Source organism: Acomys russatus, chromosome 14 (assembly GCF_903995435.1).
Source record: "Acomys russatus chromosome 14, mAcoRus1.1, whole genome shotgun sequence".
NCBI lineage: Eukaryota > Metazoa > Chordata > Mammalia > Rodentia > Muridae > Acomys > Acomys russatus.
Genome location: NC_067150.1, coordinates 32379183 through 32448766, shown reverse-complemented (window position 1 = coordinate 32448766; position 69584 = coordinate 32379183). Strand labels below are relative to the sequence as shown.

The window sequence follows — 69584 nt, the reverse complement described above, 5'->3', positions numbered from 1 at the left end:
CTTACTCCACAGGTGACGCCTAGTTTATCTGGGTAATTGTAAAGGGCATTTTACAGCAAATCAATTAAATGAAAATCTTTTAAACCCTTTTTAAATGGGGGGAGGAAGGGGAGGGAGGAGAGGGCCAACCTTTGTAAGCTAACAGGTGATTTTAATTGGAACCAGCGGCGTTACACCATGTTTTTGACCGATTCGGTAAAGGCAGGAAAAGAAATCAATACATTTCCATCAGCATCCGCCCTCCTGGAGTCTCATAAATAGAATGGAGACACGAACCCCAGTTAATGGCTTCATCAAGCACCTCACTGATTCTCTAACAGAATTAAGTAGGTTGCAGCTCTCTCGCCCACCAACGTCCCGGCACGGAGATTCACAATGCCCCTGTGGGCTGGGTGCTACGAGGTGACATATTTGATCTTCTACTATTCTTTGCAAATACAGCCCTACCTTTAGTCTAGCTCCAGTTGTGAGAGTACCTTCTGAAGCAATCTGAGCTCAGAGATGTAAACCCGTGCACCAGCTGTTCCCTAAATGCAAGGCACAGATGGTCCAAGTTGCATTCCTGACAAGAGAGCCCTACATGGTAGGGAGGGCCCAACCGTCAGGCAGTGGAACATCAGCCATATACATTAGTGGTGAACCTTGGGCAGATGACTTAACTTTTGTACTCTGCTATATCCTCATGCTCGGATGGCAGGCTAGTGATACCAACCCCCCACTTCATTGGTTAGTGTGAAATTAGGTCCTTTTATATGTCAATAGAGTTAAAGATCCAAGCGAAGGTTGGCACAGCATGAGAGGATATACCGTGTGTGTCTCTACTAAAGAGCAATGAAAACCTGAGCATGGTGGTGCGGGCTGTAATCGCAGCTACTCAGAGGTGGAGAGAGGAAGAGCTCAGGTTTGAGGCCAGCCTGGACGACTTACCAAAACCCTATTTCAAAATGAAATGTAAAAGGGCTATGGGTGTAATTCATTGGTAAAGTTCTTGATTAACATGCATAAAAAAGCCTTTGTTCAAAATCTCCAGTACTGGTCGGACAGTGGTGGGCCACACCTTTAGTCCCAGCACTCTAAAGGCAGAAGCAGGCAGATCTCTGAGTTCGAGGCCTGGTCTACAGAGTGATTTTTAGGACAGCCAGGGATACACAGAGAAACCCTGTCTCAAAAAAACAAAATAAAACAAAGAAGCTACTCAGTACTAAAAAAAGATTAAAAATAAGATAAATCAGCTGGGCAGTGGTGGCACATGCCTGTAATCCCAGTACTTGGGGAGGCAGAGGCAGGCCGACTCCTGTGAGTCCAGGACAGTCAAGGCTACACAGAGAAACCCTGTCTCAAAAACCAAAAACAAAAAGAAAAGAAGAAAAATCAAAATCGAACTATACTGAGATGCTGCTTTTCATCTAATGGATTGGCCAAAATGTATATAACTTCGCTATAATATATTAACGAAAAAAGACAAAACATCAGTTTGATGCATCTTATGCTATAGATCAATTATTTTGTTGTCGGGTGCACTTAGACCCAAGGTAACTCAAACAGGACAAAAATGTATTGTAATCTGAGCCTCTACTGATTAACCAGGTCCACAGAACAGACTGGGGAATTGAACTACAACCCTGAGAGAGAACATCACACAGTATTTAAGCTTATAAACCACAAACATCTGTCCCAAGTTATTGTGTTTTTCCACCAATCAGGATAGGAATTGGTTCCTAGGCCTGGGGACATGAACTTGCTGGACCCCGCCAGCAAGATGGAGAAGTTGTCCTTGAAATGTCTGGACTCCGACCACTGCCTCCTTACAACAGAAACTGTTCAGCAGCTTTTGGGAAGTCCTCAGCTCCCCCACAGCCTCGGACCTTGAACTTAGTTTCCCCTTATGATTAAATGGGGTCTAAAAACAAAATGCCAGTACTTAGAACACGTTTCTTTTGCTTGGTCCCAGCAACGTCGAGTGACTTCAGACTCCAAGAGTCGGATACGTGCTTCTTCCTGTTATTGTTTCTCTCCACACAGTTTTGCCCTGCGGCACAGGCTGACCTCCATCTGGAGATGCTCTGGCCTCAGCCTCCTGCGCCTGCTGGACTTAGAGGTGGCCCTACCACATCCAGCTAGAACAACATATGTTAATGACAAGGCTGCAAAAAAAAAAAAAAAAAAAAAAAAAAAAAAAAAAAAAAAAAAAAAATTTAAGTCTCATTTGGTAGACAAATTGTTAGTCCAATTGTTATTAATTGTGTGATATCTTAAATGATGTCATGGTTTTTAGAGTAATTTTACAAATTTCTGGTGTCAGAAACTAGTGTTTTCTATGTAAGGAAAAAAAGTTAAATAGCCATTAGTCAATAGTCAGAAAGCTGAGGAGAGAGCATCAGGGGTTCATTCCATCTGGGCTTCCCAGTGAACTCCAGTCTCAAATTTAAAAGAAGGAGAAGGAGAAGGAGGAGAAGGAGGAGAAGCAGCTGGAGAGATGGCTCAGTGGTTAAGAGCACCATCTGCTCTTCAAAAGGTTCTGAGTTCAATTCCCAGCAACCACATGGTGGCTCACAACCATCTAGAATGAGATCTGGTGCCCTCTTCTGGTATATGTAATAAATAAATCTTTTTTTTAAAAAAAAAGGAAGAAGAAGGGAAGGAAAGAAAGAAAGAAAAGAAAAGCAAAACGAAGTTCAGATTTTGGCAATGTTACCACTAACTTCCTTTTCTCTTTGGAAAGCCACCCTGCACCTGGGAGAGGGGCTAGGCATGGGCGGCACAGGAGCGCAGGGGTCCCAAGCCCCTCGAGCTTCCCTTGAGTGTTTGGAGGTGGGTTTTTTGTTTTTGTTTTTGTTTTTTGTTTTTGTTTTTTCGAGACAGGGTTTCTCTGTGTAGCCTTGGCCATCCTGGACTCACTTTGTAGACAAGGCTGGCCTCGAACTCACAGCGATCCGCCTGCCTCTGCCTCCCGAGAGCTGGGATTAAAGGCGTGCGCCACCACGCCCGGCTGAGTGTTTGGAGGTTTTTTTGTTTGTTTGTTTGTTTTTGTTTTGTTTTGTTTTTTCCAGACAGGATTTCTCTGTGTAGCCTTGCCTGTCCTGGACTCACTCTGTAGACCAGGCTGACCTTGAACTCACAGCGATCCACCTGCCTCTGCCTCCTGAGTGCTAGGATTAAAGGCCTGCTCCACCACGCCCGGCCTTTTTCTTTTTTAAATAAATTATATATACAGTGTTCTGCCTTCATGTACACCTACAAACCAGAAGAGGGCACCAGATCTCATTATAAATGGTTGTGAGCCACCATATGGTTACTGGGAATTGAACTCAGGACCTTTGGAAGAGCAGGCAATGCCAGGTGGGTGTCCAGCCTACCTGTGATCCAAAAGGGCAGTGGCACAGACCAGGTCACCCAGGGTAAGGTGAGCTCAGGCAGGGTGTAGTGGCGCACCGCCTTTAGTCCCAGCACTCAGAGAGGCAAAGGCAGGTGAACTGCTATGAGTTCAAAGCCAGATTGGTCTAAAATCGAATCCAGGACAGCCAAGGCTACACAGAGAAACCCTGTTTTGAAAAACAAAGCAAACAAAAAATGAAACAAACAAACAAAAAAACAAAAAGGAAAAAGAAAAGGCAAGCTCAGCATTCACCAAGGGACCCTGCCTCCACACAAACAGGAGCGGGAGCAATTGAGTAAGATAGTCATCATCACCTTGTGATGGCTATTTTCAATTGTCAGTTTGACTACATCTGGAGTTAACTAAAACAGCCAAAATGACTGGGCACACCTGTGAGGGATTTTTGCTTAGTTAAATCATCTGAAGTGGCAAGATCGACGTCTAATCTGGATCTTTGGGGTGGGAAGACACACCTCTAGCCTGGGCCGTGCCTTCTGCTGGCAGCCTACAGAAAGAACATGGAAGAAGAAGGCCTTTGCTCTCTGCTTGCTCCGGCCCTCACTGGCATTCCTGCACTGCCATTAGAGCCTATTTCTGAGGCATTGCAGCGCATACCAAAGACCAGCTGAGACATCCAGCCTCATGGACTGAAAACTACTAGATTCTTGGACTTTTGGTTCATAGACAGCCATTGTTGAACTAGCAGGACGGGTTTCTATATCTATCTCTATATGTATATCTGTATACATATATGTATATATATCTCTATACATATAGAGACAGATATATAGTTCACTTTATAAGTTGTTACTCTGGAGAAGCCTGAATAATACAAACCTCCACTTACACTTGTGTCCATACACCTGCAAGCACACATGTTTACAAATACCATCAGGACCTGAGTGATGCTCTGTGGATAAAAATGCCTGCCACGCAAGCCAGATGACCTGAGTTCAATTGTCAGATCCCACATACACATAAGAGGTAGGAGAGGAGGCTGGAGAGATGGCTCAGAGGTTAAAGGCACTGACTGCTCCTCCAGAGGTCCTGAGTTCAATTCCCAGCAACCACATGGTAGCTCACAACCATCTATAATGTGATCTGATTCCCTCTTCTGGTCTGCAGGTGTATGTGCAGGCAGAGCACTGTACGCATAATAAATAAATCAATCTTTGGGAAAAAAACAAACAAAAAAAGAGATAGGAGAGAACTGACTCCGCAAAGTTGTTCTCAGATCTCCAGACACTTGCTGTGGTACAGATGCTCCCTACACACACACAGGGAGACACGCACTGACACACATGGCATGGGGGCTGCACACACGAGGGCGAGGGGGGGGTCAATTACTAAGCAAAAGCAGATAGTAAAGTAAGGAATAAGTAAAATTATTTAATTAGCAAGATTTCCATCTGGGCAGTAGCCAGGCAATGATGCCGAATGGTTTGAGCGCTATCCATCTTTCACTCTCATCCCGGAGGGATTTTTATCCTCGAAACAGGTGCTCGTTCATGCCTTATCCACACAACACACAGGTCTACAGGATGCAGTTTGTTCTAGGAGTTTCTCAGGGTGGCAGCAGTACCGCACAGTGTGTAATAATGCTATGAATTCGAGCCAGACAAGCCAGGCATGTGAGCATACAGCTGCAATCCCAGCATTCAGGAGGCTGAGGCAGGAGGATTACAAGGTCAACTCGAGCTATATGGTAAGATGGGGGAGGTGGAGGAGAGACTGTTCCTCATTTGTGGAATGAAACTAACACGTGAAATGACTCAGTATTGTAGTAACGATACAATGAAAAAAAAAACAAAAACCTTATGTACTGGCTGTTTTGTGTCAACTTGACACAAACTAGAGCATTCAGAGACAAAGGAGCCTCAGTCATGAGATGCAGCTATAAGGCATTTTCTCAATTCATGATCAATGGGAGAGGACTCAGCCTATTGAGAGTGGTTGCCAGTCCTGGGTTCTATAAGATAGCAGGCTGAGGGCTGAAGAGATGGCTCAGTGGTTAAGAGCACTGACTGCTCTTCCAGAAGTCATGAGTTCAATTCCCAGCAACCACATGGTGGCTCACAACCATCTATAATGTGATCTGATACCCTCCTCTGGCCTGCAGGTGTACATATAGGCAGAGCTTTGTATACATAATAATAAATGAATAAATCTTTTTTAAAAAAGATAGCAGGCTGAGCAAGCCAGGGGAAGCAAACTAGTAAGCAGAACCCCTCCATGGCCTCTGCATCAGCTCCTGCCTCCAAGATTCTGCCCTGTTTGAGTTTTGAGTTCCTGTCCTGGCTTCTCTTAGTGCTGGACTACAGTGTGGAAATGTAAGCTGAATAAATCTTTTTCCCAGCTTGCTTTTGGGCCATGGTGTTTAGTTGCAGCAATAGAAACCCTAACTAAGATACACCGCATATAACATTTAGCATACCTGGAACACAGCAAGGACTGAAATGTTTGCTGTGAACAGCAGGCTGAGACCCGCTTTAAGGATGGCCACACATGGGTCCCTCATTCCTGCATCCTCAGAATCTATCATGTTGCTAGGCATCTGTCAAGGTTGAGTGAACATTCTCTGAATGAGTCATCGTGTAGGGGTGGATGGGGGATGAAGGTCAGGGAACAAGGGAGCACCAGCAAAAAAGCCATTGCCTTAGGTCCCCACCCTGCTCCACCACTTCAAACAGAGCGTATCAATCTTTGCAGGGTAGGGTGGCCCTTTAAGTCTCTTGCTTGCTTCCTAAGTGTTTACATTGTACCTGACTGAGCATATGTCTTGGAGAGAAAGATTCAATCAAACTTCCTAGCCTCATTCTATTCCAACCCTAGCAGAGTGAATGTCTGGCCCTCCCTTCCTCTAGGCCTGTCACAATCTCAACAGATAGGCTTTTAAATTAAGTAGTGATTTGGAATATAAGTGAGTGCATCTAAGATGATAAGAGACAGAGAGATCCTAATGGCTGAAATATTTGTCATATCACAAGTAAACGGAGTGTTTCGGGGAGTCACTAATATAACTAATTTTTCCCAGATCTTCCTCGGCTCTGTCTGAGCAGATGAGGTCAGTACAGGTTGAGCCAGCCCAGAGTGAGCAGCTGGCGGGGAGACTGAAGAGAATACTGATGGCTGGCCAGACTGCTTTCCACAGGAACCCAGAGCTGGATTGGGTAAATTAAACCGTGGAAGCCCAACAACCAGAGGCGGCCCACTGCAAATGGAAGGCGGGAAATGAATGTGTAGGCCACACGGCTTTCCCCCCACCCCCACCCCCCAGAGAATGGAGGCTTCCTCTCCCCCCCCACCCCCACCCCCACCCCCAGAATGGAGATGTGCTTGTGGCGAGTGGTGGGGGGAGCCCGGAGGATAGCTGGAAATAATAGTATGCAATACTCTTCTCATCCTGCACCCATCCTCCTGGTAGTCAGATCTCTTCTTGAACACTCACTGTCAGAGATGGTGGCAGCCCATCTCATCCAAGGCAGCCTATCTGGACCAGCATGCTTAGGAGACTCAGGAGGCAACTTCCACTGCAGCCATATGCCATGCTGCTTGTGTGAGAAGTGTAGTGAAAGCAGAAAATATGTACTAAGACCAGGGGCTTTGGGGGGGGGGGGGTGGATAGTCTGAATCAGACACCTGGAAAGGACAGTCCTGCTCAGTCAACCTAAGTTTAATTTTTTATAAAACCTTTTGTTGTTGTTGATGTTTTCGAGACAGCATTTCTCTGTGTAGCCCTGGTTGTCCTGGACTTGCTTTGTAGACCAGGCTGGCCTCGAACTCACAGCGATCTGTCTGTCTCTGCCTCCCGAGTGCTGGGATTAAAAGTGTGTGCCACCATGCCTGGCTTGTACCCAGCTCTTTAAATTTAAATTTTTTATGGTTTCTTTGTTTGAGTCAGGATCTGACTCTATAGCTGAAACTCACTGTGTAGCGTGGGTGCTACAGAGTCCTCCTGCATCAGCCTGAATGCTAGAATCCATACCCAACTTGCTTTTTGTTTTGTTTTGGTTTGGTTTGGTTTTACTTGGAAGGGTTTCTCTGTGTAGCCTTGGCTGTCCTGGAACTTTCTCTGTAGACTAGGCTGGCCTTGAATTCACAGAGATCCACTTGCCTCTGCCACCTGAGTGCTGGGATTAAAGGCATGTGCTACCACTGCCCAACTAAAACCACAATTTTTAATTTTTTAAAGATTGATTTACTTATTATTTGTACAGTATTGTGCCCACTTGTGTGCGTGCATGCCAGAAGAGGGCACCAGATCTCATTATAGATGCTTGTGAGCCACCATGTGGTTGCTGGGAATCAAACTCAGGACCTTTGGATGAGCAGACAGTGCTCTTAACCTCTGAGCCATCTCTCCAGCCCAAGCCACAATTTTTATAATCTTTTTTTGTTTTGTTTTGTTTTTTGAGACACGATTTCTCTGTGTAGCCTTGGCTGTCCTGGACTTGCTTTGTAGACCAGGCTGGCCTCAAACTCACAGAGATCTATCTACCTCTGCCTTCCCCAGTGTTGGGATGACAGGCATGCCCGGCAATCTTGATTCAGCATTCATTAATGTCTTGAGAACCTAAACTGAAAATAAATAGCCCAGGTGGACTCCTTAGAGGCTCTGCTCCTCCTTTCCACATGTATTATTACTGCGTTCCAATAAGATTAAAAATGTAAAATCAAGATGGACCTAGTGATGCAGGCCTGTAATTCCAGCTACTAGGGAGTGAGACTAAGGCAGGAGCAAGACAGCTCAAGGCCAGCCCAGGCACCTTACGGGGTGTCTGTCTCAAAATGAAATGTAAGAGAGTGAGACGGAGATGGTTCGGTGGGTAGAGTCCTTGCTGCACACCGGATGGCCTGAGTTTGCTGGCCAGAACATTTGTGTGCATGCACACACACACACACACACACACACACACACACACACACACACACACACACACACACACAAACCCGCATGCACACACGTGCACACATGTGAAATGCACATACATTAGTGAATGAATAAATAAATAAATATAAGTAGACTGGAGGCATAGTTCAATGGTACCTGATTACTCTAGCACCACAGAAGCATCTAAAGTTAGTTTGTTATAAAAGTATGCTTTAGAGCCAGGCGTGGTGGCGCACGCCTTTAATCCCAGCACTCGGGAGGCAGAGGCAGGCAGATCGCTGTGAGTTCGAGGCCAGCCTGGTCTACAAAGTGAGTCCAGGATGGCCAAGGCTACACAGAGAAACCCTGTCTTGAAGAACAAAAAAAAAAAAAAAAAAAAAAAAAAGTATGCTTTAGATATAATATGAGATATCTGGAGTAGGAAAACTCACAGAAATGGAAGGAGGATAGTAATTGCCAAAGGCTAGGGACGGAAAATTAATGGGTGTTTAGGGGCAGCACTTCAGTTTTGCCAACTGAAAACAGTCTAGAGCTGTGCTACACAGGGGTGTGAAAGCGCTGAACCCGAGAATGACAGGCACTTGAAAATGATGGAGATGGAATCTGGGTATGCCAGCTCACACCTGCAGTCTCCACACAGGGGAGGCTGATTTAAAAGGATCAAGAGTTCAAGACCAAGGCTGAGGCAATAACTCAGTTGATGCTTGCCTTGCAAGTATAAGGATCTAATTTCAATCCATAAAACCCATGTGGGGAAAAAAGCCTGGCTGTGATGGTATGCAGTTGTAGCCCCACCCAGCACCCTGGGGAGGGAATAAAGGACAGATCCCTGGGGCTGGCTAGTTCCAGGCCAATGAGAGATCAAGTCTCCAAAAAACGGTGGACGGTGCTGAAGGCCTGGCCTCTACATATGCGCGCACACGTGCACACTTACATGCACAAATGGGAACACACACACACACACACACACCAGCCTGAGGTTTTGTTGTTGTTGTTGTTTGGCTTCAAAAAAAATTGTGTGTGAGGGGGGTGGCTTTCGAGACAGGGTTTCTCTGTGTATGGGGATGGGAACAAAGTAGATCTCAGAGTCTTTAAGGATGCTAGGGTAGAGACAATAAGTAACTTAAAAGCCCCAGGGCAGCCTTTTGCTATCCCTCCTCCTTACCCCAACGTGTCACCGATGTCAGCTCTAACTAGAGTCTGACTAAATATAGTCACACTCTTTTGGGTTTTTTGTTTTGTTTTTGTTGTTGCTGTTGTTGTTTTGGTTTTGGGGTTTTGTTTGTTTGAAGATTTACTTATTTATTATGTACACAACATTTGCCTGCATGTGTGCATGCATGCCAGAAGAGCGCACCAGGTCTCATTATAGATGGCTGTGAGCTACCATGTAATTGCTAGGAATTGAACTCAAGACCTTCTAAAGAAAAGACAGTGCTCTTAACCTCTGAGCCATCACTCCAGCCCATAATTTTCATTTTTCTTTTCTTTTCTTTCTTTCTCTTTAAGATTTATTTATTTTATATATTATTTATTTTTTATGTATACAGTTCTCTGCCTGCATATACTCCTGCAGGCCAGAAGAGGGCATCAGATCCCATTGTAGATAGATGGTTGTGAACCACCATGTGGTTGCTGGGAATTGAACTCAGGGCCTCTGGAAGAGCAGTCTGTGCTCTTAACCTTTGAGCTATCTCTCCAGCCCTTCTTTCTTTCTCTCTTTCTCTCCCTCTTTCTTTCTTTCTTTCTTTCTTTCTTTCTTTCTTTCTTTCTTTCTTTCTTTCTTTCTTTCTTTCTTTCGATATGTGTAGCCTTGACTGTCCCGGACTCACTTTCTAGACCAGGCTGGCCTTGAACTTGTGCCTCCCTGAGTGCTGGGATTAAAGGTGTGTGCCACCACACCCGGCCAGAGATGTTTTTTGTAATGCCTGATTCTTGCTCAGGCTGAATGGGAGTATTGCAGTTGTTCAAATGGAAGTCTTTGTATTGAAACAGCTTTTTCCCAAAGTCAGTCAGTGCCCTATAAAATTCAGTTACGTGAACCTGGACCAACACCTCACCCATTACAAGCCTCAGTTTCTTTGATATGATAGCAAGATATGCTTTCTTCTGCTGACAGCTTTTGATCCAACTGGAGGGCCCTGGTTGAGAGGAGGATTTTGGCAGGATTATCCTCACCCAGACAGCTCTTTGCCATTACCAGATGTCAAGCAAATGTGTTTGCCATGTTTTTTCAACTTGTAGAACCAGAAGCTAAATAGTCTTATATTGAAGCTGGGTGTGGTAGCGCCTTTAATCCAAACACTCAGAGGCAGAGGCAGGTGGATCTGTGTGAGTTCAAGGCCAGCCTGGTCTACAAAGCAAGACCAGGACCGCCAAGGCTACACAGAGAAACCCTGTCTCAAAAAAAAATTCTATTAAAAAAAAAAAAGAAAGAGCAGAGTAGGATGGGTAGAAGACTGGAAGAAATGAAAGATGAGGGGAAAAGGAAGAAAAAGGTTAGATTCGGGGGGGGGGGTGGGGCTAGATGGGTGGGGGGGCTATAATTCGGGTTTGCTTAGCAAGCATGAGGCCATGGATTTAGTCTCCAACAGGGATGAGAAGGCCTTACCCCCGCCCTCACCCCCAATAAAGAGAGCTGTTTCACTGAAAACTGTCTCTGGACGGGGCTGTTTCTCCCGTACTCATGTTTACTGAGATCCTACCTGTAGCCACATGCCTCAGCTAAGCTCTATTCCCTCCAGTCCAGCCAGGTGCTCATAGGTTCCTGGATACCTGAAGGGAAAAGCAGATCCAGGGTGACAAAAAAAAAAAAAAAAGAAAGTAAAATGAGAAGGCTAAGCAAGCTAATAAACAGTGACCCTTTAGCCGGGCGTGGTGGCGCACGCCTTTGATCCCAGCACTCGGGAGGCAGAGGCAGGCAGATCGCTGTGAGTTCAAGGCCAGCCTGGTCTACAAAGTGAGTCCAGGATGGCCAAGGCTACACAGAGAAACCCTGTCTCGGGGGAAAAAAAAAAAAACAGTGACCCTTTATGTGCTTCCAGGTTCCTACCTTGTCTTCCTTCAGTGACGGACTGTGATGTAGAGGTATAATTGAAACAAACCCTCTCCTCCCCAAGTTGCTTTGCTCATGGTGTTTTATTACAGCATCAGAAACCCTAAGACAGTAAGCAAGAACTCGGCATACCCACAGCCCAGAAAAGGTTTATGTGGGTTCAGAGTTGGAGGTTCTTGCGAGTGGTCGCCTGGTCCCCAGCAGTATATCATGGTAGCAGCACATAAAACCACTGACCTTGTGGCCAGGTACGTAAGAGAGAAAGAGGGACAAGAAAGGTCCCACTTGCCCCTTCAAGAGCATGCCCACAAACGTCACAAAGCTTCTAAGTGCTGCATCTTAAAGTTTCTAGCCCCTGACAGTAGTGCCAAGCTGGGAGCTAAGCCTTTAGCGTTAGGGGCCTTTGGGGACATTTTTAGATCCAAATAATACCGAATGGGTTTGTGTCCTTGTGTGACACAAAAGGTTTTCCTGGGGTAGCACAGCATACACAACTACTCACCCCAGATAAGGAACTCACAACAGATCAAGAAGCTATGGATACCACCAAAATCCAATATAGTGAACCAATGAGTCTTATTGGGATTGCTTACAGGAGCAGAAATAACTCAAAGGCAGCTGCCTCACCAACGTCCATCCATCCCAACAAAGCTGGGAGCCTGGGGCACACTGCACAACCTGCAGGCAGATCAACAGATTGGAGAGTGCCCTTTCCATGAGAGTCAGTTGGTCTAAACCTCTTCCGGGCAGCTCTTCCGGTTTCTGCTTCTTCCAAGCAGCCAATCTGTTCTCAAAGTCTTCCTTGCAGTTCACCTCATATATCCTAAAAGGACTCTCAGCCTTTATTGCTTTCTTCGACAGGGAGAGGACTAGTGAATCTTGTCAGTCTCAGGGACTTCCTGAAGCTACTCAGAGTTGTTTGCGTTCTTGCCTAAGGAGCTTCCCTGCAGGATGGAATGTTCCAGTCTCAGAGGGATCTGTTATACAACAGTCCTGCCCTACGGTCTCTCGCTTTGACTCTGCTGTCCTCTCCCTCTTGGCTGTCATTAGTGTCCTGAAGAGTGGGTTGGTGAAGAGCCTGGCGAGCAGTCGGGAACTTTTGGGAGGGGAAAATATCTTGATGTGATGCAGAGACAGAGCTTTGCCTGAAACTTCATAGTTAGGACAGAATAGTACCAAGGTTTTCTGTAGCTGCTACTGCGTGGAAGGAGCTTTGGTGTATCCTCAATTTAAAGTACACTTGCTGCACATGGCAGCCTACCCAAGACAAAACTGCACAGAGACAATGATGGAGGAAAGGGACTAATTTGAGTAAATTTTGTTTGTTTGTTTGTTTTGGTTTTGGTTTTGGTCCAGGACAGGCAAGACTACACAGAGAAAACCCTGTCTTGGGTAGGCTGCCATGTGCAGCAAGTGTACTTTAAATTGAGGATACACCAAAGCTCCCTCCATGCAGTAGCAGCTACAGAAAACCCGAAGGTCACAGCATACATCAAGAAAAGTCCCATAAGCAACTATTAGGATTAGTAACTGAATTTAGCAACGTCATACAATATATAGTCAATACTTAAATGTGATGCTATCTCTATATCTCTATATAAAAGGAAAAAATAACTAGATAATAACATTTGGAAACAATCCCATTTATAATAGCATCAAACACAATATAATGAGCCAGGTGTAGTGACTTACATTGCACCTGCAGTCCTAGCACTCAGGCGGCAGAGAGATGGGAGGATACTAGCTAGTTCAACCGCAACCTATGAGTTATTTATCAAAACCCAAACAAATCAATATAATTAGGAATAGATTTAAGAAATAAAACACAAGAGTTCTTCATTTTTAACTACCAGCTGATGGGTTATTGAAGGCCTAATGGAGAGATGCACCATCTTCAGATCTAGTATTAATAAACTGTCAGCTTTACTCAGTTTGAGCTATGGAGTCAATAACATCCCCATCATACATCAGCCTACTATTTTAACAAAAATTGAACTGCTTGCTGGACATGGTGGCACAGACCTGTATTCTCAGCACTTGAGGGGCAGAGGCAGGGGACTCAGGAGTCCAAGGCCGTCTTCAGTTACATAGTGAATGCAAGGCCATTCTGGGGCCATGAGGCCGTATGGCCAATACAAACAACAACAAAATAAACTATATACCAATAAGCATAACGAGAGGCTGAAGAGATGGCTTGGCAGTTAGAACACTTGGTGCTCTTCCGGAGAACCTGAGTTCAATTAGCCCCCACCCACACGGGGCTGTGAGCCGCCTGTAACTCCTGTTCCAGGAGATCTGACACCCTCTTCAGGCCTCCACAGGCAAAACACAGTAAGTGAAAATAAATAAACCTTAAAAAAAATATATATATATATAATGAGCCGGGCAGTGGTGGCGCACGCCCTTAATCCCAGCACTCGGGAGGCAGAGGCAGGTGGATCCCTGTGAGTTCGAGGCCAGCCTGGTCTACAATGCGAGTCCAGGACAGCTAAGGCTACACAGAGAAACCCTGTCTTGGAAAAACCAAAACCAACCAACCAACCAAACAAACAAACAAAAAACATAATGATGTTAAAAGTTGATTTTTTAAAATATTTATATGAAAAATCATATTAAAATCATGTTTTTTAAAAAAACTTGAAAATAAATTGGGGAGCTGGGCATGATGGTACACACCTTTAGTCCCAGCACTCAGGAAACAGAGGCAGGCTAATCTCTGTGAGTTTGAAGCCAGCCTGGTCTACAAAGTTCTAGGACAGTCAGGGCTACACAGAGAAACTGTCTCAAAAAACAAAACAAAAAAGAAAAGTAAAAAAGAAGTGGGGAAGGGAGGCTCATGCTATTAATTTAAGGCTTTCTATATATAGCTTGGTGATTGAACTTAACGACAATGTGAAGAACCAAACTTAGTTACCAAACTAACTGTCCTAACTCTGTTACTGTGTGACAAACTACCCAGGAACATTTATTTTGTTTCTGGGCTTCTGGACAAAGGCACTTGTCTGGGTGGTCTGCCCAAATGAAGACGAACAGACTCCTGCAGGGCAGCTGAAGACTTCTACAGTGAACCAGGTGGGAGCCACATGGCTTTGATAATCTAGACTTGGATGGTCCTCAGAGTCCCTTTGTCAACATTCTATCTGTTACAAGCCAGTCCCCAAAGCCAGACCATATTCCAGGGGAGATAATTAAATTGTACTTAAAAAAAAAAAAAAAAAAAGCTGAGTGTGGTGGCACACACCTGTAATCCCAGCACTCGAGAGGTAGAGGCAGGTGGATTGCTGTGAGTTTGAGGCCAGCCTGGTCTACAAAACGAGTCCAAAACAGCCAAGGCTACACAGAGAAAACCTGTCTCGAAAAAAACCAAAAAGATTAAAAGAAAAAAAAAGTGCTGGGCGTGGTGGTGCACGCCTTTGATCAAGCTCTCTGCTTTTGTCACCCGATCTCCAGGGTCACCTCCCTGCACAAGCCAGGAGGAGCTGGGCAGTGCAGGACCGAGATGTGCTAAGCTAGTCCCTTAGGGTGAACAGCCAGCTCTGAAATCTGCTCAGTTGTGGCCTCCCCTCAAATCTCCCCAAATCAGCCAGCTCCTCTTCCCAATTCCTCTCTGGGAGCAGATCGACCTGCTTCTAGCTAAAACCTTAGACGCGATAATAGGAGAGAAAAAAATTAAATAAAGGTTGAGTGTTGGACAATTGGTGCCAACGAGATGAGCATAGATTAATGATGCGGACCTCGCCCTGGCCTCCTCAGCCTGGGCTGGGGAAGGTTCATGCTTGATACCCATTAAAGGGCTTAATGAAATAATTATAATTCACACCCCAAAGCATCACAGAATCAATACTGGGGAACTTTGAGCCACTCTGGGGGTGGCACCCCACTAACTTCACAGTTCAGCTCAGCAGGCAGAGCTAGTAAGAGGAAATGCAGTTGACATGAAAGTTGCATTAAAAGAGGGCAGTAATAGATTAAAAGCTGCCGGGATCCTGGTGGCTGGACGTCGATAGCCTTTATCCCCTGCCTTGTCCCAATTCTGCCCCCTCCATGCACTATTAGCCCAAATCGATGGGCTGTCAATTGACATCACCAGCTAGAGCATTAATGCGAGCTCACAAAGGAAGCCCAGCCTTATATTATCACTTCTCTCGCTTCCAAATTACCACATAATGCAGGACTCGGGCAGCTTGTGACATGTTAACACTATACACGATTTGTTGGGATTGGACTAAACATTTCATGGCTATAGATTTCATCAGAGACTTGATGACAGAAATAAACTGCCATCCACGGGGAAATCACTGGAAATAATAGAATTAGGCATTGTTTGGGAATCCGCAGGGACTGTGGAGGGATGACGAAGGAGGAGGAGAAAAGAGCGTAAAGAGCTCCACAGCTGGTGGGCCGCTGCTGGGGCAGCTCTAAAGATGCCAATCAAAAGGCCTTTCACTCAATCTCAGTAACGAACAGGTATTTGGATTTTTGTCCTAGGGTTCCTTTTCTGGTTTTGTTTTGTTTTTGTTGTTGTTGTTGTTTTTACACAAGAACTGGGGAGGTTATTTCCCTGTGACAACTAGGAATGTGATGCCTATGGGTTGAACTGTCTTTGAATCCCAATCCCAGAACCTTAGCGAGTAACTTTCCAAATTTGAAAGCAGAGTCTTTACAGAGGTGACTGGGAAGTGGATGTTTAAGGTGGTCTTCTAAAAGGCTAAACTTACACAGCTACAAGCACAGTCAGGTGACTGGGGAGTCAGATTCCCTCCCCAGCAAGGCCAAATGTTGACTTTAGACCTCCAGTCTCTACACTGGAGACAATAAATCTGTTATTTTAAAACTATCTCTGTGTGTTTTTTGCACTTAAAATGGCACCCTTAGGAAATAGTGTTTACTTATAGCTAGTGATAGCCCATTCACTGAGCACTTTCCCAAGTCAACTGCAGAGCTGTTTTGCCCGCACTGGCTCACTTCACTCTCCTGATGATAAGGTCGAGTATTGTAACCTCTGCTTCCCAGATAGCTTCAGAAAAGTGATTTGCTCAGAGTTGCACACCTTGAGAGCACAGCAGGTCTCTGGACAAAAAAAAAAAAAAAAAAAAAAAAAAAACAAGAAATTCAAAAGCAACAAAAAGCTTCTGTTGAACTTTGCAAGGTTCTTCCAATTGGTTTCTTGCTTGCAGCTGGCCTTCACGTCTCAGCTCGTATTTATCTGAGTGGAAACTATCTGGTTTGAATTGAGGCCCAATGCAAATATAGATCAAAACATACTGAATAGGCACAATGGTCTCACATATGAATCCCTCCTGCTCAAAAGTATCTAAGGCTAGGGGAGGTGCCTCGCGCCTGTAATCCAGCTGTTAGGAGGTAGAGGCAGGTGGCTAATCTATTACATGTACAGTATTCTGCTTGTGTGCACCCTGCACACCAGAAGAGGGCACCAGATCTCATTATATAGATGGTTATGAGCCACCATGTGGTTGCTGGGAATTGAACTCAGGACCTCTAGAAGAGCAGTGCTCTTACCCCCTGGGAAATCTCTCCAGCCCAGGAAAACTTTCATTTCTATTCCTTCTGCATCTTCCCAAATACAAGTTCTCTCTCATTTGTTCTTCCCTTCTCTGCTCTTTCCCCCTCCAGTAACTTGGTGGAAAATATGCTAAGGCAGTCACTAAAAACCATGTGTTTTCTTTGGTTGGTTGGTTGGTTTTTTGAGACAGGGTTTCTCTGTGTAACCTTGGCTGTCCTGGACTTGCTCTGTAGACCAGGCTGGCCTCGAACTCACAGTGATCCGCCTGCCTCTGCCTCCTGAGTGCTGGGATTAAAGGCGTGCGCCACCACACCTGGCCTAAGACCATGTGTTTTATGTGTGCATCTACATATGCAAAATGTTCAGAATGGATCTAAAGGACTGTAGGGTTTGTGGATATAAACCAAATATTGACAATATATATACATAAATGAGATAGTACTTGAACTGTTAAAACCGTTCTTGAGACATGAGTTATAGCCAAGGCTGCCCTTGAACTCCTACAACTACAGATGACCCTCAACTTCTCATCCTCTTTCCCCCTCCCATGTGCTACCTATAGTCCTGTGTCCCACGTGATGTGGGGACTAAAGCCTGCTGGTCAAACCTTACCACCTGTGCTGAACTGTGGTGCCCAGCAGTCTTTCCAAAGGTCAACCCACAAGTAAATTTAAGTTCAGAGAACTACGTAACACAGTAACATATTTTTGAGCACTGGGCCTTTGTTCCTCCTATCCCCTTATTTCTATACTCTCCTCTCTACCCCCACTTACACTGAACTCTCTACTCTAGGAAGGCACTTTGCTCATCTTAGAATGCCATGCTTGGACATAAATGTGGATGTTTGGGGGCTTGCTCTATTACTACCCTATCCTTTGCCATGCTAATTAACAAGACTTGTGAAAAACACGAAAAAGTACCACCTCCACCGCCGCCAGTGTTCCAGCTGGGCATGTGGCTCATGCTGTTAATTCCAACTCAGGAGGTGGAGACAGCTTAGTTTGAGGGCAGCCTGGTCTACAGAATTCCAGGACACAGGGCTGTGCTGGGATCCTGCCTTGGGGAAAGTAATTCTAATAGCTTCCCCCAAGAACCCTGGCAATTGCTTTAGTTAGCTAGTGCCATCTGCTGGACAAACATCTCCTAAAATCAGTATGCATGTAACTTTAGTGAAACCAGTCTTCCCACTTAAACTCCCTTCTGTAAAAGCCAAGATGCTATTTTCCCTATAAACTTAGAAGCCTCAGACTCAGCATTACACCAAAATATTGTAGTACTACTGAGAACTCTATTGCTATGGCTCATTATTTACCTTAGTTTTAATCGGTTAAGGAAAATCTTTAGAAATACAGCCAAGACAGACACATCCATTTAATCCCAGGAGGCAGAGGCAGGTGGATTGCTGTGTAGGTGCCTGGTTTATAAAGCAAGTTTAGGACAGCCAAGGCTAACACACAGAGAAACCCTATCTCAAAATCAGGCATCCCTTAAATCTTTAAGAGCCAGGCATGGTAGTGAACGCCACCAAGTGACCCGACAAAACTAAAACCAGCTAGGACCAAGAGAATGTCAGGGGACAGAGGTCTGTGCTAGCATACTGTCTTCAGCCTCCCCCCCCACCCAAGATCCACAGGGAAAGATTCCCCAGGTGTGCCCACACAGCACTTGCAGGACTCCCATATATCCTGACTTTGTCTAGCTCCAAAATACTAATACTGAATGTGAGGCAGAAGAAATAATCCCACTATCTTATATATGCAGCAATTGTACTTTTTTCCTTTTCACCTGAGAATCTTAAATGTGCTGTGGCCTCATCTTTTACTAGATTAGAGGGCAGTACCAGGGAGCCAGAAAGCTAGCCTCCAGTGAACCAACAAAATAAACCCATCCAAGCCTAGCATTAAAAAGTTTAACACTAAATGAAGGCTTGACAGGAGCCTGCAAAGCTCCTAATTCACTACAGCAAAAGCTTTTTGGGAGCTGTATGCACTTGAGAGCCACTAGGGGGCAGCTCAAAACTAGATTATGTAAGACTAAAAACAGGGCGTCCCCAAAACCAATTCATCATTTTATGGGACTCAATTACCACTAGCATACACCCACCCAATTTAAAGTCTCTGCCTACTAACTTCATAGCTAAGAACTATCACCTCCCTCCCCCAGCTGAGAACTTTATGCCCCAATAGCTTGTCTTAAATTGATGTCCACTTACTTATGAAGCCAAACCTCAGTACGAAGCTGCAGGTTGAAGAGCCAGAAAAATTGCATTCTATTAGTTCAAGGCCAACAAACCAGGCAAAAGCAAAACCTGTAAGGTAGTGCAGGTACGTTTGGTGGCACAAGTTTCTTGTCCTAGCAGTTATAAAGCATGAATTCCAGGCCAGCTAGGGGTTAAGTGACTCAGTCAGGACAACTGCTGTGGTGCCAATTTAAATAGTTTTATTAGACATTGCATTTTCCACCCTAGGATAGATACAGTGTTATAAAGTGCAATGTTCTTTCCCTGTGCACATGTTCCATGTTCAAGTATTGAGAATGCCCAGAAATTTATTGTCGCAGTTTAATTTAACTGCCATGTAACTTGCTAAATAAATTTGGGTCCTTCAAATGTTTCCCTGTGGAACAATGCTACACCTCTACTTGGACTGACTTAATCCACCTCCTCGATGGTGGGGCCTGAAGAAGCACCACCAGATGGAGGTGCTCCACCACCAGGGAAGCCACCAGGCATCCCTCCTGGCATGCCACCAGCACTCTGGTACAGCTTGGTAATGATGGGGTTGCAGACTTTCTCCAGTTCTTTCTGCTGGTGTTCAAACTCTTCCTTCTCTGCAGTCTAAAGAGAAAAGTACCACATTATCAGATCTTTAAAATAGCTACTTTTCTAGGGGGCTGTCAAACAAGCCTTATTATTAAAAAGGACCCGCCATCCCCCTTAGCTGTTTATAGTCACTCAGACATCCAAGGAAGGTAACTGCCAACACACTTACATTCTGGTGGAAACCGCGAATGTTTGGAACCATTCATCATAGTGACCCCTTAACCCTAGAGTACTTCCTTCCCCTTATTGGGAACAGAGAACACCTACCTGGTTCTTATCCAGCCAACTGATGATTTCATTACACTTGTCTAGAATCTTCTGTTTGTCCTCATCATTGATCTTGCCTTGAAGTTTCTCATCTTCAACTGTTGCTTTCATGTTGAAGGCATAGGACTCCAGTGAATTCTTGGAGGAAACCTTATCTCTCTGCTTCTCATCTTCAGCTTTGTACTTCTCAGCTTCCTGGACCATACGCTCAATATCCTCCTTGCTCAAACGTCCTGGTAAGTTAGAAAATCATGATGAGCAAGTCTCAAAGGTAAACACTTGTTAAGCTGTCCTATTTAAATGAGTTATTATACACTTACCCTTGTCATTGGTGATGGTGATCTTGTTCTCCTTTCCTGTGCTCTTATCTACAGCAGAAACATTAAGGATGCCATTGGCATCAATGTCAAAGGTGACTTCAATTTGAGGGACTCCTCGGGGTGCTGGAGGTATGCCTGTGAGCTCAAACTTTCCAAGCAAGTTATTATCCTTAGTCATGGCCCTTTCACCTTCATACACCTTGAAGAAAAAGACACAGGAAATTAAGACATTGGACTTAGAAAGTAAACAGTCCTGTGGTCTAAGCTCAATCAGGGGAAGAACATTCGCTCAGACATCCAAGGAAGGAACTAGCCAACACAGTATTTCTGGTGGAAACTACGAATGGTTTTGGAATCCATCATCACAGCGAGACTTCCCTGGGTATTCTACACAAACCAAGCAAAATTCATAAACACACCTGAATGAGGACACCAGGCTGGTTGTCAGAGTAAGTGGTGAAAGTCTGTGTCTGCTTGGTAGGAATGGTGGTATTCCGCTTGATGAGGACAGTCATGACTCCACCAGCAGTTTCAATACCAAGGGAAAGAGGAGTGACATCCAAGAGCAGCAAATCCTGAACGTTCTCAGACTTGTCTCCAGATAGAATGGCCGCCTGGACAGCTACAAAAGGGAATAGATGTTAGAAACCACAACCCTAACACTTGAATCACACTTCAACATAATACATTCGCTCAGACATCCAAGGAAGGAACTAACCAACACAGTATTTCTGGTGGAAACTACGAATGGTTTTGGAATCCATCATCACAGCGAATTGTTACGGGCCTCTTATAGGGACTGTAAAAACTATGTAGGGTTAAGTACAGCATACACTTACCTGCACCATAAGCAACAGCTTCATCAGGGTTAATGCTCTTATTCAGCTCCTTTCCATTGAAGAAGTCTTGCAGAAGCTTCTGAATCTTGGGGATTCTAGTGGAACCGCCAACCAGGACAATATCATGGATCTGTGACTTGTCCAGTTTGGCATCTCGAAGGGCCTTTTCTACAGGGTCCAATGTGCCACGGAACAGGTCAGCATTCAATTCTTCAAATCGAGCCCGAGTAATGGAGGTATAGAAGTCGATTCCCTCGTAAAGAGAATCAATCTCAATACTGGCCTGTGTGCTGGAGGAGAGGGTGCGCTTAGCCCGTTCACAGGCAGTACGGAGACGCCTGACTGCTCTCTTGTTCTCACTGATGTCCTTCTTGTGCTTTCGTTTAAACTCAGCAATGAAATGGTTGACCATTCTGTTATCAAAGTCTTCTCCACCCAAGTGGGTGTCTCCAGCTGTTGATTTGACTTCAAAAATTCCATCCTCAATAGTGAGGATTGACACATCAAAAGTACCACCTCCCAAGTCAAAAATCAAGACATTCCTTTCAGCTCCAACCTGTCAACGGAAAAACATTTCAGAAATATTTCTGGCAGGCAAATTATCCTGAACCTACAAAGTCCAGGACAGCCAAGGCTGAGAAACCTTGTCAAACCCCCCAAAAAACTTAACCTGAACCAAAATCGTGCTCGAAACACCTACCTTCTTATCTAAGCCATAAGCAATAGCAGCAGCAGTTGGTTCATTGATAATTCGAAGAACATTGAGGCCAGCAATAGTTCCAGCATCTTTCGTTGCCTGTCGCTGAGAGTCGTTGAAGTAAGCTGGCACTGTGACCACGGCATTGGTAACAGTCTAGAAAATACAATTGTAAATTGTACTCTGGAAATTAGAATAAAAATGATTCCCTCATAGCTAAAAGCTGTCAGTGAAACTCACCTTCCCCAGGTAGGCTTCTGCAATCTCCTTCATCTTTGTTAGAACCATAGAGGACACTTCCTCTGGGTAGAAACTTTTGGTCTCTCCTTTGTATTCTACTTGGACCTTGGGCCTGCCAGCATCATTCACCACCATGAAGGGCCAGTGCTTCATATCAGACTGAACAACAGCATCATCAAACCTACGTCCGATCAGACGTTTGGCATCTGTAATATAAACGTGTATTTATACTCCAGTCAAGGAAGACTGACTGTACCAGCTCCCCCTCACCACAAGAAAAAAAAGCAGTGGCAACACTACATTTATTATTTCTCAGGCTGCAATTACCTGGAAAGCCTACTTCCCCGTTCCAAACTTCCTGCCTGCCACCCGGCCCTCAAAATTTCACGCCAGTGCTGGCAACTTACCAAAGACTGTGTTGGTGGGGTTCATTGCAACCTGATTCTTGGCTGCATCCCCAATCAATCGTTCTGTGTCAGTAAAAGCAACATAGCTCGGCGTGGTACGGTTACCCTGGTCATTGGCAATTATTTCCACCTTTCCATGCTGGAAGACACCCACACAGGAGTAGGTGGTGCCAAGATCAATGCCAACTGCAGGTCCCTTAGACATGGTTGCTAGAAAGAAAAAAAAAGGCCCATTAGCTAATTTCCGTCCAGACGCCGCAATCGACAATCGAGTCGGCGGCCCAGACCTATCACCTGAAGCCACGCAGAAAAGCTCAGGGCGGCATTGCTGCAGTGCCGGCGGCCGTGCCAACCCTGGCAGAGCCCGCCCCTGGCTAAAGGAACCATCTGTCCTGAAGGTCTGCGACAATGGTTGAGCACGTGGCCCCAAGTCGGAGCGCGCAAGCCCCTCACCCCCGCCCAGACCGCACACTGCGGGAGCGTGAATCCCCCTTTTAAGATCTACTCCAGACAGCTCATCCTCGGACTGCTTGTCCGAAAGCCTTCCCTCTAACCCGTAAGCAGGATAAAAGCGGCCCAGGCAGGAGGCCGCGGCTCCCATCCCCCGCCACGCCGAGTCTCAAGGCCATGGCGGCGCCGCCCTAGCTCAGCCCATCCTCCTCTCCGGCTGCACCCTCCCCGTCTCTAGAGACCCGGGCCTGAGCCCGCCGCCCGAGTGTCCCACAGACCACTGCAACACGCCGGCTACCCACGGGCACCTAACCCCCAGGCCTCACCTCGCGTGTAGGCCCGGCTGTACTGACGACGAGACCACACCAAACCCCCGAAAGCTGGCACCGCGTTCAATGAGACCGGTTTCCGCCCGCTTCACTCTCTCTTATACCCCGTCTTAGAACCTTCCAGAAGGATCCCGCCCCATCCCGGTGCCTATCATAGCTTTCCAGCCAATGGACCACTAGGCTCTTCTGACAGCACCAATGAAGAACGATAACGTAATCCAAGGTCCCGCCCCTGACCACGCCCCACGCGATGACGCACGGCCGTAGCGTTCTGGAACTTTCATGCTCGCCCCCGCTCTCGGAACGGCCCGGGGGGAAAAGGGAGGGCGGGGCGGAGAGAGCCCGCGCGCGGGAGTCCTCTGTCACTCAGAGCTGGCGGGGGATGGGAGGGGGCCGGCCGCGAGTACGCAGGCGCGGCCCGTCAGCACGGGTGGGAGGGGGCGGAAGAGAGCACAGGAAGGAGGGTGGGTGCATTCGCAGCGGACCAATGACAGCCGTGCTCGCCGCGATCTGGGCCTCCAGGGACCCTGGGCACCCTGAGGGAGGGGGAGTCGGGAAGAGAAGACGGAAGTGGGGCGAGGACAAAATGGCTGCGAAGGTTGTTGCGCCCCTCCCCCACCCGTCCCCCCCGCCCTGTCTTTCTTCTTCAGGCTGGTGGTCTCCCGGCATCGGGCTTTGCGCACCCGTGGTTTCGGAGCCTGAGACTAAGGGGCGCTGCTAGGCTTCCTGTTTCGTGGGGTCTACCTTGGGGGTGGCTACTGCGCCGCGCGATCTCCCTTGCTGCCCCCGCGCAAAACGCGGCACGTCCACCCGCAGCCCACAGTGGGGAGGCTCGAGGTGCCTGACCTGTCACATGTCCCCAGGGTCCTCATTCGTGACCCTCTGTTAAAGAAATGGCCCCATCCTCTTAGCTGATCCCAGAGCCGAGCGCCCCTCCCCACCTCCGGACTCGAGCAGCATGGCCTCTGCCCCCTCCCTGGCACACCAGACTTCTCAGTTTAGGAAATAAATGTGCAAAAGGGTAACTCTTCTTTTCCTTGTGGGTGAGCTAGGCACTGGCAGTCCTCGTTTCCGGCGGCCGTGTGTCCTTCATTGAGTGATCTCGACCTTTTATTTTCAGTAACATGAGGTAATGTCTCTCCTGACTTGACTTTTACCAAAAATTAAACGCCCGACCGCGCAGAGTCCTTGGAAACGTGACTGAGCCAATGCAGGAGCGGGCGCTTGGACTGTGAAACCGCAGTGCATGGGGCAGGGCGTTCCGGACCTGTCACTGAGCTCTCTCTCAAGAACTGTCCACGTGGCCTTGTTAGTTACAGATAGGTTGTTTTTAAGGAAAATACTGGCCACCCTGGTCTACAAAGCGAGTCCAGGACAGCCAAGGCTACACAGAGAAACCCTGTCTCGAAAAACAAACAACAACAACAACAAAAGAGACTGTAACAAGTTTTAGTTGCAGCGTTTGAGTAGGAATGTCACCAGACCATGTGAGGAGGGCTAGCAGAAGACCTGGGACTCTTTGTCCTTGTGAAAGCCAGAATTCACTGAGACAAAGTCATCAAGGATTCCCCCCCCCCCCATATTTGTATCTTGGGAGGAATGTTGGCTTGGGCTTTATGGTAGGATGTACTTGACCATTTGTTACCGTCCAAGAAGTTCGTTTTAATACAATCATTTTCATGAAAAATGAGAACCAGAGAGACATAACCGGTTTATCTTAGCATCTCCGTCCTCTGGGTGTGGCAATCCAAGCTTTTAGTCAGCACTCAGGAAGGTTCAAAAGTTCTGCTAGACCCAGGTTGGAATATATGAGAATGTCGACCAATCTGTAAATACTTTTTTGTTTTGTTTTTCAAGACAGGGTTTCTCTGACTCTCTTTGTAGACCAGGCTGGCCTCGAACTCCCTCAGCCTACCTCTGCCTCCGAGTGCGGGAGTTAAAGGTGTGCGCCACCACGCCCAGCCACATTGTTTTTAATGTAGGGCCCGAATCTATCTCACAAGTGTACTTTCTAGGAGGTCGGGTGGTGAAAGCCTAAGACCGTTGCTACTCCAGAAACTGATACAGGAAGAAAGCTCAAGGCCTGCCTGCCCTGCCCTAGTCAAAGGCTAGCCTGAGCCATTTAGTGAAACCTTGTCTCAAAAGAAGTAAAATCTAAGCTGGGCGTGGTGGCGCACACCTTTAACTCCAGCAGGCGGATCGCTGTGAGTTCCTGGCCAGCCTGATCTACAAAGCAACTCCAGGAAGAGACCCTGTCTCGAAAAACCAAAAAAAAAAAAAAGTAAAGTCTAGGCAAGCTGGGAAGACAGGAAATCCTGAGGATGAGAGAAGGAAAAGGAGCCAGAAGCCCCTCCCCTAGGAATCCAGTTGAAGCCTTTTGCCAGTGAAGCAACAAGAATTCCAGCAAAATTAATAACCACATAATGCTTTTCTCCCAGGCATGAACCTGCAATTTCCTAGGAATCTCCCTAGAAACCCCATTCACAGGGAAAAGACTTTACTAACCCTCTGGTGCAACCGTGGTGGCTCCAGACTTCACTTTATCAGATGAGAACTCCAGCCAAGGCATCTCAGGAGCCAACCTATAATCTCACTTATCAAGAGACAGAAAAGGGGGGTGGGGAGTTTCAAGACCTGCAAGCCAGCCGGTTACAGATTAGTGCTGCCTCGTGCTGCTTCAGCCTTGATCAGAGACGGAGAGGCCTCGCTCTTCAAAGAACGGTGATTGATTAATGCAGAGACGCCAGGCTGGTCAAACTCCTAAGAACAGTCTACTGTTCCAAGACTCGGCACACATTAGGGGAGAGGGGGGAGAAAGAAGTAATAGTCAGAGGACAACCAGAGGATCATGAAATGCTGAGCATGACATGGCAGCTGCACGGGGTCTGACCAAGACTGACCATGTAAATAGTCAGTCACAGATGAGGGGAGGGACGCAAGGGACCCTGCCTCAGCCAGAGTGGAAATGTTTGATGGTTGCTAGTGGAAAGGAAGTCCGGAGTCAGCAGGTAAGCACTGCTGAGTAAGCCAAGCTCCAGCTCCACACTTGGACTCACAAAGGCAGCGTTGATGAAGTCCCTCGGGTCACAAAGTAAAAACAAGAGACATGGAGTAGGATGGAGATCTTTTTTGCACATCCCTTTTTTGTTTTGTTTGTTTTTTGAGACGGGTTCTCTCTGTAGCCATGGCTGTCCTGGAACTCACTCTGCATGCAGACCAGGCTGGCCTCCAGCTCACAGAAATCCGCCTGCCTCTCCTGGAATTAAAGGTGTGTGTGTGTGTGTGTGTGTGTGTGTGTGTGCGTGCGCGCGAGAGAGAGAGAGAGAGAGAGAGAGAGAGAGAGAGAGAGAGAGAGAGAGAGAGAGAGAGAGAGAGAGAGACACCACCACCAAGGGATCTTTTAAAAAATACTTATTTGTATTGTAGTGTCTGTGTGTGAATATACCTGTGTGTCGGTGTTCAAGGAATATAGAAGAAAGTGTCAGATCCCCTGAGACGAGAGTTATAGGTGGAGGTGAGGTATAGATTTCTGGGGTTTCTGGCCAGATCACTGACTGCTAGATTCCAGTCTCAAGGGGAATAAGATGGAACTCTGGCCTAGCACGATACCAGACACCTTCCTCTGAGCTCTGCAAGCTCACAGGCACACACACCACATCATGCATGCACACATGCACAGAAATAGTTTTTAGACAACAGAACAGTTAACCTCTCCTGCTCAATCAAAATGTGCTCTAGGATTTGAACTGTATTCTTACTATCTATCAAAAGCACAGAAAGACAGCACTTGGGAGGCAGAGGCAGGCGGATCACTGTGAGTTCGAGGCCAGCCTGGTCTACAAAGCGAGTCCAGGACAGCCAAGGCTAACACAGAGAGACCTTGTCTCGGAAAAAAAAAAAAAAGGTCAGGTACAGGGTCACATGTCTGTACTCAGAATGCAGAGGCAACAGGATCATGGGTTTGAGTCTGAGCTAATAATGAGTCCCAGTTTCAAGAACAACAACAAAAAATTTACCTCAGATCTTAGGTAGCTAGGCATGGAGGCACATGCCTATAATCCCAGTACTTAGGGAGGCAGAGGCAGGTGGATCTCTGTGAGTTCAAGGCCAGCCTGATCTACAACGCCAGTCCAGGACAGCCAAGACTAAACAGAGAAACCCTATCTCAAAAAATGAAACAAATTCTGAAATAGGAATTGCCCTGATTTTCACTTGTAGAAGAGGAAAGGTTAAATTAAACCGGTAAACCACAAGGTCAGTTTGTGGAATTGGGCTCTTTCTTTTCTTTAATCTAAAATGCATTTTTTGGGGGCTGGAGAGATGGCTCAGCGGGTAAGAGCACCATCTGGATGGCTTAGCCGGTAAGAGCACCATCTGCTCTTCCAGAGGTCCTGAGTTCAACTCCCAGCAGCCACATGGTGGCTCATAGCCATCTATCATGAGATCTAGTTCCCTCTTCTGGTGTGCAGGTGTACATACAGACACAACACTGTATGTGTAATAAATACATAAATAAATCTTGTTAAAAGATAAATAAAATGCGTTTTTTGTTTTTTGGTATGGCTTCCCTCTCATCTTGAGTGGGTACCTTTCAACTCTGCTTCCTCCAGCGGGAACTTCCTTCTGAAAGCTTTGCCTTTCCTCCTGAAGCCTGCTGAGGCCAGCAGAGCAGCCAACACACAAGATTGCTGTCTGTGTCTGTGCCTGGTTGAAGACCGTGGGCATTCTGTGGCATCCCTGGCAGTTGGCTTCCTTGGAGCAGGAATGGGCTCTGCAGGCATGGCTTCTTGTGTTTTCTCTTCTGGAGAGATGAGAAGCTAGTCCTTTGTGAGACACATGCTTTCCTGGAATTCGTTTTTTTGGTTTTGGAGACTGGGTTTCTCTGTGTAACAGAGTGTTAGGTTCTGGGTGGAAATGGAGAAAACTCAGTTCAGAGACAGAAGCTTAAAATCCAAGCTTTGTTTTCTGTGAGGGCAGGGAGGCAGCCAGTTCGGGATCTGAATCTAGTTCCGGAAGGCAAATTGTACTGTAAGGGCAAAATTAATGCCATATTTTATATGTAATGTATATTCTACAATTAATGCCGTGGTCTGTGAGAAGTTGTCCTCCAGGTGACTTCACTACTTCCTGTGTTCCGGGAAAGACCACACACTGCCATAAACTAGACCTGCCAGCACTCTCCAGAAACTCCACTGGAACAATTAGATACAATTAAGGCCCAATGATCCTCTAAGATAAAACAACTTCCCTGGAGATTCAGCCTCCTGGACCCAACCTGCCTGAAGGTCTGCATTCCTGAGACTCACAACTTTCCCTTGAGATCCAGCCTCCACCCAACCTGCCTGAAGGTCAACTTCCCTGTGACCCTAAACCCTAATTACAGTTTTTCCTTATAAACACACTACCCTTGAAGCTCCCGTATCACTCTCCTATCCTGCTGCATCAGGAAGGATTGTGGTCCGAAGCTTTGAGCCAGTAACACAGGACCCTGTGTGTATTGCATCGGTATTGAGTCCTGGTCGTCTTTTTTTTGGGGCGGGGGGTAGGTGGTGGGTGGGGTGGTGGTCTCAAGATCTGGGTAATCTTTTTAAAGGATTGGAACAGGAGCAGATTGGGCTGTTGCGTGGACTAATCATATTTTGACACAAGGGGTTAAACAAGGAAGTAAACGTGGGTGTCTGGGCCTTTCAGGTCACCTGGTTTCAGGACTTGAGTCAGCTCTTGGCACGTGGGTCCCCTGCTGGACTCTGATCCAGAATTTAGGATAAGGGAGCAAAGGGGCGGGCAAGCTGCAGTTAATTAAATCAAGACAGGCAACACATTTACAACCTGTGTGCCTTAGTTTAGGTAAGAGACAGTGGCCACTTTCCTCTTTACATTCTTTGCTGGGTAACAGACAAACGTAAAACACCTGAGCAAGCAGGGTAGGCGTTGGGTTCTGGGGCCTGGGAATATGAACGCAGTTTTGGCCCTGCCAGCAAGATGGAACTTGTTCCTGAGATGGCTCTACCCAGAAAACTGTCTCCTAACAAGTGTCCTAGCTGTCCTGGACTCACTTTTATGTAGGCCAGGCTGAGAGGACAGGAGAGATCCTCCTGCCTGTGACTCCCAAATCCTGGGATTAAGGAGTGCACCACCATGCCCTGCTTGGAATCAGGAAATCACCCCCCAAGACAGTGTTTCTTTGTGTAGCCTTGGCTGTCCCAGACACACTCTGTAGACCAGGCTGGCCTCGAACTTACAGTGATCCACCTGCCTCTGCCTCCTGAGTGCTGGGATTACAGGCACGTGCCACCACACCCAGCCTCTTAGGGTTCTTAAGTATGGAAGTGTTAGAACATTTAGGTCTTTGCTGAAGATCCATAAAATCTGAATCTGCCATGCCCTTATTGTTTGATGCTAGTCTAATAAGGCAGGCAGTACAGGAAGGCCAGGGTACCCTAAATTTACACAAATGGGACTCATAGGCTAGTGTTTTCTAGCAGTACCCATTTATATGTATTTATCTTTAAAATTCTGACACAAGGCGTCACAAAACTGCCAAGGCTGGTCCTGAGCTCTCTGTAGCTGAGGCAGGCCTTTACCTTTCAGTTCTGTCTCATCCCCGTGTGTAGCTTGGATCACAAGCCTGCATCACCAGGCCCAGGCCAAGCAGGTTTTACAGATACTATCTGTAAAATCCGTTTGCTATGTCATGTCATTACAAGTAATTGTTTTGTAGGGGTAGTGTGGTGGCACTGCCAATTAAAGAAAATTCCAAAGAAAGTACTCAAATCACCACAATTTATTTAGGTAATATGCAAATACCAAATAAATCACCCTAGAGTAGACAGACTTTTGTTTTTGTTTTTTTTCCTTTCTAAAAGGTTTAAATTTAAGATGTGTGTATTGTTTTATTTTGATTTTTTTACACGTACGACTGTTTTGTTTTTTGGGTTTTTTTGGTTTTTTCGAGACAGGGTTTCTCTGTGTAGCCTTGGCTGTCCTGGACTCGCTTTGTAGACCAGGCTGGCCTCGAACTTACAGCGATCAGCCTGCCTCTGCCTCCCAAGTGCTGGGATTAAAGGCGTGCACCACCACGCCCAGCTACGTACGACTGTTTTACATGCATGTGTTTGTGTGTCATGCATGTGCCTGATGCTATGGAGGTCAGAAGAGCTCAGATCCCCTGGAACTGGAATTACTGATAGTTGTGAGGCACCGCATGAGTGCTGGGAACCAAACCTGTGTCCTCTGAAAGAGCAGCTAACACTGAGCTGAGCCACCTCTCCAGCCAGCTACATATTTGCTTTTGAGACTGGCCTCACACTTGTGAGTCTTCCGCCTTGGCATTGAGAGTGCTGGAGTTACAGGCCTGAGCCACTGTTACCCAGCTTTTGTTAGGGATTTAGCTAAATGGTCTATGTTAGAATTGTGTGGTATGGAAAGCTGGGTATCACAGAGTGTAGAAAAGGGTGAGCCGTCTTGTAATTCTAGAGCTTGACAGGTGGAAACAGAGGCTCCCAGAGCAAGCTGGTATCAACCATGGGCCTCCATGAACACACCCAAGCACAGGTATCCACACGTGTACACTCCCACCCCTCACCTCCACCCCAGAAAAGAGCAGCAGCAAATCCATCCTTTTCAAGATAGTCACTGGATACAATGTCACCATCAGTGTGTGTCTAGTATTTGCGAGGCCCTGGGCTCAATTTCTAGCACCGAATTTTAAAAAAGGAAAAGAGCCAAAGAGATGGCTTAGCAGGTAAAGGCACATTCCACTGGGTTCTGTCACTGGAAACCACATGCTAGGAGGTGAGACCCAGATCCTGTGCCTTGTTCTCTGACCTGTATAGGAGTACCCTGGTGCACATGGGCCCACAGACATCACAAAATAAACAAAAGTCATAGAAAAGAACTGCATTGGGGGCTGAAGAGATGGCTCAGGGGTTAAGAGCACTGAGAGGTCCTGAGTTCAATTCCCAGCAACCACGTGGTAGCTCACAACCATTTATAATGTGATCTAATGCCCTCTTCTGGCCTGAGGGTATACATGCAGATAGAGTACTGTATACTTTTTTTTTTTTTTAATTACATTGTGTGGGAGTTTGTAAGTATACATTTTTTTAAAATTTATTTTTGTTTTATGGGCATTGGTGTTTTGCCTGCGTGTATGTCTGTGTGAGTGTCAAATCTGAGAGTTGCAGACAGTTGTGAGCTTGGGGCTGGGATTTGATCCCTGGTCCTCTGCCAGAGCAGTCAGAGCCACCTCTTCAGCTCCAACATTATTTATTTATTTATTTATTTATTTATTCATTTATTCATTTGAGACAGGGTTTCTCTGTGTATTTTTTTATACTGTATCGGCCTGAAGGAACCAGATATCATTATAGATGGTTATTAGCCACCATGAAGTTGCTGGGAATTGAATTCAGGAACTTTGGAAAAACAGCCAGTGCTGTTACCCTCTGAGCCATCTCTTCAGCCCCATTTTATTTTTTTTAAAAACAGGGTCTCTCTATTTAGCTGGCCTGGAACTATATATAGTCCAGGACAGCCAAGGCACTCAGCTGCCTCTGCCTGCTTCCATAGTACTGTAACTAAAGATATGTGTTTTGGTATCTAGTTTAAAGTATGTGCTTTTAGGGCTGGGAGTGGTGGCACATGCCTTTAACACACCAGCACCTGGGAGAAAAGAGATAGGTGGAGCTCTGTGAGGCCAGCCTGGTCTACAAAGTAAGTTCCAAGCTAGCCAAGGCTACATTGAGATTCTGTTTCAAAATAAAATGAAATGATATGAAACCAAAACAAAAATACGCAGTGGTCCAGTGTGCAATCTGAAAATTTGGGGAGGCAGAGGCAAAAAGCTTGCCATGAGCCTGAGGCCAGTCTAGGATTGAGTGGGATTCTGCCTCAAGGGAAAGGGTTGGGGGAGGGGGGAAGAAGACAGACAGACAGACAGTTATCATTCAGGGTCAAAGAATGGTGGACTTACATGGAAATTCCATAAACAACAGCCCTCCTGGAACCATTGACATGACTAAATACTGCAGTATGTGGTCTGATTGCCCAAGACCTGAATGTGTTTACTACATTCCTTCAGGAAAATTGAAACCAGAATGATTCAATCTGATATTAGTATTTTGCCTTCCTAATTGCACCAGAGTATAAATTATTTCACTTATACATGTAAGGCATCCTAACATCATTTTCTTTCATTATTCTAGACAAAAGAAACAAAGGGAAACAAATGTTTAGCCACACTGAACATTCAAGCCAGCCTGCTTTGGCTCTTTTACCACAGGCTTTGTGTGCAAAGCGAGGACACAGTGAACACTTGACGTGTGTTTTCTTATGTGACTCGAATGGCAACTATTTTACACAGATCTTTGCTGTTTTGTTTTTGTTTCAAGACAGGGTCTCCCTGTGTTGCTTTGGCTGGCCTGGAACTCTCTGTGTAGATCAGGCTAATCTCTGCTCACAGAGGTCTGCTACCTCTGCCTCCTGAGTACTTGGATTAAAGCTGTAGGGTAACACCATGCTCAGCTTATTTTAGGCAAATCTTATCCTGTCTTCAGATACAGACAGAAAGGCTCCTGAGATAATAATCTGTTCTACCTCAATCAAGTTTCAAAGTCAGATCTGCTTTATTCCACAGTTTATGCTTTAATTTTTAGCCAAGACTGTTTGCAGTTTATGGATTTTGAAAATATCGAATCTGTTATCTGGAGAGTGCATGACATGTTTGTAGACATCAGGAGAAGGACACACACACACACACACACACACACACACACACACACACACACACACACATATTTTAAAAAGAGTGTCTCACTATGTAGCCTTGGCTGGCCTGGAATTCACTATGTAGACCAGGCTAGTTTCTCTCTGTTTTGTTTGTTTGTTTTTGTTTTGTTTTGTTTTCGTCTCAAGACAGGGTTTCTCTGTGTAGCCTTGGCTGGCCTGCTCTTGCTTTGTGGAGATCCACCTCACAGAGATCCACCTGCCTCTGCCTCCTAAGTGCTGGGATTATAGGCATGCACCACCATGCTTAGCGCTCTCTTTACAAAAGTTCCAAAGGTTGAACTCATGGCAGTAGTGGCACACGCCTTTAATCCAAGCATTCCAGAGGCGGAGGCAGTCAGGCAGATCTTTTGAATTCGAAGGCAGCCGAGTCTACAAAGAGAGTCCAGGCCAGCCAAGGTTACATAGAGAAATTCTGTCTTGAAAAAGCAACCAACCAACCAAACAAGAAAACCCTTATGGAGCCAGGCGTGATGGCACATGCCTTTAATCTCAGCATTCCAGAGGCAGAGGCAGGTGGATCGCTGTGAGACCAACCTGGTCTACAAAGCGAGTCTAGGACAGCCAAGGTTACACTGAGAAACCCAGTCTCAAAAGACCAAGAGAGAGAAAGAGAGAGAGAGAGAGAGAGAGAGAGAGAGAGAGAGAGAGAGAGAGAGGAGAAGAGAAGAGAAGAAAGAACAAACCCTTCTGGGCTAGAGAGATTCAGTGGTTAAGTGCACTTGCTATTCTTCCGGAGGACCTGGGTTCGATTCCCAACACCTACATGGCAGCTTATAACTGTCTTTGACTCCAGTTCTAGGGGATAAAACACTAATGCATAAAATACAAAATTAACTCACAGTGATCTGCCTGCCTCTGCCTCCCTGAGTGCTAGGATTACAGGCATGTGCCACTACGTCTGGCTGGGGTTGGTCTGTTCTACCCATCCCATTAAAGTATTTTTTCAAACAGAATCTGAAGTAGCCCAGGTTGGCCTCAGTATGTAGCCAAGGATGAATTTAACTCTAAGTGTTGGAATTAAACTGCCACTGAGTTCAATTCCCCACAAACACTTGGTGGCTCATAATGAGTTGCCCTCTTCTGGCATACAGGTGAACATGCTGACAGAACACTCACATAAATAAAATGAGTAAATAAATCTTAACAAAACAAAACAAACAAACAAGCAAACAAAGAAACCAAAGCTGGGTGTGGTGGCACATGTCTGTAAACCCAGAACTCAGGGGGGCAGAGGCAGGAGGATCTCTGTGAGTTTGAGGCTAGCCTGGTCTATAAAGTTAGTCCAAGACAGCCAGGGCTACACAGAGAAACACTTGCCTGAAAAACCAAAAACAAACAAATGAAAAAAAAAAAAAAAAAACACCAAAAAAAAGGAAGTGCCACCATACATGGTTCAAAATTTCATGTAAAACATTTTGTTTCCTCCTGTAGTGTGGAAAAGAGATGCTTATCCATTAATTATGTTGTTTTCATTACTATTACTGGGCTTTGGGGACTCTAATCATGAAACCCTGGATGGTCTAGAACTTACTATGTATACCAGGCTGGACTTGAACTCGGAGAGACCTACATTCCATGGTCTTTCAAGTGTTGTTGTTGTTTTAAGATTTGTTTATTTTTATGTATATGAGTGCTCTATCTGCATGTACACCTGCATGCCAGAAAAGAGCATCAGACCAATATATCGATTATTGTGAGCCACCATGTGATTGCTGGGAATTGAACTCAAGACCTCTGTAATACACTGGGGAGGCAGAGGCAGCCACCTGCCTCTGTGAGTTCCAGGACAGCCTGGTCTACAAAGTGAATCCAAGAAGGCAGGTGTGGTGGCACACACCTTTATTCCCAGCACTCAGCAGGCAGAGGCAGGCAGATGGCTGTGAGTTCAAGGCCATCCTGGTCTACAAAGCAAGTCCAGGATGGCCAAGATAGCATAGAGAAACCCTGTCTCAAAAAACAACACAAAAACAAAAACATGAGAAAAAAAAAACCCAAAGTGAGTCCAAGACAGCCAAGGCTACACAGAGAAACCCTGTCTGGAGAAAAAAGGGAGAGGGGCAGGGGATGCTGGAGAGATGGCTCAGCTAGTTGAGAGTACTGACTGCTCTTCCAGAGGTCCTGAGTTCAGTTCCCAGCAACCACATGGTGGCTCACATCCATCTATAATGGCATCTGATTCCCTCTTCTGGTGTACATGAAAAATAGAGTGTTTGTATACATAAAGTAAATAAATACATCTTAAAAAAAAAAAAAAAAAAAGACCCCCGTAAGAGCAGACAGTGCTCTTAAGCACTGATCCATCCTTCCAGCCCAAGTGTTATTTTCATCAAATAAAATCATTGTCAATGTTGCTTAGTGGTTAAACTGATAATAATAATAAGATAATAATAATACAAAAATAATAATAGTTTTTAACTTCTCTATCTGGGAATGGTGACAAAACTGAGATATAAATCAAGAGAGAGTTACATGTGTAGCGTAGCATTAGAACCCTTGCATAGGTCTGTTTAGGCTATGGGTGTTCAATCCTAGCAGGCAGGTAGGCAGGCAGACAGGGCATGAGGGGATGAAAGTAAGCCTTAAGGTGCTGGAGATATGGCTCAGTGGTTAAGAGCACTGTCTGCTCTTCCAAAGGTCCTGAGTTCAATTCCCAGCAACCACATGGTGGCTCACGACCATCTATAATGAGAACTGGTGCCTTCTTTTGGTGTGCATGTATACGTGCAGACAGAACATTGTATATGTAATAAATAAATAAATCCTAAAAAAAAAAAAAAAGAAAAAGAAAGTTAGCCTTAAAGAATTATAAACACAATTCCTGGATGGGGTTTTGTTTCATTATGTTTTTGAGATAGGGTCTCATTGTGTAGCCCATGCTGACTGAACTCACTTTGTTTTCTCTTTTATATATATTTGAGGTTTTTGTTTTGTTTTGTTTTGTTTGAGACAGGGTCTCTCTGTGTTAGCCTTGGCTGTCCTGGACTCACTTTGTAGACCAGGCTGGCCTCGAACTCACAGCGATCCTCTTGCCTCTGCCTCCCGAATTCTGGGATTAAAGGCATGTTCCCCGGGCGTGGTGGAGCATACCTTTAATCCCAGCACTCGGGAGGCAGAGGTAGGCGGATCGCTGTGAGTTCGAGGCCAGCCTGGTCTACAAAGTGAGTCCAGGATGGCCAAGGCTACACAAAGAAACCCTGTCTCGAAAAACCAAAAAAAAAAAAAAAAAAAAAAAAAAAAAAAAAAAGGCATGTTCCACCATTGCCCAGCTCTCAACTTAATCTTGATATGTTCACGATACTCTATGCTTAACATTCTCTGAATGTTATATACATTATTTCGTCTATGCCCGTGATTATTTTGCTATACAAAAATAAGCAAATTACAAAATTGGAAATTTTATCCTAAGTTTTATTTTGGTTTGGTTTGGTTTTTCGAGACAGGGTTTCTCCGTGTAGCCTTGGTTGTCCTGGACTCACTTTGTAGACTAAGCTGGTCTCAAACTCATAGCGATCCGTTTGCCTCTGCCTCTCAAGTGCTGTGATTAAAGGCGTGGGCCACCACACCCGGCTTTTATCCTAAGTTTCAACCCAAGGGGATTCTATAAATAATTTGTACTGTATGGTTATCAGTGTGTAGAGTGAAGAGCTTAGGGTTAAGAAAGCAGAGGGAAGGAAAAGGCCATGCTTTGGGGTAAAGCTACAAGGGCTTTAGATGAGGATGGGAGCAAAGAAAAAAAAAGCCAACTATAGTGGAATTTGCTTGCAATATCAGCATTCTTGGACACAAAGGCAGGAGGATCAGAATCTCAGGGTAATCCTTAGCCAAAAGCACTTGGCCAGCCTGGGCTGCTACTGTGAGACCCTGTCACATGATGTTTCAGTAAGTGATAACCACCATTTCTGTTCTCACTCTTTCTGAAACTGGTTTCATATAAGCCAGACTAGGTGAACTTGAACTTCTGCTTCCAGCTGGGCGCTAAGATTACAGGCACGTGCTGTGCTGCCAAGCCTCTTTTGCTGTTAGGTTATGTGAACTTCTGTAAAGTTGCTCTCAGGTTCCTGTGACTCTCAGGAGTTACTTTTCTTCTCAGACAGCTTAGTGTGTGAGTCTCGGCTGGAGCTTCACCTTGGCACAAAACACTTGTTTCACGTTACTCAAAGTCCTTAAGGGCAGCTACATCTGTGCCTTGAGAAGAAAATGGGACTTTATTTACTGATGAACCAGCCTGTTTTAATTTGGCCATGATGACTTGGGTCGGTGGTCTTTGTCATCACATCTGTGAGATTACTAATAAACTTGTGCCTGAAACCAATCACTGATAGATCACATTGGGCCTCACTTCTGTTCTTGCAGCAGCAAGGTATAATAAATACTTCCCAGTGCAGGCTCCATGAGGCCCAGCTCCTCCTATGGTACCATCTTCCCTTACTTATTTTTCATTGCTGATATAAGTGGAGTTACAAACAGTAACTGCTTTTGTGACTGTTACCATCCCATTTACATAGCAGTGTATCAGACTGACGTATCAACACAGTACCAGGAATGAAGCAAACTATAAATACCTTTTGGAGCAGCAATTCTGAAATGCTTTGTATTACAAAATTACATCAAGAAAACATCAATTTTATTGTTTTACAAATTTGTTTGGCTTATGTATTTTATTGAAACAATTACTCTTTAAACATCCACATTCTTCTGCCTGTATTTTCTTCTTAAACAATTTTTTTTTTTTTTTTTTTTTTTTTTTGCTTTTGCCCATCAGTTGTTGTTTGTTTTGTTCTGATCTTTTTCTTTTCTGTTTGTTTCATATTAAAGCTCAGTTGGCTTGCTTTGCAAAGTTAATGGAATAAGGTTTGGAGCCAGTCGTGGTGGCTCTCACTTTATCTTCAACCCACGCTCTGTCTTACGTAAACCCATATTCTAAAGGAAGGGGCTCTGCCATCGCTAAGATTTCAGTGCCTTATATCTCTGAATTTCTCAGCTCCTAGTATAATCTGTTTTGTGTGTTTACTGTAGTTTTCCACTGGGATGAATCTCCAAAGTAATTTGGGTATTCAATGGTATTAGTCTCTACTAACACATTTAAATAACTGGTATTTCCTTTTCAGACAAAGGGGACTGATCCCTGCTTTCAAAGCACAGGCAGGAAACCTGATGCTCAAAGGCAGGAAACAGTGAGAAAATTGCTAGTGACGACACAGCTGCAGCCTTCATTGTAAGCTTGTTTGGCTCATGGACTCCAGGAATTAGGATTCTCAGAATTACACAGCAGAAGAGACATGTTGCCTGGATACCATCCTCCAGGAAGAATAAAAATATAGTCAGAGTAAAGGGCTTAAAAAAAAAAAAATCTTACAATGAGCTAAGACTTAGTATAAGAAGCATTTCTAATATGCTGATTCTCTCAAATGAACAGGCATTCATGTTATTCCCTCAATGTTTCTTTTTATTTCTACCTCTTTAAAAGGAAGACAAAACTCAGATTAGGACAGTCACTTAAGCATGCACAAAGCCCACCCAAACAAGCCCAGACAACTTAATGCAAGCCTCATTTCCTAGGCACTTTGGAAGGAAATGTTTGTATGTCCTGTGAGGACGCCCTTATGCGAATTAAATGAAGGAATAAAAAGCCAGAGAAATGGGGCAATATTGAGCATCAACCTTTTTTCTGACAGCATCTGAGTCCTACTTCAGAGAACGCTTCACCACAGTAGCCATGGCTGCTTCCTCTTTCGTCCAGCCTTTCCCCCAAATCAACAACAGGAAACGCTCTGCTCCACCCACCTCGACCAGCTGACTTCGCATTGTTCCTGGACCGGCTAAATCAGGTTTAGCCGCTAAGCCAAATCATCAAAACTGTTTAAAAGACAAGTTACTTATCTTAGAATGGCTAGGTGTTTTTTGTTTGTTTGTTTGTTTTTTCTTTCTTTTTCCCTTTCTTCTCCCATGTGTGAGTTGTTTTGCTGGTGAATCTTTCCTGCTAACTCTTTCCCAAATGCCGACCACAAAAAATGTTAACAGACATTAGCTGAACTTTCTCCCACCACCCACTTGTTTTTCTCACCATCTGCTCCCTAATGGTAGTTTGCGCCCTTTCCATCCCACAACAACACTTTTTTTAGAGGCTCTGGATGAGTGGAAAGACATTGAGGATCCGGTTCAGCCTCTCAGTGGGCTGTGATTGGGGCATGGATTTTCAATGCCTTTAGGAAACGATCTCTGAAAATTTAAGGCCTGGAAATCATCAAAAGTCCCACATTCACATCCTTCTAAAATGAAAGAAATGGAGGAATCGCCAAGTTGGGGCTGGAATAAACCGTCCTTTGACCTATTAAGAGAAAGGCCCAAGTTCCCTCTCTATTCCAACCGGTCTTGAAATTCTGGTTTCGCATGTTCACAAAACGTGGAGCAGGAAGTGGTGTGCAAGGGGATCTTTCAACATCCCTGAGAGGCTTTCTCTAGAGGACTCTGTCCCTAAGGATATTCACTAAGTGACTATTGGTATTTGTTTCTTCTAGAAACATCCAGCAGAGAAGTCTTTAGTGGGGCGGAGTCAGGTTGGAGCCGGAAATGCCCCAGGGTATACTTCTGATATCTGTTGGCGGTCCTTGGAACGTCAAACTGGGAAGCTCTTCACCGAATCTTGTCCCCGTCTTGGTCAGACTCCTTCCTTAGCTATTATTTTAGGGTCCCACGGAAATAGGAAGATTGGTTGAGGATAAGGTAAGAGAAAAATAGCTTTTCTCTGTCTCCCACCATTTCAAATTAATGTTCAAACCTTATGACTCGTGAAATCAAGTCAAGGTAGAAAAAAAAGTTTCTTTTTTTTTTTTTTTTTTTTAATTGAGTTTCTTAGAAGCAGTTCTCCCAGTACATGCTGCAGATAGGTATATTATAAGGCGTGGGCTTCTGTTTTGACTATCTGAATAATCACACTAATCCAATAAATTTGCAGAAATGAATAGAAAATTGATCTACGAGATTCTCGTTTCTTTCTGACTGTGGTGACTTGCAACATCCTAGGTAAGATGTCTTAGGTGTATGCAGCCTCACCTTTCCCTTGTTTTCACCACAAGTCCCCATCAGCAAAATAAATTTGGGCTCCCTCCTCCCCTCCAGTCTGTCTGAAGGCGCAGCCAAGTGCCTTTGGAGGTGGATGGTTGGCCTCCGTTCTCGTCCTTTTGTTTGTTTGGTGTCCTATAAGGAAGGTGCTCATCGGTACTGGTCCATGCCATGTCTGCAGCTATTTAAGTGAGCTCTTATCTGGCTGAAGGGCTGGTGTGGCTGGTGAACGAGCTCCAATGGCTAGGCTAAGATCCCGACTTCCGGAAAAGCGCAACATAAGTCCTCTCTACATCACACAGTTTGGAAGGCTTTGCTCTGGCTGGGGACTGTGCTGAGTGTGGTTTCTGCTTTGGTCAGGGTCGCATGGTGGGCTTTCTTTGGTTCAGAACATCTCAATTCTGGTCCTATTAGGCTGTATGTCTGGGTGGCCAGCCCCGGCTGTGGCGCTGCCTCACTGGACAGTGTCCTCTGGCTTCTCGAGGCACTATTCCCTGTGGACCGGGTGGAGGAAGAGCCAGAGCGCGAACTCCTGGAGCCTGAGGAGGAGGAGCTAGGCTTCACAAGGCGAGCCCTGGGGGCTTCAGCGTCTTCCCTGAAAGGGAAGAACGAACAGACAGCAAAGATCAACTTGGGTACCGCTAGGGGTGCGATGGCTCTCATTAAAGTTGCTTCCTCCTGAGAATCTTCAGGAAATTCTGCAAGCCATAAATCCCCAAGGCACTGAGCACTCCCGCCTTTCCTAAGACTTAATGCTCAGTGTAGGAAAATGTATGTTGTGCGACTGCCAGAGGTCCAGCCATTTGCACGAGGATACAGCTCAACATGAGATGGTCTGGATAGGATTGCCTTGATTTGGGGGTTTGTGTACATAAATGCTTCCATCTCCTGTGGGCTATACCATCCTTTATTATTTACCCTTTTTATGTGGAAATGGATCAGAAGTTGAGAATTATGCTGGTTGAGTGTTAGCATGATGTAAGCTAGCAAAGAGGGAACCTCAACTGGGAAAATGTCTGCATCAGACTGGCCTGTTGGCAAGACCATAGGGCATTTTCTGGATTAATGAAGGCTGTCAGAGGGTGCAGCTCACTGTGGGTGGGGCCACCCCTGGGCGGGTGATGCTGGGTTCTATAAGAAAGCAGGCTGAACAATCTATAAGGAGCAAGTTAGTGAGCAGCACCTCTTCATGCCTTCTGCTTCAGTTGTCACCCCCAGGTTCCTGCCTTGAGTTACTGCCCTGGCTTCCCTCTGTAATGGCTGTAAGCTATAAGGGGAAAGAAATCCTTTTCTCCCCAAACTGCTTTTGGTCATGATTTTTTTTGTTGTTGTTGTTTTTGTTTGTTTGTTGGTTGGTTGGTTGGTTGGTGCTGGAGATCAAACCTAGGGCCTTAGATATATGCTAGGCAACTGCTTTCCCACTTTCCCACTGAGCTGTATCCCCAGCCCACTGGCTGTGATGTTTTATCATAGCAGCAGAAAACAAGCCAGGACAAGGACTGTTTCATAATAAAGTGAATCATACCTTCTGTCTGCAGACTGTGACTTCCTATTGCCAGAAGAGCTTAATAGCACAGAGGAAATGAGGGCTATGTGTATTGACTAGTTACTCTGGAACTGGCCTGTAAAGGGAGGGAGTCTGTACAAACAGGGAAGCTTACCGAATTTCATTAGGCCTGTCTTCTTCCTCATATCTCTCTTTGCTTTTCCTTCGGATCAGCAGCCATATCAACAGGAAGATGAGCAGGGCTCCAGCCACTATGCCCGTCACTGCTCCTGCCATCATGCCGATGCTCTGCACATCTGTTTCCTCGGAAGCACAGACAGAAGTCAAAAGTAAGCTAGGAGCCTCAAAAAAGAAGACCCTGGACAGGACAGGAAGGCTTCGGGCACCGCACCCCGTGACCCTCTTGTGTTGTGGGACGTGAAGCTCTAGTTGCTGAACCACTTTACACTTAGTTTGCTCAGATTTTAGCGACTAAGTCTGGCTTGGTTCACATGATAAAGTGGGCTGGGAAAGTTATTTGTGTCATGTTAAACTTTTTTTTTAACCCCAATAGACTACCTCTGGGTGATCATCAAGCTCCGCCTACTCCCCTTTCCCTAACTTATAACTGGTTATGAGCCACCATGTGGTTGCTGGGAATTGAACTCAGGACCTCTGGAAAAGCAGTCAGGGCTTTTAACTGCTGAGCCATCTCTCTAGCCCTCCAACTTTCCTTTTCTACCGGCAAAATAAAATAAAATATGACCTACAGCATAGGATTCTCTGTGTGGCTGTTGCTGGCTCTCAAACTCAAAATGCAAGGTACATTTTGACTTATACATTAGTAACATATATGCTGTCATTTGGCTACGACATCTGCTAAATAGTATTATTAGTCCCCACCATAAGCCAGGCAGTTCTAGGTATGGTAAAGATCGATAAGAGTTCTTCTGTTTTTAGCCGGGCGTGGTGGCGCACGCCTTTAATCCCAGCACTCGGGAGGCAGAGGCAGGCGGATCGCTGTGAGTTCGAGGCCAGCCTGGTCTACAAAGTGAGTCCAGGATGGCCAAGGCTACACAGAGAAACCCAGTCTCGAAAAAAAACCAAAAAAAAAAAAAGAGTTCTTCTGTTTTTGAGTTTGTATTTCACAAAATGAAAAAACAATAAATAATAGATACGAGTAATTTGTGACAGTAGATATGTGAGGGCAAAAATGGATCCCTGGCGATTTGAAAGGAGAGTAGAGGAATAGAGTTTCAGTTTGGGCAAGCAGGACTTTGATGAAGTGGTGCTTGAGTTGAGGCACAAATGACAGGACTGTCTTATGGTGAACTAGAGATGGAGTGGTCACTCTTGGCAGAAGCGATAGTGTGTGTCATGACCGTGAGTCAGCCTGGTGCACAGTGAGCAAGGGAAAGTGCAGGGAGACGAAGACACAGCGACAGGAAGGGACCAGTTCCCATGGGGTCTAACAGGCCACACAACCATTTTATCATAGAGACAACAGAAGAGTTACATGGTTCAAGTTACATTTAAGAATGCACACTGTAACTGTCCTGGGGGAGATGGAATGTTTCAAGAGGACAAAAGGAAGCAAGGGTCTGAGCTAGGATGCTTCCAACAGTGCAAGCTGGGCATGATGGTGAGTGGGCTAGGCTGGACCTAATGTGCACAGAAGCAGGTACAAAGATACGGCTTCTATTTTGGAAGTGTTGGCAACAGAAAGTAGTTTACTCTTGTCCTGATAATCTTTACAAATTACATGGCCTGTTACTATAAAATTTTATCTTTTGTCTAGTTTCCCCCCTCAGACAGGATCTTGGGTGGCTTTGAACTCACTATGTAGATCAGGCTGTCCTCACATTTACAGAAATCCTTCTGCTTCTCCCTTCCAAGTGCCGGAGTTAAAGGTGTGTACCACCATGCCTAGGTTTTGTTTTGTTTTTATTTTGTTGTTGTTTTTGTTTGGTGTGGCTTGTTTTTTTTTTCTTTTTTTAAAAATATATTTATTTATTGTATATGAGTGTTTTATCTGCGGAAGAGGGCATCAGATCACATTATAGATGGGTGTGAGCCATCATGTGGTTGCTGGGAATTGAACTCAGGACCCCTGGAAGAGCAGGTGGCGGTGCTCTTAACCACTGAGCCATCTCTCCAGCCCTTGGCTTGGTTTTTCAAACCGGGATTTTTCTGTGTAGCCCTGGCTGTCCTGGAATTTACTTTGTAGACTAGGCTGGCCTTGAACTCAGATATTCAACTGCCTCTGTTTCATAAGTTCTGGAACTAAAGGCATGTGCAACCACCACCTGGATAAAACAAGTGTGTGTGTGTGTGTGTGTGTGTGTGTGTGTGTGTGTGTGTGTGTGTGTGTTTGAGACAGGGCCTTGATTTATAGCCCAGAATGACTTTGAGTCCTTGATTACTCCTGACTGCAAGTATGAGCTTCCAAGGAAGGGAGGGGGATGGAGGAAGAGGGGGAGAGAGAGAGAAAGAGAGAAAGTTCCTTGACAATATTAACATTCACCCACCCACTATATCTGATTAATGAAAATTGTATTGCTCTAGAATCTTCTCAAACCTTCCCAGTGTTCTTTTCTACTCCTGGTTATATTCAGAGCTGTTCCTCAGTCTTTCTCAGCTCAGCTCCCATTTGCACATACAAATAAACTCATTCGTCATCTCTGGTATTTGGAAGAGATTAAATACTGTGATTAAACTCTGGCATTTTAGAGCCGGCTTTCCAGAATTACACATGGTGAATTTCATGCTAATTGAAAGAAGGTGGGCCCAGCATCTCTGAGTTGGAGGCCAGCCTGGTCTATGGAGTTCCAGGACAGTCAGGGCTACATGGAGTAACACTGCCTCAAAAACAAAACAAAACAAAACAAACAACAAGAGGAGAAGAAAGAAATAACTAATCTGTGCATTACAGTCCAGACAGCTAAGGTAAACACACACACACACACACACACACACACACACACACACACACACACACACGTTTCACATAACCAGAGCCCTATAAAACAGGGGTTGTCTCATTTTACAGCCTCAGAAAGGCTAGTTTGCTTAAGGATTTCAGTGTTAATAATTCTTTTTGTTTTTTGTTTTTTGTTTTTTCAAGACAGGGTTTCTCTGTGTAACAGCTCTGACTGTCCTGGAACTCGCTCTGTAGTCCAGGCCGGCCAGAACTCACGGAGATCTGCCTGCATCTGCCTCCCAAGTGCTGGGATTAAACGTTAAACTCTAGCAGTGTGACAGGAAGCCTGTGTTCTACACAAGACACCAACTACGACACTGCTCACGTCACTCTAGTAGTACATCTTCCTGGACTTTGTCGTCAGGAAACTTTTACAAAGGTGCTGCCACCCTGTTGTCAGGGAGCAAAAACCCCAAACTAGCTCCAGAGGTTATGGCCGACGGAATCTAACAGGACTTCCTGCACAGCATTCACAGGTAACATTTGTGGGTAATCTTCTAGAATGCTAAAGTTAGAACGCATTCTTACTAGCGCATCCATGAAAAGCTGACCAGATGGAGTAGTCCCTTAGCTAACAGACTTTTTCAATTATTTAAAAATAACTACCATAGGGACCAAAGAGTGGTTAAGAATGCTGGCTTCCCCCCGCCCCCCTCCCCAGCCCCACCAGAGGACTTGGGTTCAATTCCTAGCAGCCACATGGAGACTCACAATTGACTCTTAACTCCAGTTCCAGGGGATCTGACACTCTATTCTGATCTCCTTTGGCACCAAGCAGGAACAAGGTGCACAGACATTCATGCCTACAAAACACCCATATATACAAAAAAAAAAAAAAAAAAAAAAAAAAAAGCAAGAAAGAGAATAGTAAGGTTTTCTTTGCTGTTGTTTTGTTTACTTGCTCCCCCACAGGGTTTCTGCGTGTAGTCTTGGCTGTCTTGGACTTGCTTTATAGACTGGGCTGGCCTCGAACTCACAGCAATCTGCCTGCCTCTGCCTCCGGAATGCTGCCACTAAAATGCACCACCTCGCCCGAATGAAAATAGTAGATTTTGTATTAGATAATTGCTTAAATATTATAGTGAGTTTTAGTGTGTGTGTGTTTATAGTGAGTTTTAGTGTGTGTGTGTGTGTGTGTGTGACATGTGTGCATGCTTTGTGTGTTCTCACATCTCTGCAGGCCGATAGCTTCTCGTCCTTTTGGCTAAGATCAAGTGTAGTATCTGTAGAGACCAGAAGATGGTGTCAGATCCCCTTGGGATCTGGAGTTACAGGCAGTTGTGGGTGCTAGGAACCAAACCTCTGTCCTCTGCAAGAGCAGCAAGTGCTCTTAACCAATGAGCGATCTCTCGCACCCCATAGCAAGCTTTAACACACTTCGGATGTTAAGTGCGCAAGCGGAACCACAGTCAGATTTGGTTTTTTTTCACAAGGAAAAAAATCTTACAACTTCTTTTCTTCCAGAGACTGATAATGTTGATTAGAATCTGGGCCTCGTTGGTGTGTGGCTTAATTTGCAGTGTCTTGGAGCCTAAACCAGACTTCAGCTTCTCATATCAAGGTGGTAGAACAACCCTAGCCTTGCAGTTGGATTCCCAATACCCAGTGTACACCGCTGAAGAAAGCAGCACGTCTCAGCAAGGGAGGATCCGTAAGGGCAAGTGGGTCCCTGAACTTTCCTTTTCTCCTGTCACTCACCCACACCCAAATGACTTAAAGGGCTGCAGCATGCTCATCTGTTCCGCCTTCACTCATGTTTTTCTTTACATGATCTATGAGTCTTGAGTTTGTCTTGCCAGGAGGATGTCTTTGCAATTCCACCAGAGCTGAAGACCAGTGTGGCCCGACCTCCCTTCCTGTATACCTGGCATCCTTCACGCTAGGGGTGGAAAGGTATTGAAGGACAAGAAATCACCCACGTGGAAATCACCCATGTCATCCATGGTGCGTGTCCCTCCCCAAGACCAGCTAGTTAGTAGCCTCCCTTAAAAGGGTTTAATTGGTTTTGAATGTAAGCATATGGTAGGTAAACATTCAAGGGGAACAAAGGTAAACAGTAAAGTAAATCTTCTTTACTGCCCTTTTACGGGTAATTCATTGCACACGCGTTTCTTGTGCCACACTGGATTTACGGTTTGGCTAGATACAGACTGTCAGGGCAGATGTTGGTTTTGCACAGATTTCAGACAGCACTGCTCCGTTCGTGTGGTTGATACTTAGTCCTGACTGTCAAGTTGCTTGGTGGAGGAATGCCTGGGAGATGAGTAAAGCATAGCTCTAGGTATGTCTGTGAAGGCATTTTCAGAGGGGCACTTCCTGAATATGGATGTGTGAGCGGTACCATTCCTACTGGCTGGAAACAGGACTCCCCCGACCCCATCTTGTCTTCCAGGAGGTGAGGCCTGGGCCACAGGCTTCCGCTGCTAGGATGCTCTGCCTCAGCATAGGCACAGAATCACTGGAGCCAGCCATTTTTAGGCTCTTCTCTTCGTCTCTGGAGTTGTAACATTTCACTGTGGCTCTCAGGGTGGCTTTTCTGGTTTGGTTTTTAAATTCATTTGTTGTCCTGCCGCTTAACATGAAGACTTGTCTCGTGTACCACGAAATAACATTATGCTACTTCAAAACAATTCTGCACAACTTCTCTGTGTAGAACTTGTTCAGATGTCAGGCCTCCTTGCCTGATCTAATTTTCATGTCTTTTTTGCTCATGTTGTTCCACTGAGTGGTCCCAAGGATTTTCCTGAGGGCTCTCTTGGGAAGCATCATAAGAAAGCCTTTAAATTGGCCATTCAGATACCAGATCTATTTTTTCCCAGATTGGGTAACCTTCAGTACATTCCTTTTTTTAAATTGTTGTAGCTTAGTTTTCTCAGCTATGAGGTGGGGGGAAATAACTGTACAGAATCTATGGGCATTAAATAAAAATTAAAGCTGAGTGTGATGACACACACCTTTAATCCCAGCAGGTGGATCTCTATGAGTTTGAGGCCAACTCCATACACACACACACACACACACACACACACACACACACACACCATATTATGAGAATTCAGTTAGTTTAAATACACTTCTGATATGTCATAAATGTTCAATAAATATTGCTACTATTGTTGTTATTACCTGATCTTCTTAAATAACATCCTACTCCTTAATGATTCATCCCCTTTATGTTTCTGGAATGTTAACTAGTGCTCCTTGCATGTTTTTCTCTTTATTTGGAAGTTTGGGAAGAGAGAAGAAGCAATAAACCTGACCAATGGTGCTGTGAATGCATGGGAGTTGGTCCATGCTGGGTCTCTCTGTAGACCTTTTCATTGTAGAGTTCGTCTGTTTTGTTTTAAGATTTATTTGTTTATTATGTATACAATTTTGTGTCTGTATGTACAACCAGACGCCAGTAGAGGGCACCAGATCTCATTGTAGATGCCTGTGAGCCACCATGTGGTTGTTGGGAATTGAACTCAGGACCCCTGGAAGAACAGCCAGTGCTCTTAACCTCTGAGCCATGTCTCCAGCCCCATCGTAGAGTTTCTAAATGGCAGTGTCTATGATTCTTTTTGTCGTTGTTGTTTTGTTTTGTTTTGTTTTTGGGGAGAGACTGCTTTCCTCTGATGCTGTTGCATTTGTTCACACAATTCTTTTTTTCTTTTTCTTTTTCTTTTTTATTGAGCCAGTGTCTCAGGAAGCATAAGCTAGACTTGAATTTGTTAGATGCCTGAGGATGGCCCTGAACTCCCGATCCTCCTACCTCTGCCTCTCAAGTGCTCTGATTACTTCCTGGCTTGTGACACTACACCTAGCACTGCCCAGAGAGTTTTAAATCAGCTGTCTGTCGGTGAAAGGTGGGTGAGGACTGTTGGTGACGTCTGAACCATGGATGCATAGAGCAGCCGAGAGGAAATGTCTACAGACACTGGCTTTGCTTACAGGCTAGCCTGCTTTGTCCCTGACACCTCTGAGTCTCACTTCCTAAACTCCCCTACTGGGCTAACAGAGGGTTTGGGGCATCTCTCTGTGGAGGGTGTAGACACAGAAACTTAGACATCTAACTATCCCACACTCTTTTTGCGCCAAGCCTCATGTGGTCCAGGCTGGCTTTAAACTTCTAATCCCCAGCTCCATCTCCTAAACCCTGGGATTATGGAAACCACCACACTCTTGTTTACTATACTTTTAAAAGTAGATCCTCTACCCCCAGCTGTTAGCTCATCTCTCTGCTGTACCCAGGTAGATTCCTGCCATGGGCTGGCTTGTTCCCATAAGTACTGTGTCGTCATGTGCTGAACTCTAGCGTCAGTTGTCTCTCTCCTGTATGCTCTCATCTGCTAATCCTTGCTGACATCGCTCCTCTCCTGTTATTTTCTTCCCCATTCTTTTGTCCTTGGGGACGAGTGTCCGTTTCGTTCCTTTGTTGGCATCTTAATGGAAGTTGGGAGAAGAAATAGAAAAGCACTTATGTCCGACCCACTGCTACCTACAGGAAGTGATTTGGAGGGGAGGCATGTAGGCATCTCCGAATCTGTCTGTGACTTTTTATCCTCCCATTTCCTGCTTTGACAGTCATCTTTGCTGAGTTCAGTGCCTGCACTGCCAGAATGCTTGCTGTAGAGCTGCCCAACTCTGCAGCACAGAGGACAGTCCTTGGAGAAAAGGACAGCCGGTCCTTGTGCTCAGCAGTTCCTTTTGGAATCCTGGGTGGTCACACTCAGGCTGGAAACCATTCTGTCCCAACACCCTCTGCTCAGCATCAGACAAAAGGAGAAAGAGGCCCCGTTTCCCATTAGGCTCTACTTCTCCACAGAACCTGCCTGAGAGAAGGTATTGGCAGCACTAAAAGCAAGTCTCAACCAAAATGAGAAAACTGCTAATCACTTTCCTAGTTAGTCAGTCAGTCAGTCAGTCAGTCAGTCAGTCATCAGTCTATTTTGTTTTTCAAGATAGAGTCTTGCTATATGGCTCATGCTGGCCTCAAACTGATCATCTTCCTGCCTCAGTCTCCTACATTTATTTAATTATAAGACAAAGTCTCAATATGAGGTCCAGGCTAGCCTTGAACTCCTGGATTCAAGTGATCCTTCTGCCTCAATCTCCTAAACTGGCAGAGCTGGCACTACTGTGCCTAGCTTAGCTAACTCCTCACCCAGTGCTGGGATCTGACCCATGCACTCACCAATGCGCTATGGTTTTTACCTAAAACACCTTACAAGAAAAACTGGGTGGATTTTTAAATTTCCCTTTCTCTTTCTTCTTTCTCTCTAGGCTCTCACTTCCTTTTCTTTTCTTTTCTTTCAGTTTAGCAGGTTCTCTGAGCTTAAGGTCTTTTTGGTTCAGACTGGGGAAGATGAACGAAGGCTTTTCAGAGGTTAAGGAAATACAGAAATCCCCTGGATACGCTATCACTGCAGTGTAAAGGAAGCCTTGCTCTGCCCAGCGCAGCGCTTTCTCAGTTTTCTTTTGCTGTGTCTGCAGTTTGCAAACCCTTCTAGAGCCTGAGGTCTGCTTAGGAAAAATATTTGTTTAAATCTTCCTTTTTTTCCCCTTCTTCTCTGTGGTCTTTAAAAACCACTATGGTTTTTAGTCTTGTAATCAGCTTTTCTGGCCATATCACATTTGCCTCCAGCTGTGACCTTTCTGGGGTCATGAACTCTGCAGAACTCTAGGAGACAGCTGATGTTTCTGTGCATTAGAAATTGGTAGGAAGGCCAGAGAGGGGATACAGGCACACACAGACAAATGTCTTGGCCCTTAGTTCCCGTACCAGCCAGTGAGTCAGCAACTGGACCATATGCTGCTTTCCAGCATCATTCTGGGATTCTGTTTAAGACACAAGCAAGATTGACATGTGGTTCCCTTCTGCTTGCCCTCATGGAGCATCCAATAGAGTTGTAAGACTTATGGGAGAAGCCATAAACCTTGTTAGACAGCAAAAGACTGGTACCACTTTGAAGGCCAGGGGAGCCTGTGGGAGATGATAATGAATGAATAGGGAAATCAAGGGAGGAAGCAAGACTTCCACTACAAAGGACCATGGCATTTCAGAAGCTAGGATGAGTGACAGATGAAGGGTAACAGTAAAGTCACAGGAGCAAGAGTGAGTGCTGGATGTTTGGTCAGGAGTGAGCTGATCAGTCAAGGCTGGATTACAGGGGAAAGAAGAACCAAGGAGGAGAGAGTGAGCTATTTGAGGGGGACTTAGCAACAGAACCTCTTAGAAAAAAAAGGGGAGCTGGCCTTGAAGAATAGCCACTCTGTCTGTCTGTCTCTGTCTCTTGTCTCTCTGTCCCTCTCTGTCTCTGTGTCTCTCTGTCTCTCTCTCTCTCTGTCTCTGTCTCTCTCTCTGTCTCTGTCTCTGTCTCTCTCTCTCTCTCTCACACAGTTATTTTTGGTTTAGCAGGAAGCCTCTTTTTCTATGATTTTCCATCTGAGTGGTTTACCATTCCTTGAGACTGCGGCAGACACAGGTAGACATCTATTTCTGCCCTCCTGCTGCTGCAAGCCCTCTTGTCACTCCAGGTGGGATGTAGAGTCACAGGTGAGTGAACTGAGCTGAAAGGAGATCTGGATAGATTTCACCTAGGAGACAGGGCCTGTCTGGTTGCTGATGCTAAAGGGGCCAAGTCTCCCCTCCCCTCCCTGAATTGTGGCTCAGTAATAATCTCTCTCTCTCTCTCTCTCTCTCTCTCTCTCTCTCTCTCTCTCTCTCTCTCTGTGCTTTGAGACAAGAACCAATCTGATAGCCCAGGATGGCCTTGAACTCATGATATTTTTAAGATATCTAGCCCTGTCTTTTTTGTTTGCTTGTTTTGTTTTGTTTTGAGACAGGGTTTTTCTGTGTAACCTTGACTGTCCTGGACTCACTTTGTAGACCAGGCCAGTTTCGGTCCTGTCCCAAGCAACAACAAACAAACAAAAGCAGTGTGATAGGACCACCTAAATTTACAGAGTGATTACATAATCTGTATGTGGTGGTTTGAATGACAATGGCCCCCAGAAGCTCAGATTTTGAATGCTTAGTCAGCAGGGAATGGAACTGTTTGAAAGGATGAGAAAGGTTAGGAGGTGTGGCCTTGTTGGAGAAAGTGTGTCACTGGGGGTGGGGGTGGAGGTTTCAGAAACCCATGCCAGGCCAGGCTCAGTGTCTCTTCTCTCTCTCTCTCTCTCTCTCTCTCTCTCTCTCTCTCTCTCTCTCTCTCTCTCTCTCTGCCTGCAGATCAGGATTTAGCCCTCAGCTGCTACTCCAGCTCTGTCATGTCACTCCATGATGACAGTGGATTAATCCTCTGAAACTGTCACCAACCCCACAATTAAACTCTTTCTTTTATAAGAAGAGTTACCTTGTGGGGCATGAGGGTACACACCTATAATCCCAGCACTCAGGGAGGGAGAGGCAGGTGGATAGCTGTAAATTCAAGACCAGCCTGATCCACAAATCCAGTCCAGGACAGCCAACCAAGACTACACAGAAAAACCCTGTCTTGAAAACCCAAAAAAGGTCATGTGGTCTCTTCACAGCAATAGAACAGTGATTAAGACACTGTGTAATTAAAGAATAAAAACAAAACAAAAGGCACTGTGTAATTAATATTCTCTGGGAGTGTCATTTTTCTGAATGGTCAGCAAGTAAAACAATTTTGCCTTTCTTTCCTTTTTTTTTTTTTTTTTTTTTAAAGATTTATTTATTTATTATGTATACAGTGCTCTGCCTGCATGTACACCTGCACACCAGAAGAGGGAACCAGATCTCATGATAGATGGTTGTGAGCCACCATGCGGTTGCTGGGAATTGAACTCAGGACCTTTGGAAGAGCAGACGGTGCTCTTAACCGCTGAGCCATCTCTCCAGCCCAATTCTGTCTTTCTTTCTTTCTCTCCTTTTCTAGCTAGGGTTTCTCTATGTAGTCCTGAAACTTTGCCTGTTAGATCTACCTCTGATGGGATTCAAGGTGTATGCCACCACACCTAGCTCAATTTCTTGTATTTAAAAAATACAAAATAGAGAGATGGGTAAGCAAGATGGCTCTGTGGGTGAAGATACTTGCTGCCAAGCCTGAGGATCTAAGTTTAACCCCCATGCCAAGAGAAAACCAGCTACAAGTTGTTCCCTTATTGCCACATGTGCACTTTAGGCATACACATGCTTAGGCAAATATGTATGTTTGTGTATATGTATAATATATATATATTTCACATGAATTTTTAAAGTAGTGCATCCTTGGGTCTGGAGAAATGGCTCGCTGGTTAAGAGTGCTTAGTATTCCTGCAGAGGGCCTAATTTCAATCTTCAGCATTCACAGCAGGTGGCTCATAACCTCTTGTAACTCTAGTTCCAGGGGGACCTGACACCTTTGGCCTCCAACAGTACCTGTATATACATACACGTGCCCACACACAAAACAAACAAGAAAAGAAAAAGAAAAAAAGAAAGGAAGAAAAGAAATTTGTGCTTATTTCATACTGTTCTGAGCTATGTTCTCAATCCTCAGTAAAGATGTGTGCTCCTCTGCCTTAAAGGAACACTTTGAGTCAGGAATGGTGGTGCACACACATGCCTTTAATCCCAACACTTGGACGGCAGAAGCAAGTGGATCTCTGTGAGTTCAAGGCCAGTCTAGTTTATATAGGAAGGTCCAGGCCAGCTAGTACTATACTGTAAAACCCTGTTTGTATGTCTCCCAAGGGGGCCGGGGTGGGGGATGGAGAGATGGCTCAATGGTTAAGAGTACTGGCTGCTCTTTCAGAGGACATAGGTTCGATTCCCAGCACCAATTTCAAGGGCTCTGACTCTGACAGCACCAGGTATACAAATGACACACAGATAGAGATGCAGGCAAGATACCCATATACATAAAATAAAGCAAGCATTTGTTGAAAATTGTAAGAAAAAAAAATTAAAGGATCACTTTGGTGAAGAAGTTTGCAAAGCAGTGTCTTACTTAACAACCTCTAGTGGCCACAGGACTGTGGGCTGGATCCAGGGGCAGCTCCTGAAACTTTCTGGTTCTAGCTACTTGGCCAGGCTCCAGGCATGCGCACACTGTCCTTACCCTCTTCAGCAGGACTAAGCATACCTTAAACATGCCAATGATCAACCATGCACTGAGCACTTATGCTGGGTTGGGCATCTCCAAGACACACTCCTGTCCATGGCCATGTACATGTTGCTATTTAGTATCCCTCCTCCTCCTTCTCTTTTTTCCTCCTTTTCTTTTTTTAGATAGGGTCTCTCTACAGAGCCCTGGCCATCCTGCAACTCACAGAGATCCACCTGCCTCTGCCTTCCAAGTACTGGAATTAAATGCATACGCCACCATCTCTGGCTTTACCTCACCTTCTTGAGTTAGACAGTTTCTTCTGTCTAGGCTTTTGCCAGAAGAACACGCTTTCTTTTTTATCTACGTCTTTACAATTCTTTACAATTACAACTCTTCACAGTCCGCCCCTCCTCTTTCTCTGTCTCTTCTTTTTTCTTTTGAGACAGGGCCAGGCTGGTTTTGAACTCCTGGTTCTCCTTCCTCCATCTTCTAAATCCTTTCCCCATTTTCTTTCTCCAATTACACAGTAAGCTCCCCGGGCAGGGGCACTTCTCACATGTACCTCTGTATTTGTACAACGCTTGTCAACACTAGGCATCAGTGAATATAAGCTGACCTGACTAATTTTCAGAGGGACATGCAAATTGCCTAGAAAGCTCATCTGAAAGCATTAGTTATCTTATTCACTCATCTCTTTGTCAATTAATTGAATATCAACGTTCTATTCTTGAAGTTATTATGAAGACAATAGCTAAGAAAAATAGATCTAGTCTCTTCTCTTATAAAGCTTACAATCAAAGGAGAACCTAAAAATAAAAGAAAAATACCTAACTATAAATATTCAGTTATATCGACCAAAATAGATTAAAAATAATAAAATGCTAGCTGTGTAAGTGACAAATTCTCTATGGGAAAAGTATAGAAAGTTATGAGCAAAAAACTTAACTTTAAGTATTTAATTATATCGAATAGGATAGATTAAAAATAATCAAATACTAGCTGTATAAATTTGACAAATTCTCTATGGGAAAAGTATAGAAAGTTGTGAATATATAATTCTATCCTTGAATACAGTGATGACTTTTTCCTGTGCTAGGGATCAACACCAGGGCTTTAACATGTTGGACAAACACTACATCTGAGCTACATCCCTGGTCCGTCAGGCCCTTCTTGAACTGTATCTTTGTATTGCCCCATGTCTGTGATAACCACTTCTTCTCTGTAGTGATAAGCAAGCCTTACCCATAGGAGAAGGTGAGCTAACAGGCAGGCATTCTCTTCAACTTTAGACACAGAGCCCAAATTGCCAGGAGCAGAGAAACCAATTCTTTTTTTTTTTTTTTTTTTTTTTTTTTTGCATTATTTTTATTTCATTGTTTCATGTGTATGAGTATTTGCCTGTATGTAGGTCTGTGTACATCGTGCATACAAGGCCCACTGAGGACAGAAGAGAACACTGGGTCCCCTGGAACCGGAGGTAGAGATGTTGTGAGCTGCCATATGGGTGCTAGGAGTGGAACCTGGATGCTCTGAAAGAGCAGCAAGGGCTCTTACCTGCTGAGCCAGTCTTTCAGAAACTAGAAGAGTGAGAGTCGTTCTCAACACATTTCAGTCCCTATAATCCTAAGCCTAAACCAAAGGTGCCAGGCACAGAAAAAAGAAGCTTCCGACCAATGCCCCTCACGAACATAGAAACGATCAAAAATTAATGTGATCTGCTCCAGCATCCAACACTGGCAACGACTTTAACCTCAGTACTCGGAAGGCAGAAGATGGCTGATCTCTGTGAGTTTGAGGCCTGCATGGGCTACATAGCAAGTTCCAGGCAGCCTTGTCTCAAAATTAAAATAAAATAAGGAAAAGCATTTAACAAATGCTACACATGTTCATTATCTTTAAAAACTTTCAGAGGCTGGAGAGCCATCTTTACCCCACTCGCACCCTAGTTTCTCTGTGTGGCCTTGGCTGTCCCCACTTTATAGACCAGGCTGGCCTGGAACTCACAGAGATCCACCTGCCTCTGCCTCCCCGAGTGCTGGGATTAAAGTCGTGCACCACCACATCTGGCTTCACACAATATCTTCAAAAAAATTATCAGTAAACCAAAAAAAAAAAAAAAAAAAAAAGGGGTGGAATTTCTTAAAAGAAAACAATAAAATGGGCAGTTAAAAAATGGAAAAAATTAATTTAATAATTATTTACATGAAATTGAATTATAAAGATTTGATCTTTAAGAACACCAAATCTTAAGGTGCACAAGCACAGCAAGACTTCTCACAGAACGGGTATGCTGATGGCTAGCTTTGTGGAGAACTTGCTAAAACCTCCAGGGGTATAACTTAATCCTTACAACAACCGTATAAGATAGCTGATAAGTAAGTTTTGGTTTTGGTTTTTTTGGGTTTTTTTTGTTTTTTCGAGACAAGATTTCTCTGTGTAGCCTTGGCTGTTCTGGACTAACTTTGTAGACCAGGCTGGCCTCGAACTCACAGCGATCCGCCTGCCTCTGCCTCCTGAGTGCTGGGATTAAAGGCGTGCACCACCACCACCTGGTTGATAGGTAAGTTTTTATCCCCATTTTACAGATGATAATACTAAGGTTTAGGGAATACAAAGTGGCCACGCATATATAGCTGGATGGTGTAGTTTCTATTTTAATACCAGGTCTGTGTCATTTGGAGATTGGGTCCTTAGCTGTTCAGTAGTACCTGTTATCCAACCAGATTACCCTATAAACCAGATAGCCTAGCAGCAAAGTGCATCCATGCAAGTTAATAGTACAGCTGGGCTAGGAGCCAGGTCTCTTCCTCTCGACGACGCGCTGTCTTTGCTTTTAGAAGCTATTACTTTGCCGTCTAATCCTCCTACCCCTTCCTTTTAACCAAGCACTCATTTTTCTTTCTTGGAAGTTCCAGTCCTGAAATACTAGAGAAATAAATATAACTTATAGAGCCAAGGACTGAAATTCATCTCCTGCTGTGTTTAGCATTCAAAACCACCAAGCCACAGGGGAGCCTGCCCACTCTAAGAAAAGAACATTCTAAAGCAGGACTTGGTGCCATTCTCTCTTCCTAGGAATGCAGATGGTGTGAAGGACTAAAATATTAGAGGGAGGAGAAGGTGGGGAGTAGGGGTGGAGCTGAGAGACTACAAGGTCTTCACTGCAAGGTTCTTCTCTGTCAGAAGCACTAGACTCTGGGCTCTGTGCAGGAGACCAGGGGATGCAACTATCCCATGAGGCTTTGAGATAATCTGTCTTCTTCTGGACAAGGGTTAGCTCCTGTCATCTTCATTTTACCAGAGACTTTTTTTTTTTTTTAAACTCTCTGAGAAGTGGACCCCTGGGAACCAAGACTCCAGAGTCCTGTCCTGCTCTCTGGACAGGAATTGGCAACATTGAGAAAGGAAGCAAAAAAATCTTTATCATCCATGTGGTGTGGATTAAGAAGAAAAGTGGGGGCTGGGAAGATCGCTCAGGTGGTAAAGTGCTTGCCTTGTTAAGCAAACCCTCCAAACCCATGGAAAAAATAGCAGGGTGTGGTGGTGCCTACTGTAAAGCTGTGAGGGCTGGGAGGTAGAAACACGTGAATCCCTGGTGCTCACGCTCACTGGCCAGCCAGTGTATCTGGTGAGTTCTAGTCCACCAGGAGACTCTATTTCAAACAAACACAAAACCATACAGGCAACATATGAATAACATCCAAGATGGACCTCTGGTCTCCATAGACACATGCACACACACTTGCACACATATGAACACACACACACACACACACACACACACGCACACGCACACACGCACACACGAGTTGGGGAGGGAGGGGAGGGAGAGAACAGAAACAGAGAGGCATAGGCAGAGAGAGAAGAGGGGGTGGGGGACAGAAACAGAGAGAGAGGAAATGGTATTGACTAGACAAGTCGAGAGGTTTTGTTATTCAAGCTGTCTCTTAAGTTTTGGGGAGAACAGCACTTAGGTAACACCACAAGCTAGCTGCACCATTTCTGGTTCCTGCATATGGCATGTTGGTTGTGGTAGAATGAGCATTCTGGGATGAGGATGGGGGATGGTTCACCAGTCTAAGACCTTACAGGAAACTGCTTTTAAACATGGTCAGGGTACCTGGAGGTTTACATAGCCACACTGTATACAGTGGGGGGACATCTTTGCTTTCTCTCTCTACATGAATCTCAAAAACAGTATGCATTACTCCACAGTAGAGTGGGGGTGATCATTTTCTTCCCCCTCCACAGTAAAGGGTATAGAAAGTTCACTCTCCCTATGAATTTTATAGAGAGAAATACATCCCAGAAGCCACAAGGGTTGGAAAAAAAAAAACTATGAGGAAGAATATTTTAAGTCTTACAGGTGATCTTTGAAACCTTCTTAGTTTAATTTTATGTGTTTGAGATTACGAACAGCTGGGCATGGTGGGAGAGGCTGTAATCTGAGCACTCAGGAGGTACAGTTGAGACAATCAGGAAGTCAAGGTCAGCTTTCCCTGCATAGTAAGTTCAAGGCTAGCCTGGACTACATGAGAGGCTCTTTCAACACACACTTGAATACAACTACATGCGCGTACACACACACACACACACACACACACACACACACACACACACACACACACACAAATTAAAAATAAATCAAGACATTTTGTGACCAATGGTTATCCGAGCTGGCTGGGGTCAAACTGAAGTCTTGACTGCCATTTACTGAGCTCCTTCATTGACCTAAGCTTATTTTAACACATGCCAATGAGCATAAAAGCATGGCTGTCATAAGATTAACTATAATAGCACTTGTCTGAAGCACAGAGCACCGTATCCATGCAAAACAGATGCTTCTTGACTTATAATAGGGCTATATTCTGACGAATTACCACATCAACAGAAAACATCAGACATTTCTAGTGCATTCATATGTAGCCTACAGAACATGAGAGCTTAGCAACATAGTGGACTTCTCCTCATGGTCGTGTGGTTGGCCTGGGGTTGGGGCTCTCTGCAACAGGTTGGTTTTTGTTTTGTTTTGCAGCCCTGGAGAAAGAGCAGGAGCAAAGTAGGGTTTGTACCATTGTCAGATCTGATCCATTGTTGAATTAGACACCAACCGAACACCTTAGCTATTCTACAAAGGAGTAGAAAGAGAAAAAATGGAGACCTGGGCGTAATGGCACATGCCTACAATCTCAGAACTTAGGAGGTGAAGTAGGAATATCAGGAGTGAACATGAGGCTCTCTTTGGGGAGGAAAAACTCCAGGTCTTCTGGATATAGCTCAGTGGTAGAGTGCTTGCCTAGCATGCAAGTTCAATTCCATGTACCACCACCACCACCACACACACACGCACGCACGCAAAACTGAGGCAGTGAGATGTCTCAGGAGGTAGAGTTCTAGAGTCCTGAGTTCAATTCCTGGAACCCACATAAAGGCGGAAGGAGGCAATCAGTTCCATAAAATTGTCTTCTGACCTGCATATGTGTGTCATGGTATGTGGATACCTACACACACACACACACACACACACACACACACACACACTTATACAATAGATAAATAAATATACAAACAACACATGTTTAAAAAGAAGCAGAACTGAATCTAAGTGCAGGGCAGAGCTTCTGTTAGCACAAATAGCTAGTTATAATTTTTTTTTTTTTTTTTTTTTTTTGTTTTTCGAGACAGGGTTTCTCTGTGTAGCCTTGGTCATCCTGGACTCACTTTGTAGACCAGGCTGGCCTCGAACTCACAGCGATCCGCCTGCCTCTGCCTCCCAAGTGCTGGGATTAAAGGCGTGCGCCACCACGCCCAGTTAGCTAGTTATAATTTACACATCTTCAGGCCAGTGCTTCACCCAGGCCCACTTTATGTGTTCAGAACAACCCTATTGAGAACTCACAAATGAGGTGGTGTGGTGGTGCATGGCTGTAATCCCAGTACTCAAGGAAGTAGAGGCAGGTGGATCTCTGTGAGTTCGAGGCCAACCTGGTTTATAAAGAGAGTCCAGGATACCCAAGGCTACACAGAGAAACCCTGTCTTGAACCCCCCCAAAAACCCCAAACCCAAAAAACCCTGAAACCAAATCAAACAAACCACACAAACAAAAAAAACCTCACAAATTAATGCTTACTTTTGGAACTAACAAAGGAAAGCTGTTTGGGGTCCACATAGAGATGGCTAATTCCTAAATAACAATTTCTCCAACGTTTCGTAAGTCTCTGACTCCTGGGGTCAATATTACTCACTACAGGAAACCTGGAGCTCTTGAGTAACCTGGGAAATGTGTTTTTGAAAAGATATTTCCAGTGACTTCGTTGGAGGATGAACAGGATGTTAACACTAGAAATCCAGCTGCAAGATAGAGCAGGGCCAGATCTGTGTAGTGACAAACTTTCCCTGACAGAGCTGTGGTCAGAACCCTGCAAGTCTTTCTTTTGTTTCTTCTTAACCTTGGGTGCCATGTTGGCTCACTTACTTCAGCAAGAATCGTCCTGCGTCGCTGTAGTGACGTGTCCCGCTCTTGACCTTACCATTCTGGTCTACTTTTAGTAAATACGTCGTTAGGTCACTGTTAGCATAGAATTGCCCCATCCTTCAAGTTTCTATCCTCCCATCTCCCCTCCCTGCTCCACGACTGAAAATCCCTTCTTTTCTTTTTGTATTTGTAGCTGATTTCCCTCTGTTTCCCCTCATACAAATCCCCACTGTAGTGAACACTGATAGGGTTTAGGAATATGGCCCCCAAAGATGACACTTTGGCACATTGAATATTTTAATCTGAAAGGGTCCGAGGAGGAAGCACAAGGGTCCTGTGATCTTCCCTCAGGAAAAAGGGCTGAGGGATACTGAGGACTCCCCGCGAACAGCCTCAGTCAGCCTGGCTTTCCAGTTCATTCCTTTCTCTTCATGGCTTTCCACCCCTCATTAGATCCAGTATAAAAACACTCAGGTTGAGTCATTTCTTTCAGTCTTCATTTCCTTACCAATGTTCTGACGTCAGAGAAGATATTAAATTTATATGCTTTTCTCTTTTGTTATAAGGACCTGGCTGAAAATCTGGAAGGGTAGAAGAAAAGTCCTCCCCCCCATTCTTTCTTTGAAAAGACTCGTCCTTTCCACCTCCAAAAACTATTATGAATAATTTTCCCTTTTGCAATAACATACTGAGGGGATTAGATCATTCTTGGTACACAGGCCAAGGGGAGTCAGTGGGAGTGTAAAGCAGGGGTGCTTTATCCGAGTCTGTAAAGGTAGCATGTGAGCTGTTAGCACCGCGACAGATGCTACACAGGAGGGTTCCGTGTCTTGGAGACCAGCTGCAGTACATCCGAGGGTGACAACAAACAACCAACTGTTTTTGAACCTGCGAAATTTTCTTTGTTTCTCTCAATTATCTCAGCAACAATAAAATATCTGGGAAGATAACCAAACGTCTTTGCAATAATGCTCATATAGATATTCTAAAAAAATAAGTTATGTCTGAGGCGGTAGAGATAGCTCAGTGGGTAAGATTCACGTTTAGTTCCCAGCACCCACCTTGGGTGGCTCACAATCACCTGTGACTACTTTTAAATATGAAATATGTGCCACGTAACAGATATGACATGCAGAAGCTTATTATATGAGCATAGGAGAGCAAAGAAATGGGAGGGGCACCCCAGAGAGAGACAGAGAGACAGGAAACGAGGAAGAAGAGGCAAGAGAGGAAGAGAATCAAGGGAGACAAGATGGGTTTCTTCTGTTCTATACTCCTGGACAGGGGCACACCTAATGGTAGGTTGGTAATGACATCATAGGTTGCTAGGCAGACTGGGCCAGTATGCTAACAACTACATCTTGAGGGCTCCAATGGCCTCTCCTGATCTCTGTGGGCCACCTGTACTCCTATGCACGTGCAAGAGCACACGCATGCACACACACATACACACACAAATAAAATGAACTTTCAAAAATAATTTTAACTTATGTCTGTGAAAATGTCAAGCCTGCTTTATAAAGCTTGTTTACTATATAGGCTATGGTCAAGGCTAAAGATCCCCAGTGAATGTCCTAGAGAGCTCGGAACCTTGCCATCTCTCTCTCTCAGCATGTTGTTCTTTTTCCTTAGCTCCCTCCCCTCATACCAGCCCAAATCTTGAACACGCTTTCACTGGCACCCTGGGCTTTCTCACTTTTTCTGACCTCCATTGTAACTTAAAAGGGCCGTTTCTCCACCTCTCCTCCCTTTCGGCTTACTTGCCTTGTTGTTTTTCTATCAAACTTTAATAAAATTGCCCTCTAGCTTCCTTCTGAGTCCGTCTTAAAAGTCTCTTATTAATGAGACTGAGAACGCAAAGGGAGACCTCCGTTTCCCTGGCAACGGATATTCCAGGAATGCAGACCAGGTATAGGGTTGCGGAAGAAGACGATTGTCTGCAGTAAATTTCTACTTCCAGTGTAACATTTCATGGCTGTAGCCCAGGTTACCGCTTTCAAGAAATAATGTGTGCACCGTGAAGCCCAAAGGGTTACTTTAGTAACTTACAGTAAACGGACCCGGCTTACAGGCTGGCGAACAGCGTTTGGCTCCCAGTGTGACAAGCTGCCAATATTAGTCTGTCAGGGTTTGTCCCTCTTCCAAACCGAGTAAGTCAACCGTCTGTGTCCACCTCCCTGAGCCGCATATGCGTTTCTAGTCAAACCTCTCTCCTCTAGAAAATCAAATTAGAAAGCTCACTTTCTGAAGCTCACAAAATTGTACCCGACTCAGAGAAAGGAGCCGGGAGAGAGACCGGCTAGGGCATTCTGGGAGGCTGGGAAGACGACCATCTGCTAAGAACCAACGGTCTCTCCAGGGCCCCGCTCGGGTCATCTGCTGGGTGTTTGCTTTGGCCAGCGTCTGCAGAGAGGGCGCGGGCCCCGCTCTCCCCAGAGACCCAGAGCGCAGCAGCCCGGCTTCCCTGAGCCGCCTGCAGCCTGCAGCCTGTCGCCTCCGGCTGCCCTGCCATGGCCGCAGTTTTATAGACCAGCAAGGCTGAACCCCGAGCCACTTCTGAGAGCTGCCACCAGGCTGGGCTCGACTCCTCCCCAAACAAAGAAGTCGCAGAGCTCGCGGAGCTGCAGGGCTTCTGCGCGGGCGGAAGGCGCCAGGCTGGGTGATTGAAACCACATGTGCGGGAGGTCTGCGACAGCTGGGGGCAGACACCAGGGACCCGAGGAGGCCGCTGCTGCTGTGGCCTCTAGCATTTCTTTAGTCCCTTGGGTTTCCAACTAGACCAGCTGAGAGCGCTAGACTACAAGCGTCCTGGAAGGAGCCCCTCCCCCATGACAAAATAATTAGAAACCCCCAAGGCCTGTACTGTGGTCTCTGCTTCCAAATGTCCTGGGCAGCATCAGGCAATCTCTTCTTGATTCGCAGTTATGAAAGAGGCCCTAGTTCCCCTCCCAGGACACAGCAAGAGGGATGAGTCTTACTTGTGATTGTGTAATGAATTAATCAAGAATAACAACTACATGTGCACGCCCGCGTGCGCAGTCCCCCCTTCCAAGTACTATTGATACATGTTAAGCCTTTTTTTTTTTTTTTGAAGGTTTCAAACTCATAGGACAAATGCACACTCATTATTTTTTTTTAAACATTCCTGAGGCCTTCCTTGAAACACTCCCTTCAAACCTCTCAAATAATTGTTATTACTTTGTTGTTGTTGTTTGAGATATGGTTTCTCAACTGGGTGTGAGTTCCAGGTCAGTATGGTCTACAAAGCAAGTCCAGAACTGCCAATGGTACACAGAGAAACCCTGTCTCAAAACAAACAAACATAGATAGATAGATAGTTTCTCTGTGTAGCCCTGGGTGTCCTGGAACTCGCTCTGTAGATCGGGCTGGCCTCGAAAACAGAGATCTGCTTGCCTATGCCTTCTGAGTGCTGGGATTAAAGGGATGCACTACCACCTCCAGCAAAAGAAAAGAAAATTCAGCTTTATTTTTTTACTATTTTATGTGTATGAGTGTTTTGCCTGCATTTTTATCTGTGCATCAATGCCCGAGCAGGTTGTCCTATGCAACAACTAGAAGTGCTCTTAGCCACTGAGCCGAGTCTCCAGCTCGTAGCTATTATTTTATACTTTCTAGAGTTTTCCCTGTGTGGTCACACGTACCAATGTACTCACCCAGACGAAAAGCAGCCTGTACATTTAACGAAATGGGCATTAGAGTGTGTGTTGTTTGCAACTCAGCACAGTTCATAGTACATTTTAAAAAGATTTATTACTTTTATTTTGCCTGCGCACAGGCGTACATGTGCACCATGCGCATGTGTAGTGCTATTGGAAGTCTGTAGAGGGCGCCAGATCCCTGCATCTGGAGTTACAGCCAGTCCTGAGCCACCATCTCGGTGCTGGCAACTGAACCTGAGCCCTCTACGAGAGCAGCAAGTGCTTTTAACCACAGAGCTTTCTCTCTAGCTCCAGTTCTTGATATATTTTGAACACTTTTCCCATACTATAATAAAGACTTTCAACTCTGTGATGGAGTCACTCATTTATCATGAGAAAGAACGGCGGGTGGGAGTGTGGGATTGAGGGATGAGCTAGAGGGCCTCTGTGGCACAAAATAGCCACACCTCTTTCTACCTGCCCCGCCCTACACTTGGTATGAGCTGGCTCTGAGAAGTGTCAGTCTGTGTGTTAGGGTCAAACCCTTGCACATGCTAAGGAAATGTCTGAAGCCCTTTGTATTTGAGAAGCAGAGACCAAAGTGTTTCCTGGCACATGAGAGTGACATGAACTTCATTCATGTTTCTCTCCACAAGCCTAACATTATGTAAAAATATCAAGATACAGAGTGTCTGCAGGACCAGAAAGCCTCCCTATGCTCGGCCTTAGTCATCTTCCAAATCTACATTCCAACTTTTATTACTGTAGATTTGCTTGACCTGCTTTGAACTTGGGAGATTATATGAAGTTGGAATTCACTGTGGTCTCTGGCTGCTTTCATACAATACAGCAGAGCTGAGTATTTGCAACAGAACTGGCTTAGTCTTCAAAGCCTGAGACACTTATCAGATGGTTCATTACAGAAAAGCTTTGCAAACCTCTGAGCTACCGAATAGCTCAGTAGGACACCACCTTGGAGAAGAGGTTCAGGGTGTGATTGGACCATTAGAAGATGTAAAAATGAAAGAACAGGAGCTGACAGTAACTTAGAGGGCCTGGACTCTATAGTTGGGTTTTGCTGTTTGACAGCATGTATGCTCTTGCCATCAATTCCCCCTTCTAAGGAATTGGTGTCCACATCTGTATTACAGAGGGAGTGGACCCATCTATAGGCAAGCTTCCAGAGCCATGGGAATCCCAAAAGAAAACCAGGTTCCTACCTGAAAGGATGGGTTTTCTTTTTTCTTTTCTTTCCGTTCTTTTCTCTTCTCCTTTCTTTTTAAAGAGAGGGTGTTACTATAGCCTAGGTTATCCCCAAACATTGTATAGTCAAGGATAGCACTGAACCCTCATGGATCCATTTTTAAAAACAAGCTGTGCTGGCTAGTTTTTACATCAGCTTGACATAAACTCAATTGAGAAAATGCCTCAATTAGACTGGACTGTAGGCAAGCCTATAGGGCATTTTCTTAATCAGCAATTGGTATGGGAGGGCCCAGCCCATTGTGGGTGGTGCCTTCCTGGGTTAGTAGTCCTAGGTTCTCTAAGGAAGCAGGCTAAGCAAGTCATGGGGAGCAAGCCAGTGAGGGGGATTCCTCCATGGGCTCAGCACCAGCTGTTTGAGTCCCTGCCCTGGCTTCCTCTAATGATGGTCTAGGATGTGGAAGTGGAAGCCAGACAAACCCTTTCCTCCCCACTTGCTTTTGGGCCTGCTGCTGTTTCATCATAGCACTAGAAACTCTAATTAAGACAGAAGCAGTCTACTATTTCTTCATACATACATGGTCCCTTTCCTCACTGGTGTGTAACTGGCGCTTCTTCTTTCTTCCACCCTTTGAACCCTTTAACACAAGATAACAGAGAAAAAATGATAGAGAGGAAAGGCGAGAGATCCCTAAAAAAAGTTAGGGGGCAACACTGTTGTCAGATTACTTCCTGCTGATTAGGGGTGTCCATCTTTGCTGACAGGCTAATTATTTCTTCTTCTCCTTCCTCCTCTTCCTCCTCCTCTTCGCCTCCTCACACAACTACTTAACAAACCATAACCAATCAACAATCCACAATGCCTCTCAGGTTTTTATACACCCCCTGAAAAATCCCAGAATTCCAAACATCACACAATTGCAAAAACTATCTGCAGCTGGCAAAATTATACCTCTGCTAGAGCACAAGGTAAATTATAGTCAGCTGCTCTGAAGAAGCTCCATATGCTCACACCTGGGATTAAAAGAAAAAATCTTTTAAAAATATTTCTCTGGTGTGTGTGTTTTTAAGAAGCCAAAAACTCCAAAACTCTCACTACGCTGGTATCCCTGCACAGGTGCAGGAGAGATACATTAAGAAACAAATGGAAACCAGGTAATGGTGGCATGTGCCTTTAATCTCAGCACTCCAGAGGCAGAGGCAGGCGGATTGCTGTGAGTTTGAGGCCAGCCTGGTCTACAAAGTGAGTCCAGGACAGCCAAGGCTACACAGAGAAACCCTGTCTCAAAAAACGGGGGGGGGGGGGTGAGAAAGAAAGAAAGAAACAAATGGATGGGCTGGAGAGATGGCTCAGGGAACCACAACTGCCTGTAACCCCAGTTCCAGGGGATCTGAAATCCTCTTCTGGCTTCCACCATAGGTACCAGGCCATAGGCAGTGCACATACATGCATGCAGGTGAAAAACTCACATACACAAAATAAAGATAAACCTAAAGAAGCTGGTAGATATTCTTCACAGTCCCTTCTGTGAGCCAGGCCTCTCACCTGGGTGTGCTCTGCAGGGTTCCAAAAGATCTTGTGTCTAGCTGTCTGACCCCTATTCCCCCCCCCCTTTTTTTTTCAAGACAGGGTTTCTCTGTGTAGCCTTGGCTGTTCTGGACTCACTTTGTAGACCAGTCTGGTCTTGAACTCACAGCGATCCTCCTGCCTCTGCCTCTCAAGTGCTGAGATTACATGCCCAGCTTCCCACTTGCTAATTTTAAAGCAAGTTTACCAAAGCCAAGATGCACATCTTGCCGTCACTATGGGCTGGAAGGACACTGGCTGTAGACTCAAAACACATGGAGCTGGGTGCAGTGACACATGCTTTTAATCCCAGCACTTGGGGAGGCAGAGGCAGACAGATCTCTGTGAGTTTGAGGCCAGCCTGGTCTACAAAGTGATCCAGGACACCCAGGGCTACAGAGAGAAACCCTGTCTTGAAAAACCAAAAAAAAAAACCCCAAACCAAACCACTAAAAACAAAACCAAAACCAAAAAAAATTCCACATGGTTCTCAGTCCTGGCTTCCCCCTGTGAGATAAGTAACCAAGGCCAGTCCTTCTCCCTGACCCTCACTGTCCACCCTTGTGAAGCAGCATTAGTAGAACTTTCTTTACCTCATTGCTCTGGCTGTTCAGGGCTTGTCCCCATCACCCCATCACTCGACTCGACTGTAGTCCTATTCCCTAGCCTCCCAGGTGTAGAATTCTTGTCACTAAGCACTTGTGGCTATTAAGCATTTGAAACGTAGCCACTTGAACAAGAGACACTGTAAGAATAAAATAGACACTGTAAGAATATTAGTATGAAAGAACCTGTTAATAAATTTGTATTAATTATAAGTTGAAATATCTTCAGCATTTAAAGTTAGAAAATGTATGAGTTCTCAAAAAACAACAAAAAAAAAACCCCAAAACAAAAAACAAATAAACAAACAAACAAACAAAAAATAAAGTTAGAAAATGTAAGATTAAGATAATTCAATATACCCAGATATAGAAGTCTAACGGGAACCAAATGTGTAACCCTGTGTAGGACCACTTTTTTATTTCATAGAATCTTCATTATAGCATTTCTACTAACTACTATCAACTATAGCATATCTCATGTCTGCTGGAAGTTTCCTAACATTAGTACCACCCTCTTTGTCCCTTTCCTCAGCTCACTCCTCATTTAGTCTTAAACAGCTCTCTTTCTCCTGCCTTTTCCCTTTATAGAACATTCTTCATAATTAATGCCATCAGATTGCTTTGCCTATAGCACCATCCTGGTGGCCCTAAAAAATCTGATGATTGAGCCATTTAAATTCCTTCCAGTTTCATTTCAAATAACAACCATCACATAATGGTTGGACTGATGCCCTGATGACTTCATTGAACATCAAAGCCGTGAAGATGAGGTGTTTAAGAAAAACCTTAATACTTGCACAAGGCTGTATGTACACATCATTGTTTTTTTGTTTTACTCTAACACCAGCTTTGTACAGAAAGCCTGCAGTCCAGCTCTCTTCTTCTTGGTTTATTATTTTCTCAAGCTGCTCTCTTAGTTAAAGTGAATGCTCCAGTCTTACAAGGCTGGTCTATTCCACAGCCTCCGTGTATTCTCTTAGAGCCAGGTCTGAACATTTCTACACTAGTCCTCCCTCCTAGGATGCTCTCTGCCCCTACTTCCTCCCTCCACCTTCATGCAGACTCCGCACACCTCTCTAGCAAATGCAGTTCCCACTTGTCAGTGAAGCCTTCTTCAAACCACACCAGTGACTGGCAGTTTTCCTATTTGAGTCCGTGTCCCTATAGCGCTGCATGCAATGCATGTGACGAAGGAGCTCTACTGATGAGCTGTCACACCTTTTCACATGTAGGGACTGCACTGTGCGCTCTCAGAGTTCTTAGAGTGGAGTCTTAACCTCTGGGACTTTTGGGGACGTGGCTGTATGTAGAGATAAAGTCTATTACTGTTGTTAGTATGCTGAGACAGTGCTTCACACTGTAGTCCAGGCTGGCCTTGAACTTGCTGAAGTCCTTATGCTTCAGCCTCCTGAGTGCTAGGATTACAGGAATAAGCAACACACCCCTGTGATTTCCTTTAAATATGAGCTCTTTTAATATGAGGTTATTAGGGTGATACTATAGTAATGAAAATGAGGTGATGTTTATGAAAGTCCTAATAACAGCATGGGCCCGAATGGGCACATTATAGTTTGTTTCACTACCCAGCTTGGAAGAGAAAGCCTATTTACAGCCCAGTCCTCTCTGCCCTACACGTTCTATTTGTTTTCTCAAGCTGGTCTCTTCCTCAAAGGCAATGTTCCAGTCTTACAGACAAATAAGCAGAGGGATTGGGACACAAAAAATGTGCAGAGAGAAGACCATGTAAAGACATGAAAGAAGGCATCTAACATCATAGAAGAAATCATCCTAACACTTTAATCTCAGATTTACAGCTTCCAAAGTTGTGAGAACGTAAACCTCCGCTCTTTAATTCACTCAGTCAGTGTACTGAACAGACAAATGTACCCCTCAAGGACTTCTGGGAAACTGTTTGCCAAGTATCTGGTCTTGCTTACCTTTGGCCCCCGAATTGCCCCCCTGTATGTTTTCATGTTACATGTAATATATGGCCCAGCCAAACTTTGCAGTAAACGGTCTTAAGCACAGAGGTTATATAAGAAAAGCCTGGTGGGGCCAATACAGAGCACCACCACCACCACCACCACTACCAGCAGCAGCAGCAGCAGCAGCAGCAGCAGCAGCACATTATTATTTTTGTAAAGGAGTTTTCCTTTTTTCTAGGAATCATAATCTGTTGCTATGAAACAAGCTGAGAGAACACAGAACAGTGACATTAAGTGTAATTGACATTAAAGCATCACTCTGGACTGTCTTCCACAGAGCTCCTAAGGTTTCAGGGCTTGTATGGTAGTGAGCAATGACATTCAAGCTTGCCAGTCATCTGGAACACTGAACTCTCCTCTCCCCGGGCACAAACAGCCTGCAGGGTTGGAGCAAATCAGAGTTTGAGATGTGTCTCTGTGGGATAGGGCCCAAGTGAAACTTCTATCTGGTCTTTTCCTCTTAACATTCCTTTCTTTCCTATCAGCGCCTCTGAGCCCGTTGCCACACGCTGTCCACC

The 69584-nt window shown here is 45.1% G+C and overlaps 2 protein-coding genes, 3 non-coding genes and 1 pseudogene across 5 annotated transcripts; 1 reads left to right on the top strand and 5 right to left on the bottom strand.

The window, feature by feature from the left end:
* Nucleotides 1–19265: 19265 nt before the first annotated feature.
* On the bottom strand, nt 19266–23372 carry Hspa8 (heat shock protein family A (Hsp70) member 8). The gene is made up of 9 exons (XM_051156234.1): nt 23214–23372; nt 22438–22647; nt 22031–22236; nt 21794–21946; nt 21094–21649; nt 20674–20876; nt 20255–20453; nt 19935–20167; nt 19266–19682 (listed from the first exon to the last, which is right to left on the bottom strand). Exons 2-9 carry the CDS (start codon nt 22640–22642, stop codon nt 19497–19499), a joined length of 1941 nt encoding a protein of 646 aa, XP_051012191.1. The 5' UTR covers nt 22643–22647; nt 23214–23372; the 3' UTR covers nt 19266–19496.
* On the bottom strand, nt 19796–19881 carry LOC127198834 (small nucleolar RNA SNORD14). The gene has a single exon (XR_007831873.1). It is a non-coding gene; the product is annotated as a small nucleolar RNA SNORD14 (small nucleolar RNA).
* LOC127198833 (small nucleolar RNA SNORD14) lies at nt 20540–20625 on the bottom strand. Its single transcript, XR_007831872.1, has one exon. It is a non-coding gene; the product is annotated as a small nucleolar RNA SNORD14 (small nucleolar RNA).
* LOC127198832 (small nucleolar RNA SNORD14) lies at nt 20944–21029 on the bottom strand. The gene has a single exon (XR_007831871.1). It is a non-coding gene; the product is annotated as a small nucleolar RNA SNORD14 (small nucleolar RNA).
* Nucleotides 23373–39726: 16354 nt separating the features above from the next.
* Clmp (CXADR like membrane protein) lies at nt 39727–41864 on the bottom strand. Its single transcript, XM_051156233.1, has 2 exons — nt 41729–41864; nt 39727–40662 (listed from the first exon to the last, which is right to left on the bottom strand). Exons 1-2 carry the CDS (start codon nt 41851–41853, stop codon nt 40362–40364), a joined length of 426 nt encoding a protein of 141 aa, XP_051012190.1. The 5' UTR covers nt 41854–41864; the 3' UTR covers nt 39727–40361.
* A 3853-nt stretch (nt 41865–45717) lies between these two features.
* On the top strand, nt 45718–45837 carry LOC127198825 (uncharacterized; annotated as a pseudogene).
* The last annotated feature ends 23747 nt before the right edge of the window (nt 45838–69584 follow it).

Bases quoted from the DNA above. Each gene is read 5' to 3' on its own strand.
- Hspa8 (XM_051156234.1), bottom strand. From the start codon at position 22,642: ATGTCTAAGGGACCTGCAGTTGGCATTGATCTTGGCACCACCTACTCC. The intron at 20,454-20,673 runs GTGTGTTTATGA...TTTTTCTTCAAG, and splicing joins AGCCTGGTGTCCTCATTCAG to GTGTATGAAGGTGAAAGGGC. The intron at 19,683-19,934 runs GTAGGTGTTCTC...TTTTCTCTTTAG, and splicing joins GTTGGCTGGATAAGAACCAG to ACTGCAGAGAAGGAAGAGTT.
- Clmp (XM_051156233.1), bottom strand. From the start codon at position 41,853: ATGATGGCAGGAGCAGTGACGGGCATAGTGGCTGGAGCCCTGCTCATC. The intron at 40,663-41,728 runs GTAAGCTTCCCT...CTTCCCTTTCAG, and splicing joins GACAGGCCTAATGAAATTCG to GGAAGACGCTGAAGCCCCCA.